This window comes from Delphinapterus leucas, unplaced genomic scaffold, assembly GCF_059928025.1.
Source record: "Delphinapterus leucas isolate spDelLeu-1000000601 "Yukka" unplaced genomic scaffold, BTC_Dleu_Yukka2 spDelLeu_asBTCV2_sq31, whole genome shotgun sequence".
Classification (NCBI taxonomy): Eukaryota; Metazoa; Chordata; class Mammalia; order Artiodactyla; family Monodontidae; genus Delphinapterus; species Delphinapterus leucas.
Window position 1 is genome coordinate 4374159 of NW_028322240.1, and position 72089 is coordinate 4446247.

The following is a 72089-nucleotide window of genomic DNA, read 5'->3' on the forward strand; positions in this document are numbered from 1 at the left end:
TGATTCTACGAGAAATAAGTCACACAGAAAAAGAAACATCATTAGATATCCCTAATAAACGGAATGTAAACTTGGCTACACATGAACTGAATTACAAAACAGAACAGGGTCTCAAATTGAGAAAACCATCTTATGCTTGCTTACGGGGAAAGGTGAGTTGGGGTGCTGCATAAAACCAGAGATTGAAATTAGCACAGATACCGTTCCATAAGCCAAATATATAATAGACAAGACCTACTCCTTGCTCAACGAAATGGACTCAACACCCCATATTCAACGCCTGGCAAGATACCTGACAAGTAAGAATCTTAAAACCCATGGATTTATATGTCTCCATAAGGAAATCAAGAGTGTGTACAGCGGCCTAAATGCAGCAGTGAAAATCCGATAAATCCCATTATCAAAATAAATTTCAAAAACAAAACACAATGACAGTGAAATAGAGAGCAATTCTTAAATAATTCATTCAGGGCTTGTGATGCAACCTGGATTTACCACATCTACACACAGAGCTGGGTGAGACATAAGGCTGGACACTTCGGGCTGATAGCATTGGTGAGGTTCGGTGAGCAAACGCAGACCCTTTGAAGTCATACTGCATGGTACCCGTTCCATGAGTCCCAACTCTCCAGGTTTAAGGGATTCTTCCTTCAGCTAAAACATGCATGGGAAACCCAGAGTATGGTCCACCGTGTGATTGGGAAACGTTTTCAAATGCATCTCAGTTTTCGCCCCTGGTATTCGGGTTCACCATTCCAGACGCTTTACTAACACTCTCCCCACTTGGAGAGTCAGTGCCTTTAACCTCCTGTTTGGCACAGTTTGCAATTTCTGCGCAAGATGAACAGGAATAGGGAGAACCAATGAGAGACTAGATGTAGGTGTCTGCACGGGCAAATGGAACGCTCATTTCCCACCAGTAAGAGGAATTAACCAAAGGCTCAACGTGCCCTGCCAGAAAGAGATTATGGCGTGAAGCAATCCTGTGGTTTTACGGCCAGCTCACAAGAAAGCGAGTTGAAGAAAGGAGCTCAGGGGCAGTGTAATTCAGAAACCTGCAGAGTTATGAATGACAGCTATCGTCCAAAAATGTATTGAAGTAAGTCTTCGAAGAGGACTTGAAAGCGGGGCAGAATTTCAGGAACACGATTTCAGGGGGTAGACTGGAATTGCACTTAAAGCATAGGAAAAGAAGCAGAATGTCGACAATGATGCACTTGGCCAAAAAGGGCGTATGCGTTTTTTCCTGAATATATTCAGGAAAAAACGCATACGCCCTTTTTGGCCAACCAAGCAAGCGTGTAAAGAAAATCTGCACTACAATGAAGTCTCACTGCCCCCCGGTCAAAAGGGCCATCTGAAAAAAGTGTAAAATCCAGAAAGGCAGGACAGGTCATGGATAACAGGGAGCCTTGTTATGCTGATGGGCAGGATGTAAATTGCCAACAACCACTCTGGAGAAGTGTATGGTGTTTCCAGAAACACGTAGGAAACAAAACAACACAGCCTATGGCACTTCCACTTATGGTCCTATAGCTTAGGGAAATTAAAATCAAAAAGACACAGTCACCCCAAAATTTGGGACGTCTCTCTTTACAAGAACGTCCTCTACGGTACAAGTTAAATATCCGAGAGAGCAAAAAATGGATAAAGAAGTTGTGGTACGCATGTACAGTGGAATATCACTCAGCAATGAAATCTACGTCATCAGGCCCGTAGCGGCATAATGAGTGGATTCAGGTACGATGATTCTACGAGAAATAAGTCACACAGAAAAAGAAACATCATAATATATCACTAATACACGGAATGTAAACTTGGCTACACATGAACTGAATTACAAAACAGAACAGGGTCTCAAATTGAGAAAACCAACTTATGCTTGCTTATGGGGAAAGGTGAGTTGGGGTGCTGCATAAAACCAGAGTTTGAAATTAGCACAGATACCGTTCCATAAACCAAATATATAATAGACAAGACCTACTCCTTGCTCAACGAAATGGACTCAACACCCCATATTCAACGCCTGGGAAGATACCTGACAAGTAAAATCTTAAAACCCATGGATTTATATGTCTCCATAAGGAAATCAAGAGTGTGTACAGTGGCCTAAATGCAGCAATGAAAATCCGATAAATACCATTATCAAAATAAATTTCAAAAACAAAACACAATAACAGTGAAATAGAGAACAATTCTTAAATAATTCACTCAGGGCTTGTGATGCAACCTGGATTTACCACATCTACACACAGAGCTGCGTGAGACATAAGGCCGGACACTTAGGGCTGATAGCATTGGTGAAGTTCGGTGAACAACGCAGACCCTTTGAAGTCATACTGCATGGTACCCATTCTATGGGTCCCAACTCTCCAGGTTTAAGGGATTCTTCCTTCAGCTAAAACATGCATGGGCAACCCAGAGTATGGACCACCGAGTGATTGGGAAACGTTTTCAAATGCATCTCAATTTTCGCCCCTGGTACTCGGGTTCACCATTCCAGATGCTTTACTAAAACTCTCCCCACTTGGAGAGTCAGTGCTTTTAACCTCCTGTTTGGCACAGTTTGCAATTTCTGCGCAAGATGAACAGGAATAGGGAGAACCAATGAGAGACTAGCTGTAGGCGTCTACACGGGCAAATGGAACGCTCATTTCCCACCAGGAAGAGGAATTAACCAAAGGCTCAGCGTGCCCTGCCAGAAAGAGATTATGGCGTGAAGCAATCATGCGGTTTTGCGGCCAGCTCACAAGAAAGCGAGTTGAAGAAAGGAGCTCAGGGGCAGTGTAATTCAGAAACCTGCACAGTTATGAATGACAGCTATCGTCCAAAAATGTATTGAAGTAAGTCTTCGAAGAGGACTTGAAAGCGGGGCAGAATTTCAGGAACACGATTTCAGGGGGTAGACTGGAATTGCACTTAAAGCATAGGAAAAGAGGCAGAATGTCGACAATGATGCACTTGGCCAAAAAGGGCGTATGCGTTTTTTCCTGAATATATTCAGGATAAAATGCATAAGCCCTTTTTGGCCAACAAAGCAAGCGTGTAAAGGAAATCTGCACTACAATGAAGTCTCACTGACCCCGGTCAAAAGGGCCATCTGAAAAAAGTGTAAAATCCAGAAAGGCAGGACAGGTCATGGAGAACAGGGAGCCTTGTTATGCTGATGGGTGGGATATAAATTGCCAACAGCCACTCTGGAGAAGTGTATGGTGTTTCCTGAAACACGTAGGAAACAAAGCAACACAGCCTATGGCACTTCCAAATATGGTCCTATAGCTTAGGGAAATTAAAATCAAAAACACACAGCCACCCCACAGTTTGGTACGGCTCTGTTTACAAGAACCTCGTCTACGGTACAATTTAAATATCTGAGAAAGCAAAAAATGGATAAAGATGTTGTGGTATGCACGTACAATGGAATATCACTCAGCAATGAAATCTACGTCATCAGGCCCGTAGCGGCATAATGAGTGGATTCAGGTACGATGATTCTACGAGAAATAAGTCACACAGAAAAAGAAACATCATAAGATATGACTAAAACACGGAATGTAATCATGGCTATACATGAACTGAATTACAAAACAGAAAATGGTCTCAAATTGAGAAAATCAACGTATGCTTGCTTATGCGGAAAGGTGAGTTGGGGTGCTGCATCAAACAGAGATTGAAATTAGCACAGATACCGTTCCATAAGCCAAATATATAATAGACAAGACCTACTCCTTGCTCAACGAAATGGACTCAACACCCCATATTCAACGCCTGGGAAGATACCTGACAAGTAAGAATCTTAAAACCCATGGATTTATATGTCTCCATAAGGAAATCAAGCGTGTGTACAGCGGCCTAAACGCAACAGTGAACATCCGATAAATCCACTTATCAAAATAAATTTCAAAAACAAAACACAATGACAGTGAAATAGAGAGCAATTCTTAAATAATTCATTCAGGGCTTGTGATGCAACCTGGATTTACCACATCTACACCCAGAGCTGGGTGAGACAAAGGCTGGACACTTAGCGCTGATAGCATTGGTGAGGTTCGGTGAGCAAATTCAGACCCTTTGAAGTCTTACTGCATGGTACCCATTCCATGGGTCCCAACTCTCCAGGTTTAAGGGATCCTTCCTTCCGTTAAAACATGCATGGGAAACCCAGAGTATGGTCCACCGTGTGATTGGGAAACGTTTTCAAATGCATCTCAGTTTTCGTCCCCTGGTACTCGGGTTCACCATTCCAGACGCTTTAGTAACACTCTCCCCACTTGGAGAGTCAGTGCCTTTAACCTCCTGTTTGGCAGAGTTTGCAATTTCTGCGCAAGATGAACAGGAATAGGGAGAACCAATGAGAGACTAGCTGTAGGTGTCTGCACGGGCAAATGGAACGCTCATTTCCCACCAGGAAGAGGAATTAACCAAAGGCTCAGTGTGCCCCGCCGGAAACATATTAGGGCCTGAAGCAATCCTGCGATTTTGCGGCCAGCTCACAAGAAAGACAGTTGAAGAAAGGAGCTCAGGGGCACTGTAATTCACAGACCTGCAGAGTTATGAATGACAGCTATCGTCCAAAAATGTACTGAAGTAAGTCTTCGAAGAGGACTTGAAAGCGGGGCAGAATTTCAGGAAAACAATTTCAGGGGGTAGACTGGAATTGCACTTAAAGCATAGGAAAAGAGGCAGAATGTCGACAATGATGCACTTGGCCAAAAAGGGCGTATGCGTTTTTTCCTGAATATATTCAGGAAAAAACGCATACGCACTTTTTGGCCTACCAAGCAAGCGTGTAAAGGAAATCTGCACTACAATGAAGTCTCACTGCCCCCCGGTCAAAAGGGCCATCTGAAAAAAGTGTAAAATCCAGAAAGGCAGGACAGGTCATGGAGAACACGGAGCATTGTTATGCTGATGGGCGGGATGTAAATTGCCAACAGCCACTCTCGAGAAGTGTACGGTGTTTCCTGAAACATGTAGGAAACAAAGCAACACAGCCTATGGCATTTCCACTTATGGTCCTATAGCTAAGGGAAATTAAAATCAAATACACACAGCCACCCCAAAGTTTGGGACGGCTCTGTTTACAAGAACCTCGTCTACGGTACAAGTTAAATATCCGAGAAAGCAAAAAATGGATAAAGAAGTTGTGGTACGCACGTACAATGGAATATCACTCAGCAATGAAATCTACATCATCAGGTCCCTATCGGCATAATGAGTGGATTCAGGTACGATGATTCTACGAGAAATAAGTCACACAGAAAAAGAAACATCATAAGATATCACTAATACACGGAATGTAAACTTGGCTACACATGAACTGAATTACAAAACAGAACAGGGTCTCAAATTGAGAAAACCAACTTATGCTTGCTTATGGGGAAAGGTGAGTTGGGGTGCTGCATAAAACCAGAGATTGAAATTAGCACAGATATCTTTCCATTAGCCAAATATATAATAGACAAGACCTACTCCTTGCTTAACGAAATGGATTCAACACCACATATTCAACGCCTGGGAAGATACCTGACAAGTAAGAATCTTAAAACCCATGGATTTATATGTCTCCATAAGGAAATCAAGCGTGTGTACAGCGGCCTAAACGCAGCAGTGAACATCCGATAAATCCCATTATCAAAATGAATTTCAAAAACAAAACACAATGACAGTGAAATAGAGAGCAATTCTTAAATAATTCATTCAGGGCTTGTGATGCAACCTGGAATTACCACATCTACACCCAGAGGTGGGTGAGACATAAGGCTGGACACTTCGGGCTGATAGCATTGGTGAGGTTCGGTGAGCAAACGCAGACCCTTTGAAGTCATCCTGCATGGTACCCATTCCATGGGTCCCAACTCTCCAGGTTTAAGGGATTCTTCCTTCAGCTAAAACATGCATGGGAAACCCACAGTACAGTGCACTGGGTGACCGGGAAACGTTTTCACATGCATCTCAGTTTTCGTCCCCTGGTACTCGGGTTCACCATTCCAGACGCTTTACTAACACTATCCCCACTTGGAGAGTCAGTGCCTTTAACCTCCTGTTTGGCACAGTTTGCAATTTCTGCGCAACATGTACAGGAATAGGGAGAACCAATGAGAGACTAGCTGTAGGTGCCTGCACGGGCAAATGGAACGCTCATTTACGAACAGGAAGAGGAATTAAACAAAGGCTCAGCGTTCCCCCCCGGAAAGAGATTATGGCCTGAAGCAATCCTGCGGTTTTGCGGCCAGCTCACAAGAAAGCGAGTTGAAGAAAGGAGCTCAGGGGCAGTGTAATTCAGAAACCTGCAGAGTTATGAATGACACCTATCGTCCAAAAATGTATTGAAGTAAGTCTTCGAAGAGGACTTGAAAGCGGGGCAGAATTTCAGGAACACGTTTTCACGGGGTAGACTGGAATTGCACTTAAAGCATAGGAAAAGAGGCAGAATGTCGACAATGATGCACTTGGCCAAAAAGGGCGTATGCGTTTTTTCCTGAATATATTCAGGAAAAAACGCATACGCCCTTTTTGGCCAACCAAGCAAGCGTGTAAAGAAAATCTGCACTACAATGAAGTCTCACTGCCCCCCGGTCAAAAGGGCCATCTGAAAAAAGTGTAAAATCCAGAAAGGCAGGACAGGTCATGGATAACAGGGAGCCTTGTTATGCTGATGGGCAGGATGTAAATTGCCAACAACCACTCTGGAGAAGTGTATGGTGTTTCCAGAAACACGTAGGAAACAAAACAACACAGCCTATGGCACTTCCACTTATGGTCCTATAGCTTAGGGAAATTAAAATCAAAAAGACACAGTCACCCCAAAATTTGGGACGTCTCTCTTTACAAGAACGTCCTCTACGGTACAAGTTAAATATCCGAGAGAGCAAAAAATGGATAAAGAAGTTGTGGTACGCATGTACAGTGGAATATCACTCAGCAATGAAATCTACGTCATCAGGCCCGTAGCGGCATAATGAGTGGATTCAGGTACGATGATTCTACGAGAAATAAGTCACACAGAAAAAGAAACATCATAATATATCACTAATACACGGAATGTAAACTTGGCTACACATGAACTGAATTACAAAACAGAACAGGGTCTCAAATTGAGAAAACCAACTTATGCTTGCTTATGGGGAAAGGTGAGTTGGGGTGCTGCATAAAACCAGAGTTTGAAATTAGCACAGATACCGTTCCATAAACCAAATATATAATAGACAAGACCTACTCCTTGCTCAACGAAATGGACTCAACACCCCATATTCAACGCCTGGGAAGATACCTGACAAGTAAAATCTTAAAACCCATGGATTTATATGTCTCCATAAGGAAATCAAGAGTGTGTACAGTGGCCTAAATGCAGCAATGAAAATCCGATAAATACCATTATCAAAATAAATTTCAAAAACAAAACACAATAACAGTGAAATAGAGAACAATTCTTAAATAATTCACTCAGGGCTTGTGATGCAACCTGGATTTACCACATCTACACACAGAGCTGCGTGAGACATAAGGCCGGACACTTAGGGCTGATAGCATTGGTGAAGTTCGGTGAACAACGCAGACCCTTTGAAGTCATACTGCATGGTACCCATTCTATGGGTCCCAACTCTCCAGGTTTAAGGGATTCTTCCTTCAGCTAAAACATGCATGGGCAACCCAGAGTATGGACCACCGAGTGATTGGGAAACGTTTTCAAATGCATCTCAATTTTCGCCCCTGGTACTCGGGTTCACCATTCCAGATGCTTTACTAAAACTCTCCCCACTTGGAGAGTCAGTGCTTTTAACCTCCTGTTTGGCACAGTTTGCAATTTCTGCGCAAGATGAACAGGAATAGGGAGAACCAATGAGAGACTAGCTGTAGGCGTCTACACGGGCAAATGGAACGCTCATTTCCCACCAGGAAGAGGAATTAACCAAAGGCTCAGCGTGCCCTGCCAGAAAGAGATTATGGCGTGAAGCAATCATGCGGTTTTGCGGCCAGCTCACAAGAAAGCGAGTTGAAGAAAGGAGCTCAGGGGCAGTGTAATTCAGAAACCTGCACAGTTATGAATGACAGCTATCGTCCAAAAATGTATTGAAGTAAGTCTTCGAAGAGGACTTGAAAGCGGGGCAGAATTTCAGGAACACGATTTCAGGGGGTAGACTGGAATTGCACTTAAAGCATAGGAAAAGAGGCAGAATGTCGACAATGATGCACTTGGCCAAAAAGGGCGTATGCGTTTTTTCCTGAATATATTCAGGATAAAATGCATAAGCCCTTTTTGGCCAACAAAGCAAGCGTGTAAAGGAAATCTGCACTACAATGAAGTCTCACTGACCCCGGTCAAAAGGGCCATCTGAAAAAAGTGTAAAATCCAGAAAGGCAGGACAGGTCATGGAGAACAGGGAGCCTTGTTATGCTGATGGGTGGGATATAAATTGCCAACAGCCACTCTGGAGAAGTGTATGGTGTTTCCTGAAACACGTAGGAAACAAAGCAACACAGCCTATGGCACTTCCAAATATGGTCCTATAGCTTAGGGAAATTAAAATCAAAAACACACAGCCACCCCACAGTTTGGTACGGCTCTGTTTACAAGAACCTCGTCTACGGTACAATTTAAATATCTGAGAAAGCAAAAAATGGATAAAGATGTTGTGGTATGCACGTACAATGGAATATCACTCAGCAATGAAATCTACGTCATCAGGCCCGTAGCGGCATAATGAGTGGATTCAGGTACGATGATTCTACGAGAAATAAGTCACACAGAAAAAGAAACATCATAAGATATGACTAAAACACGGAATGTAATCATGGCTATACATGAACTGAATTACAAAACAGAAAATGGTCTCAAATTGAGAAAATCAACGTATGCTTGCTTATGAGGAAAGGTGAGTTGGGGTGCTGCATCAAACAGAGATTGAAATTAGCACAGATACCGTTCCATAAGCCAAATATATAATAGACAAGACCTACTCCTTGCTCAACGAAATGGACTCAACACCCCATATTCAACGCCTGGGAAGATAACTGACAAGTAAGAATCTTAAAACCCATGGATTTATATGTCTCCATAAGGAAATCAAGCGTGTGTACAGCGGCCTAAACGCAACAGTGAACATCCGATAAATCCAATTATCAAAATAAATTTCAAAAACAAAACACAATGACAGTGAAATAGAGAGCAATTCTTAAATAATTCATTCAGGGCTTGTGATGCAACCTGGATTTACCACATCTACACCCAGAGCTGGGTGAGACAAAGGCTGGACACTTAGCGCTGATAGCATTGGTGAGGTTCGGTGAGCAAATTCAGACCCTTTGAAGTCTTACTGCATGGTACCCATTCCATGGGTCCCAACTCTCCAGGTTTAAGGGATCCTTCCTTCCGTTAAAACATGCATGGGAAACCCAGAGTATGGTCCACCGTGTGATTGGGAAACGTTTTCAAATGCATCTCAGTTTTCGTCCCCTGGTACTCGGGTTCACCATTCCAGACGCTTTAGTAACACTCTCCCCACTTGGAGAGTCAGTGCCTTTAACCTCCTGTTTGGCAGAGTTTGCAATTTCTGCGCAAGATGAACAGGAATAGGGAGAACCAATGAGAGACTAGCTGTAGGTGTCTGCACGGGCAAATGGAACGCTCATTTCCCACCAGGAAGAGGAATTAACCAAAGGCTCAGTGTGCCCCGCCGGAAACATATTAGGGCCTGAAGCAATCCTGCGATTTTGCGGCCAGCTCACAAGAAAGACAGTTGAAGAAAGGAGCTCAGGGGCACTGTAATTCACAGACCTGCAGAGTTATGAATGACAGCTATCGTCCAAAAATGTACTGAAGTAAGTCTTCGAAGAGGACTTGAAAGCGGGGCAGAATTTCAGGAAAACAATTTCAGGGGGTAGACTGGAATTGCACTTAAAGCATAGGAAAAGAGGCAGAATGTCGACAATGATGCACTTGGCCAAAAAGGGCGTATGCGTTTTTTCCTGAATATATTCAGGAAAAAACGCATACGCACTTTTTGGCCTACCAAGCAAGCGTGTAAAGGAAATCTGCACTACAATGAAGTCTCACTGCCCCCCGGTCAAAAGGGCCATCTGAAAAAAGTGTAAAATCCAGAAAGGCAGGACAGGTCATGGAGAACACGGAGCATTGTTATGCTGATGGGCGGGATGTAAATTGCCAACAGCCACTCTCGAGAAGTGTACGGTGTTTCCTGAAACATGTAGGAAACAAAGCAACACAGCCTATGGCATTTCCACTTATGGTCCTATAGCTAAGGGAAATTAAAATCAAATACACACAGCCACCCCAAAGTTTGGGACGGCTCTGTTTACAAGAACCTCGTCTACGGTACAAGTTAAATATCCGAGAAAGCAAAAAATGGATAAAGAAGTTGTGGTACGCACGTACAATGGAATATCACTCAGCAATGAAATCTACATCATCAGGTCCCTATCGGCATAATGAGTGGATTCAGGTACGATGATTCTACGAGAAATAAGTCACACAGAAAAAGAAACATCATAAGATATCACTAATACACGGAATGTAAACTTGGCTACACATGAACTGAATTACAAAACAGAACAGGGTCTCAAATTGAGAAAACCAACTTATGCTTGCTTATGGGGAAAGGTGAGTTGGGGTGCTGCATAAAACCAGAGATTGAAATTAGCACAGATATCTTTCCATTAGCCAAATATATAATAGACAAGACCTACTCCTTGCTTAACGAAATGGATTCAACACCACATATTCAACGCCTGGGAAGATACCTGACAAGTAAGAATCTTAAAACCCATGGATTTATATGTCTCCATAAGGAAATCAAGCGTGTGTACAGCGGCCTAAACGCAGCAGTGAACATCCGATAAATCCCATTATCAAAATGAATTTCAAAAACAAAACACAATGACAGTGAAATAGAGAGCAATTCTTAAATAATTCATTCAGGGCTTGTGATGCAACCTGGAATTACCACATCTACACCCAGAGGTGGGTGAGACATAAGGCTGGACACTTCGGGCTGATAGCATTGGTGAGGTTCGGTGAGCAAACGCAGACCCTTTGAAGTCATCCTGCATGGTACCCATTCCATGGGTCCCAACTCTCCAGGTTTAAGGGATTCTTCCTTCAGCTAAAACATGCATGGGAAACCCACAGTACAGTGCACTGGGTGACCGGGAAACGTTTTCACATGCATCTCAGTTTTCGTCCCCTGGTACTCGGGTTCACCATTCCAGACGCTTTACTAACACTATCCCCACTTGGAGAGTCAGTGCCTTTAACCTCCTGTTTGGCACAGTTTGCAATTTCTGCGCAACATGTACAGGAATAGGGAGAACCAATGAGAGACTAGCTGTAGGTGCCTGCACGGGCAAATGGAACGCTCATTTACGAACAGGAAGAGGAATTAAACAAAGGCTCAGCGTTCCCCCCCGGAAAGAGATTATGGCCTGAAGCAATCCTGCGGTTTTGCGGCCAGCTCACAAGAAAGCGAGTTGAAGAAAGGAGCTCAGGGGCAGTGTAATTCAGAAACCTGCAGAGTTATGAATGACACCTATCGTCCAAAAATGTATTGAAGTAAGTCTTCGAAGAGGACTTGAAAGCGGGGCAGAATTTCAGGAACACGTTTTCACGGGGTAGACTGGAATTGCACTTAAAGCATAGGAAAAGAGGCAGAATGTCGACAATGATGCACTTGGCCAAAAAGGGCGTATGCGTTTTTTCCTGAATATATTCAGGAAAAAACGCATACGCCCTTTTTGGCCAACCAAGCAAGCGTGTAAAGAAAATCTGCACTACAATGAAGTCTCACTGCCCCCCGGTCAAAAGGGCCATCTGAAAAAAGTGTAAAATCCAGAAAGGCAGGACAGGTCATGGATAACAGGGAGCCTTGTTATGCTGATGGGCAGGATGTAAATTGCCAACAACCACTCTGGAGAAGTGTATGGTGTTTCCAGAAACACGTAGGAAACAAAACAACACAGCCTATGGCACTTCCACTTATGGTCCTATAGCTTAGGGAAATTAAAATCAAAAAGACACAGTCACCCCAAAATTTGGGACGTCTCTCTTTACAAGAACGTCCTCTACGGTACAAGTTAAATATCCGAGAGAGCAAAAAATGGATAAAGAAGTTGTGGTACGCATGTACAGTGGAATATCACTCAGCAATGAAATCTACGTCATCAGGCCCGTAGCGGCATAATGAGTGGATTCAGGTACGATGATTCTACGAGAAATAAGTCACACAGAAAAAGAAACATCATAATATATCACTAATACACGGAATGTAAACTTGGCTACACATGAACTGAATTACAAAACAGAACAGGGTCTCAAATTGAGAAAACCAACTTATGCTTGCTTATGGGGAAAGGTGAGTTGGGGTGCTGCATAAAACCAGAGTTTGAAATTAGCACAGATACCGTTCCATAAACCAAATATATAATAGACAAGACCTACTCCTTGCTCAACGAAATGGACTCAACACCCCATATTCAACGCCTGGGAAGATACCTGACAAGTAAAATCTTAAAACCCATGGATTTATATGTCTCCATAAGGAAATCAAGAGTGTGTACAGTGGCCTAAATGCAGCAATGAAAATCCGATAAATACCATTATCAAAATAAATTTCAAAAACAAAACACAATAACAGTGAAATAGAGAACAATTCTTAAATAATTCACTCAGGGCTTGTGATGCAACCTGGATTTACCACATCTACACACAGAGCTGCGTGAGACATAAGGCCGGACACTTAGGGCTGATAGCATTGGTGAAGTTCGGTGAACAACGCAGACCCTTTGAAGTCATACTGCATGGTACCCATTCTATGGGTCCCAACTCTCCAGGTTTAAGGGATTCTTCCTTCAGCTAAAACATGCATGGGCAACCCAGAGTATGGACCACCGAGTGATTGGGAAACGTTTTCAAATGCATCTCAATTTTCGCCCCTGGTACTCGGGTTCACCATTCCAGATGCTTTACTAAAACTCTCCCCACTTGGAGAGTCAGTGCTTTTAACCTCCTGTTTGGCACAGTTTGCAATTTCTGCGCAAGATGAACAGGAATAGGGAGAACCAATGAGAGACTAGCTGTAGGCGTCTACACGGGCAAATGGAACGCTCATTTCCCACCAGGAAGAGGAATTAACCAAAGGCTCAGCATGCCCTGCCAGAAAGAGATTATGGCGTGAAGCAATCATGCGGTTTTGCGGCCAGCTCACAAGAAAGCGAGTTGAAGAAAGGAGCTCAGGGGCAGTGTAATTCAGAAACCTGCACAGTTATGAATGACAGCTATCGTCCAAAAATGTATTGAAGTAAGTCTTCGAAGAGGACTTGAAAGCGGGGCAGAATTTCAGGAACACGATTTCAGGGGGTAGACTGGAATTGCACTTAAAGCATAGGAAAAGAGGCAGAATGTCGACAATGATGCACTTGGCCAAAAAGGGCGTATGCGTTTTTTCCTGAATATATTCAGGATAAAATGCATAAGCCCTTTTTGGCCAACAAAGCAAGCGTGTAAAGGAAATCTGCACTACAATGAAGTCTCACTGACCCCGGTCAAAAGGGCCATCTGAAAAAAGTGTAAAATCCAGAAAGGCAGGACAGGTCATGGAGAACAGGGAGCCTTGTTATGCTGATGGGTGGGATATAAATTGCCAACAGCCACTCTGGAGAAGTGTATGGTGTTTCCTGAAACACGTAGGAAACAAAGCAACACAGCCTATGGCACTTCCAAATATGGTCCTATAGCTTAGGGAAATTAAAATCAAAAACACACAGCCACCCCACAGTTTGGTACGGCTCTGTTTACAAGAACCTCGTCTACGGTACAATTTAAATATCTGAGAAAGCAAAAAATGGATAAAGATGTTGTGGTATGCACGTACAATGGAATATCACTCAGCAATGAAATCTACGTCATCAGGCCCGTAGCGGCATAATGAGTGGATTCAGGTACGATGATTCTACGAGAAATAAGTCACACAGAAAAAGAAACATCATAAGATATGACTAAAACACGGAATGTAATCATGGCTATACATGAACTGAATTACAAAACAGAAAATGGTCTCAAATTGAGAAAATCAACGTATGCTTCCTTATGCGGAAAGGTGAGTTGGGGTGCTGCATCAAACAGAGATTGAAATTAGCACAGATACCGTTCCATAAGCCAAATATATAATAGACAAGACCTACTCCTTGCTCAACGAAATGGACTCAACACCCCATATTCAACGCCTGGGAAGATACCTGACAAGTAAGAATCTTAAAACCCATGGATTTATATGTCTCCATAAGGAAATCAAGCGTGTGTACAGCGGCCTAAACGCAACAGTGAACATCCGATAAATCCAATTATCAAAATAAATTTCAAAAACAAAACACAATGACAGTGAAATAGAGAGCAATTCTTAAATAATTCATTCAGGGCTTGTGATGCAACCTGGATTTACCACATCTACACCCAGAGCTGGGTGAGACAAAGGCTGGACACTTAGCGCTGATAGCATTGGTGAGGTTCGGTGAGCAAATTCAGACCCTTTGAAGTCTTACTGCATGGTACCCATTCCATGGGTCCCAACTCTCCAGGTTTAAGGGATCCTTCCTTCCGTTAAAACATGCATGGGAAACCCAGAGTATGGTCCACCGTGTGATTGGGAAACGTTTTCAAATGCATCTCAGTTTTCGTCCCCTGGTACTCGGGTTCACCATTCCAGACGCTTTAGTAACACTCTCCCCACTTGGAGAGTCAGTGCCTTTAACCTCCTGTTTGGCAGAGTTTGCAATTTCTGCGCAAGATGAACAGGAATAGGGAGAACCAATGAGAGACTAGCTGTAGGTGTCTGCACGGGCAAATGGAACGCTCATTTCCCACCAGGAAGAGGAATTAACCAAAGGCTCAGTGTGCCCCGCCGGAAACATATTAGGGCCTGAAGCAATCCTGCGATTTTGCGGCCAGCTCACAAGAAAGACAGTTGAAGAAAGGAGCTCAGGGGCACTGTAATTCACAGACCTGCAGAGTTATGAATGACAGCTATCGTCCAAAAATGTACTGAAGTAAGTCTTCGAAGAGGACTTGAAAGCGGGGCAGAATTTCAGGAAAACAATTTCAGGGGGTAGACTGGAATTGCACTTAAAGCATAGGAAAAGAGGCAGAATGTCGACAATGATGCACTTGGCCAAAAAGGGCGTATGCGTTTTTTCCTGAATATATTCAGGAAAAAACGCATACGCACTTTTTGGCCTACCAAGCAAGCGTGTAAAGGAAATCTGCACTACAATGAAGTCTCACTGCCCCCCGGTCAAAAGGGCCATCTGAAAAAAGTGTAAAATCCAGAAAGGCAGGACAGGTCATGGAGAACACGGAGCATTGTTATGCTGATGGGCGGGATGTAAATTGCCAACAGCCACTCTCGAGAAGTGTACGGTGTTTCCTGAAACATGTAGGAAACAAAGCAACACAGCCTATGGCATTTCCACTTATGGTCCTATAGCTAAGGGAAATTAAAATCAAATACACACAGCCACCCCAAAGTTTGGGACGGCTCTGTTTACAAGAACCTCGTCTACGGTACAAGTTAAATATCCGAGAAAGCAAAAAATGGATAAAGAAGTTGTGGTACGCACGTACAATGGAATATCACTCAGCAATGAAATCTACATCATCAGGTCCCTATCGGCATAATGAGTGGATTCAGGTACGATGATTCTACGAGAAATAAGTCACACAGAAAAAGAAACATCATAAGATATCACTAATACACGGAATGTAAACTTGGCTACACATGAACTGAATTACAAAACAGAACAGGGTCTCAAATTGAGAAAACCAACTTATGCTTGCTTATGGGGAAAGGTGAGTTGGGGTGCTGCATAAAACCAGAGATTGAAATTAGCACAGATATCTTTCCATTAGCCAAATATATAATAGACAAGACCTACTCCTTGCTTAACGAAATGGATTCAACACCACATATTCAACGCCTGGGAAGATACCTGACAAGTAAGAATCTTAAAACCCATGGATTTATATGTCTCCATAAGGAAATCAAGCGTGTGTACAGCGGCCTAAACGCAGCAGTGAACATCCGATAAATCCCATTATCAAAATGAATTTCAAAAACAAAACACAATGACAGTGAAATAGAGAGCAATTCTTAAATAATTCATTCAGGGCTTGTGATGCAACCTGGAATTACCACATCTACACCCAGAGGTGGGTGAGACATAAGGCTGGACACTTCGGGCTGATAGCATTGGTGAGGTTCGGTGAGCAAACGCAGACCCTTTGAAGTCATCCTGCATGGTACCCATTCCATGGGTCCCAACTCTCCAGGTTTAAGGGATTCTTCCTTCAGCTAAAACATGCATGGGAAACCCACAGTACAGTGCACTGGGTGACCGGGAAACGTTTTCACATGCATCTCAGTTTTCGTCCCCTGGTACTCGGGTTCACCATTCCAGACGCTTTACTAACACTATCCCCACTTGGAGAGTCAGTGCCTTTAACCTCCTGTTTGGCACAGTTTGCAATTTCTGCGCAACATGTACAGGAATAGGGAGAACCAATGAGAGACTAGCTGTAGGTGCCTGCACGGGCAAATGGAACGCTCATTTACGAACAGGAAGAGGAATTAAACAAAGGCTCAGCGTTCCCCCCCGGAAAGAGATTATGGCCTGAAGCAATCCTGCGGTTTTGCGGCCAGCTCACAAGAAAGCGAGTTGAAGAAAGGAGCTCAGGGGCAGTGTAATTCAGAAACCTGCAGAGTTATGAATGACACCTATCGTCCAAAAATGTATTGAAGTAAGTCTTCGAAGAGGACTTGAAAGCGGGGCAGAATTTCAGGAACACGTTTTCACGGGGTAGACTGGAATTGCACTTAAAGCATAGGAAAAGAGGCAGAATGTCGACAATGATGCACTTGGCCAAAAAGGGCGTATGCGTTTTTTCCTGAATATATTCAGGAAAAAACGCATACGCCCTTTTTGGCCAACCAAGCAAGCGTGTAAAGAAAATCTGCACTACAATGAAGTCTCACTGCCCCCCGGTCAAAAGGGCCATCTGAAAAAAGTGTAAAATCCAGAAAGGCAGGACAGGTCATGGATAACAGGGAGCCTTGTTATGCTGATGGGCAGGATGTAAATTGCCAACAACCACTCTGGAGAAGTGTATGGTGTTTCCAGAAACACGTAGGAAACAAAACAACACAGCCTATGGCACTTCCACTTATGGTCCTATAGCTTAGGGAAATTAAAATCAAAAAGACACAGTCACCCCAAAATTTGGGACGTCTCTCTTTACAAGAACGTCCTCTACGGTACAAGTTAAATATCCGAGAGAGCAAAAAATGGATAAAGAAGTTGTGGTACGCATGTACAGTGGAATATCACTCAGCAATGAAATCTACGTCATCAGGCCCGTAGCGGCATAATGAGTGGATTCAGGTACGATGATTCTACGAGAAATAAGTCACACAGAAAAAGAAACATCATAATATATCACTAATACACGGAATGTAAACTTGGCTACACATGAACTGAATTACAAAACAGAACAGGGTCTCAAATTGAGAAAACCAACTTATGCTTGCTTATGGGGAAAGGTGAGTTGGGGTGCTGCATAAAACCAGAGTTTGAAATTAGCACAGATACCGTTCCATAAACCAAATATATAATAGACAAGACCTACTCCTTGCTCAACGAAATGGACTCAACACCCCATATTCAACGCCTGGGAAGATACCTGACAAGTAAAATCTTAAAACCCATGGATTTATATGTCTCCATAAGGAAAGCAAGAGTGTGTACAGTGGCCTAAATGCAGCAATGAAAATCCGATAAATACCATTATCAAAATAAATTTCAAAAACAAAACACAATAACAGTGAAATAGAGAACAATTCTTAAATAATTCACTCAGGGCTTGTGATGCAACCTGGATTTACCACATCTACACACAGAGCTGCGTGAGACATAAGGCCGGACACTTAGGGCTGATAGCATTGGTGAAGTTCGGTGAACAACGCAGACCCTTTGAAGTCATACTGCATGGTACCCATTCTATGGGTCCCAACTCTCCAGGTTTAAGGGATTCTTCCTTCAGCTAAAACATGCATGGGCAACCCAGAGTATGGACCACCGAGTGATTGGGAAACGTTTTCAAATGCATCTCAATTTTCGCCCCTGGTACTCGGGTTCACCATTCCAGATGCTTTACTAAAACTCTCCCCACTTGGAGAGTCAGTGCTTTTAACCTCCTGTTTGGCACAGTTTGCAATTTCTGCGCAAGATGAACAGGAATAGGGAGAACCAATGAGAGACTAGCTGTAGGCGTCTACACGGGCAAATGGAACGCTCATTTCCCACCAGGAAGAGGAATTAACCAAAGGCTCAGCGTGCCCTGCCAGAAAGAGATTATGGCGTGAAGCAATCATGCGGTTTTGCGGCCAGCTCACAAGAAAGCGAGTTGAAGAAAGGAGCTCAGGGGCAGTGTAATTCAGAAACCTGCACAGTTATGAATGACAGCTATCGTCCAAAAATGTATTGAAGTAAGTCTTCGAAGAGGACTTGAAAGCGGGGCAGAATTTCAGGAACACGATTTCAGGGGGTAGACTGGAATTGCACTTAAAGCATAGGAAAAGAGGCAGAATGTCGACAATGATGCACTTGGCCAAAAAGGGCGTATGCGTTTTTTCCTGAATATATTCAGGATAAAATGCATAAGCCCTTTTTGGCCAACAAAGCAAGCGTGTAAAGGAAATCTGCACTACAATGAAGTCTCACTGACCCCGGTCAAAAGGGCCATCTGAAAAAAGTGTAAAATCCAGAAAGGCAGGACAGGTCATGGAGAACAGGGAGCCTTGTTATGCTGATGGGTGGGATATAAATTGCCAACAGCCACTCTGGAGAAGTGTATGGTGTTTCCTGAAACACGTAGGAAACAAAGCAACACAGCCTATGGCACTTCCAAATATGGTCCTATAGCTTAGGGAAATTAAAATCAAAAACACACAGCCACCCCACAGTTTGGTACGGCTCTGTTTACAAGAACCTCGTCTACGGTACAATTTAAATATCTGAGAAAGCAAAAAATGGATAAAGATGTTGTGGTATGCACGTACAATGGAATATCACTCAGCAATGAAATCTACGTCATCAGGCCCGTAGCGGCATAATGAGTGGATTCAGGTACGATGATTCTACGAGAAATAAGTCACACAGAAAAAGAAACATCATAAGATATGACTAAAACACGGAATGTAATCATGGCTATACATGAACTGAATTACAAAACAGAAAATGGTCTCAAATTGAGAAAATCAACGTATGCTTGCTTATGCGGAAAGGTGAGTTGGGGTGCTGCATCAAACAGAGATTGAAATTAGCACAGATACCGTTCCATAAGCCAAATATATAATAGACAAGACCTACTCCTTGCTCAACGAAATGGACTCAACACCCCATATTCAACGCCTGGGAAGATAACTGACAAGTAAGAATCTTAAAACCCATGGATTTATATGTCTCCATAAGGAAATCAAGCGTGTGTACAGCGGCCTAAACGCAACAGTGAACATCCGATAAATCCACTTATCAAAATAAATTTCAAAAACAAAACACAATGACAGTGAAATAGAGAGCAATTCTTAAATAATTCATTCAGGGCTTGTGATGCAACCTGGATTTACCACATCTACACCCAGAGCTGGGTGAGACAAAGGCTGGACACTTAGCGCTGATAGCATTGGTGAGGTTCGGTGAGCAAATTCAGACCCTTTGAAGTCTTACTGCATGGTACCCATTCCATGGGTCCCAACTCTCCAGGTTTAAGGGATCCTTCCTTCCGTTAAAACATGCATGGGAAACCCAGAGTATGGTCCACCGTGTGATTGGGAAACGTTTTCAAATGCATCTCAGTTTTCGTCCCCTGGTACTCGGGTTCACCATTCCAGACGCTTTAGTAACACTCTCCCCACTTGGAGAGTCAGTGCCTTTAACCTCCTGTTTGGCAGAGTTTGCAATTTCTGCGCAAGATGAACAGGAATAGGGAGAACCAATGAGAGACTAGCTGTAGGTGTCTGCACGGGCAAATGGAACGCTCATTTCCCACCAGGAAGAGGAATTAACCAAAGGCTCAGTGTGCCCCGCCGGAAACATATTAGGGCCTGAAGCAATCCTGCGATTTTGCGGCCAGCTCACAAGAAAGACAGTTGAAGAAAGGAGCTCAGGGGCACTGTAATTCACAGACCTGCAGAGTTATGAATGACAGCTATCGTCCAAAAATGTACTGAAGTAAGTCTTCGAAGAGGACTTGAAAGCGGGGCAGAATTTCAGGAAAACAATTTCAGGGGGTAGACTGGAATTGCACTTAAAGCATAGGAAAAGAGGCAGAATGTCGACAATGATGCACTTGGCCAAAAAGGGCGTATGCGTTTTTTCCTGAATATATTCAGGAAAAAACGCATACGCACTTTTTGGCCTACCAAGCAAGCGTGTAAAGGAAATCTGCACTACAATGAAGTCTCACTGCCCCCCGGTCAAAAGGGCCATCTGAAAAAAGTGTAAAATCCAGAAAGGCAGGACAGGTCATGGAGAACACGGAGCATTGTTATGCTGATGGGCGGGATGTAAATTGCCAACAGCCACTCTCGAGAAGTGTACGGTGTTTCCTGAAACATGTAGGAAACAAAGCAACACAGCCTATGGCATTTCCACTTATGGTCCTATAGCTAAGGGAAATTAAAATCAAATACACACAGCCACCCCAAAGTTTGGGACGGCTCTGTTTACAAGAACCTCGTCTACGGTACAAGTTAAATATCCGAGAAAGCAAAAAATGGATAAAGAAGTTGTGGTACGCACGTACAATGGAATATCACTCAGCAATGAAATCTACATCATCAGGTCCCTATCGGCATAATGAGTGGATTCAGGTACGATGATTCTACGAGAAATAAGTCACACAGAAAAAGAAACATCATAAGATATCACTAATACACGGAATGTAAACTTGGCTACACATGAACTGAATTACAAAACAGAACAGGGTCTCAAATTGAGAAAACCAACTTATGCTTGCTTATGGGGAAAGGTGAGTTGGGGTGCTGCATAAAACCAGAGATTGAAATTAGCACAGATATCTTTCCATTAGCCAAATATATAATAGACAAGACCTACTCCTTGCTTAACGAAATGGATTCAACACCACATATTCAACGCCTGGGAAGATACCTGACAAGTAAGAATCTTAAAACCCATGGATTTATATGTCTCCATAAGGAAATCAAGCGTGTGTACAGCGGCCTAAACGCAGCAGTGAACATCCGATAAATCCCATTATCAAAATGAATTTCAAAAACAAAACACAATGACAGTGAAATAGAGAGCAATTCTTAAATAATTCATTCAGGGCTTGTGATGCAACCTGGAATTACCACATCTACACCCAGAGGTGGGTGAGACATAAGGCTGGACACTTCGGGCTGATAGCATTGGTGAGGTTCGGTGAGCAAACGCAGACCCTTTGAAGTCATCCTGCATGGTACCCATTCCATGGGTCCCAACTCTCCAGGTTTAAGGGATTCTTCCTTCAGCTAAAACATGCATGGGAAACCCACAGTACAGTGCACTGGGTGACCGGGAAACGTTTTCACATGCATCTCAGTTTTCGTCCCCTGGTACTCGGGTTCACCATTCCAGACGCTTTACTAACACTATCCCCACTTGGAGAGTCAGTGCCTTTAACCTCCTGTTTGGCACAGTTTGCAATTTCTGCGCAACATGTACAGGAATAGGGAGAACCAATGAGAGACTAGCTGTAGGTGCCTGCACGGGCAAATGGAACGCTCATTTACGAACAGGAAGAGGAATTAAACAAAGGCTCAGCGTTCCCCCCCGGAAAGAGATTATGGCCTGAAGCAATCCTGCGGTTTTGCGGCCAGCTCACAAGAAAGCGAGTTGAAGAAAGGAGCTCAGGGGCAGTGTAATTCAGAAACCTGCAGAGTTATGAATGACACCTATCGTCCAAAAATGTATTGAAGTAAGTCTTCGAAGAGGACTTGAAAGCGGGGCAGAATTTCAGGAACACGTTTTCACGGGGTAGACTGGAATTGCACTTAAAGCATAGGAAAAGAGGCAGAATGTCGACAATGATGCACTTGGCCAAAAAGGGCGTATGCGTTTTTTCCTGAATATATTCAGGAAAAAACGCATACGCCCTTTTTGGCCAACCAAGCAAGCGTGTAAAGGAAATCTGCACTACAATGAAGTCTCACTGCCCCCCGGTCAAAAGGGCCATCTGAAAAAAGTGTAAAATCCAGAAAGGCAGGACAGGTCATGGAGAACAGGGAGCCTTGTTATGCTGATGGGCGGGATATAAATTGCCAACAACCACTCTGGAGAAGTGTATGGTGTTTCCAGAAACACGTAGGAAACAAAGCAACACAGCCTATGGCACTTCCACATATGGTCCTATAGCTTAGGGAAATTAAAATCAAAATCACACAGCCACCCCAAAATTTGGGATGGCTCTGTTTTCAGGAACCTCGTCTATGGTACAAGTTAAATATCCGAGAAAGCAAAAAATGAATAAAGAAGTTGTGGTACGCACATACAATGGAATATCACTCAGCAATGAAATCTACATCATCAGGTCCCTATCGGCATAATGAGTGGATTCAGGTACGATAATTCTACGAGAAATAAGTCACACAGAAAAAGAAACATCATAAGATATCACTAATACACGGAATGTAACCTTGGTTACACATGAAATGAATTACAAAACAAAACAGGGTCTCAAATTTAGAAAACCAACTTATGCTTGCTTATGGGGAAAGTTGAGTTGGGGTGCTGCATAAAACCAAAGATTGAAATTAGCACACATACCGTTCCATAAGCCAAATATATAATAGACAAGACCTACACCTTACTCAACGAAATGGACTCAACACCCCATATTCAACGCCTGGCAAGATACCTGACAAGTAAGAATCTTAAAACCCATGGATTTATATGTCTCCATAAGGAAATCAAGCGTGTGTACAGCGGCCTAAACGCAGCAGTGAAAATCCGATGAATCCCATTATCAAAATAAATATCAAAAACAAAAAACAATGACAGTGAAATAGAGAGCAATTCTTAAATAATTCATTCAGGGCTTGTGATGCAACTTGGATTTCCCACATCTACACCCAGAGCTGGGTGAGACATAAGGCTGGACACTTCAGGCTGATAGCATTGGTGAGGTTCGGTGAGCAAACGCAGACCCTTTGAAGTCATACTGCATGGTACCCATTCCATGGGTTCCAAATTTCCAGGTTTAAGGGATACTTCCTTCAGCTAAAACATGCATGGGAAACCCATAGTATGGTCCACCGTGTGATTGGGAAACGTTTTCAAATGCATCTCAGTTTTCGTCCCCTGGTACTCGGGTTCACCATTCCAGACGCTTTACTAACACTCTCCCCACTTGGAGAGTCAGTGCATTTAACCTCCTGTTTGGCACACTTTGTAATTTCTGCGCAAGATGAACAGGAATAGAGAGAAGCAATGAGAGACTAGCTGTAGGTGTCTGCACGGGCAAATGGAACGCTCATTTCCCACCAGGAAGAGGAATTAACCAAAGGCTCAGCCTGCCCTGCCGGAAAGAGATTAGGGCCTGAAGCAATCCTGCGGTTTTGCGGCCAGCTCACAAGAAAGCGAGTTGAAGAAAGGAGCTCAGGTGCACTGTAATTCACAAACCTGCAGAGTTATGAATGACAGCTATCGTCCAAAAATGTATAGAAGTAAGTCTTCGAAGAGGACTTGAAAGCGGGGCAGAATTTCAGGAAAACGATTTCAGGGGGTAGACTGGAATTGCACTTAAAGCATAGGAAAAGAGGCAGAATTTTGACAATGATGCACTTGGCCAAAAAGGGCGTATGCGTTTTTTCCTGAATATATTCAGGAAAAAACGCATACGCCCTTTTTGGCCAACCAAGCAAGCGTGTAAAGGAAATCTGCACTACAATGAAGTCTCACTGCCCTCCGGTCAAAAGGGCCACCTGAAAAAAGTGTAAAATCCAGAAAGGCAGGACAGGTCATGGAGAACAGGGAGCCTTGTTATGCTGATGGGCGGATTTAAATTGCCAACAGCCACTCTGGAAAAGTGTATGGTGTTTCCTGAAACACGTAGGAAACAAAGCAACACAGTCTATGGCACTTCCACTTATGGTCCTATAGCTTAGGGAAATTAAAATCAAAAACACACAGCCACCCCAAAGTTTGCGATGGCTCTGTTTACAAGAACCTCATCTACAGTAGAAGTTAAATATCCGAGAAAGCATAAAATGGATAAAGAAGTTGTGGTACGCACGTACAATGGAATATCTCTCAGCAATGAAATCTACGTCATCAGGACCGTAGCGGCATAATGAGTGGATTCAGGTACGATGATTCTACGAGAAATAAGTCACACAGAAAAAGAAACATCATAATATATCAGTAATACACGGAATGTAAACTTGGCTACACATAAACTGAATTACAAAACAGAACAGGGTCTCAAATTTAGAAAACCAACTTATGCTTGCTTATGGGGAAAGGTGAGTTGGGGTGCTGCATAAAACCAGAGATTGAAATTAGCACAGATACCGTTCCATAAGCCAAATATATAATAGACAAGCCCTACTCCTTGCTCAACGAAATGGACTCAACACCCCATATTCAACGCCTGGCAAGATACCTGACAAGTAAGAATCTTAAAACCCATGGATTTATATGTCTCCATAAGGAAATCAAGCGTGTGTACAGCGGCCTAAACGCAGCAGTGAAAATCCGATAAATCCCATTATCAAAATAAATTTCAAAAACAAAACACAATGACAGTGAAATAGAGAGCAATTCTTAAATCATTCATTCAGGGCTTGTGATGCAACCTGGATTTACCACATCTACACCCAGAGCTGGGTGAGACATAAGGCTGGGCACTTCGGGCTGATAACATTGGTGAGGTTCGGTGAGCAAACGCAGACCCTTTGAAGTCATACTGCATGGTACCCATTCCATGGGTCCCAACTCTCCAGGTTTAAGGGATTCTTCCTTCAGCTAAAACATGCATGGGAAACCCAGACGATCGTCCGCCGTGTGATTGGGAAACGTTTTCAAATGCATCTCAGTTTTCGTCCCCTGGTACTCGGGTTCACCATTCCAGACGCTTTACTAACACTCTCCCCACTTGGAGAGTCATTGCCTTTAACCTCCTGTTTGGCACAGTTTGCAATTTCTGCGCAAGATGAACAGGCATAGGGAGAACCAATGAGAGGCTAGCTGTTGGTGTCTGCACGGGCAAATGGAACGATCATTTCCCACCAGGAAGAGGAATTAACCAAAGGCTCAGCGTGCCCGGCCGGAAACAGATTAGGGCCTGAAGCAATCCTGCGGTTTTGCGGCCAGCTCACAAGAAAAGGAGTTGAAGACAGGAGCTCAGGGGCACTGTAATTCACAAACCTGCAGAGTTATGAATGACAGCTATCGTCCAAAAATGTACTGAAGTAAGTCTTCAAAGAGGACTTGAAAGCGGGGCAGAATTTCAGGAAAACGATTTCAGGGGGTAGACTGGAATTGCACTTAAAGCATAGGAAAAGAGGCAGAATGTCAACAATGATGCACTTGGCCAAAAAGGGCGTATGCGTTTTTTCCTGAATATATTCAGCAAAAAACGCATACGCCCTTTTTGGCCAACCAAGCAAGTGTGTAAAGGAAATCTGCACTACAATGAAGTCTCACTGCCCCCCGGTCAAAAGGGCCATCTGAAAAAAGTGTAAAATCCAGAAAGGCAGGACAGGTCTTGGAGAACAGGGAGCCTTGTTATGCTGATGGGCGGGATGTAAATTGCCAACAGCCACTCTGGAGAAATGTATGGTGTATCCTGAAACACGTAGGAAACAAAGCAACACAGCCTATGTCACTTCCACTTATGGTCCTATAGCTTAGGGAAATTAAAATCACAAACACACAGCCACCCCAAAGTTTGGGATGGCTCTGTTTACAAGAACCTTGTCTACGGTACAAGTTAAATATCCGAGAAAGGAAAAAATGGATAAAGAAGTTCTGGTACGCACGTACAATGGAATATCACTCAGCAATGAAATCTACGTCTTCAGGCCCGTAGCGGCATAATGAGTGGATTCAGGTACGATGATTCTACGAGAAATAAGTCACACAGAAAAAGAAACATCATAATATATCAGTAATACACGGAATGTAAACTTGGCTACACATAAACTGAATTACAAAACAGAACAGGGTCTCAAATTTAGAAAACCAACTTATGCTTGCTTATGGGGAAAGGTGAGTTGGGGTGCTGCATAAAACCAGAGATTGAAATTAGCACAGATACCGTTCCATAAGCCAAATATATAATAGACAAGACCTACTCCTTGCTCAACGAAATGGACTCAACACCCCATATTCAACGCCTGGCAAGATACCTGACAAGTAAGAATCTTAAAACCCATGGATTTATATGTCTCCATAAGGAAATCAAGCGTGTGTACAGCGGCCTAAACGCAGCAGTGAAAATCCGATAAATCCCATTATCAAAATAAATTTCAAAAACAAAACACAATGACAGTGAAATAGAGAGCAATTCTTAAATCATTCATTCAGGGCTTGTGATGCAACCTGGATTTACCACATCTACACCCAGAGCTGGGTGAGACATAAGGCTGGGCACTTCGGGCTGATAACATTGGTGAGGTTCGGTGAGCAAACGCAGACCCTTTGAAGTCATACTGCATGGTACCCATTCCATGGGTCCCAACTCTCCAGGTTTAAGGGATTCTTCCTTCAGCTAAAACATGCATGGGAAACCCAGACTATCGTCCGCCGTGTGATTGGGAAACGTTTTCAAATGCATCTCAGTTTTCGTCCCCTGGTACTCGGGTTCACCATTCCAGATGCTTTACTAACACTCTCCCCACTTGGAGAGTCAGTGCCTTTAACCTCCTGTTTGGCACAGTTTGCAATTTCTGCGCAAGATGAACAGGCATAGGGAGAACCAATGAGAGGCTAGCTGTTGGTGTCTGCACGGGCAAATGGAACGATCATTTCCCACCAGGAAGAGGAATTAACCAAAGGCTCAGCGTGCCCGGCCGGAAACATATTAGGGCCTGAAGCAATCCTGCGGTTTTGCGGCCAGCTCACAAGAAAAGGAGTTGAAGACAGGAGCTCAGGGGCACTGTAATTCACAAACCTGCAGAGTTATGAATGACAGCTATCGTCCAAAAATGTACTGAAGTAAGTCTTCAAAGAGGACTTGAAAGCGGGGCAGAATTTCAGGAAAACGATTTCAGGGGGTAGACTGGAATTGCACTTAAAGCATAGGAAAAGAGGCAGAATGTCGACAATGATGCACTTGGCCAAAAAGGGCGTATGCGTTTTTTCCTGAATATATTCAGGAAAAAACGCATACGCCCTTTTTGGCCAACCAAGCAAGCGTGTAAAGGAAATCTGCACTACAATGAAGTCTCACTGCCCCCCGGTCAAAAGGGCCATCTGAAAAAAGTGTAAAATCCAGAAAGGCAGGACAGGTCTTGGAGAACAGGGAGCCTTGTTATGCTGATGGGCGGGATGTAAATTGCCAACAGCCACTCTGGAGAAATGTATGGTGTATCCTGAAACACGTAGGAAACAAAGCAACACAGCCTATGTCACTTCCACTTATGGTCCTATAGCTTAGGGAAATTAAAATCACAAACACACAGCCACCCCAAAGTTTGGGATGGCTCTGTTTACAAGAACCTTGTCTACGGTACAAGTTAAATATCCGAGAAAGGAAAAAATGGATAAAGAAGTTCTGGTACGCACGTACAATGGAATATCACTCAGCAATGAAATCTACGTCTTCAGGCCCGTAGCGGCATAATGAGTGGATTCAGGTACGATGATTCTACGAGAAATAAGTCACACAGAAAAAGAAACATCATAATATATCAGTAATACACGGAATGTAAACTTGGCTACACATAAACTGAATTACAAAACAGAACAGGGTCTCAAATTTAGAAAACCAACTTATGCTTGCTTATGGGGAAAGGTGAGTTGGGGTGCTGCATAAAACCAGAGATTGAAATTAGCACAGATACCGTTCCATAAGCCAAATATATAATAGACAAGCTCTACTCCTTGCTCAACGAAATGGACTCAACACCCCATATTCAACGCCTGGCAAGATACCTGAGAAGTAAGAATCTTAAAACCCATGGATTTATATGTCTCCATAAGGAAATCAAGCGTGTGTACAGCGGCCTAAACGCAGCAGTGAAAATCCGATAAATCCCATTATCAAAATAAATTTCAAAAACAAAACACAATGACAGTGAAATAGAGAGCAATTCTTAAATCATTCATTCAGGGCTTGTGATGCAACCTGGATTTACCACATCTACACCCAGAGCTGGGTGAGACATAAGGCTGGGCACTTCGGGCTGATAACATTGGTGAGGTTCGGTGAGCAAACGCAGACCCTTTGAAGTCATACTGCATGGTACCCATTCCATGGGTCCCAACTCTCCAGGTTTAAGGGATTCTTCCTTCAGCTAAAACATGCATGGGAAACCCAGACTATCGTCCGCCGTGTGATTGGGAAACGTTTTCAAATGCATCTCAGTTTTCGTCCCCTGGTACTCGGGTTCACCATTCCAGACGCTTTACTAACACTCTCCCCACTTGGAGAGTCAGTGCCTTTAACCTCCTGTTTGGCACAGTTTGCAATTTCTGCGCAAGATGAACAGGCATAGGGAGAACCAATGAGAGGCTAGCTGTTGGTGTCTGCACGGGCAAATGGAACGATCATTTCCCACCAGGAAGAGGAATTAACCAAAGGCTCAGCGTGCCCGGCCGGAAACATATTAGGGCCTGAAGCAATCCTGCGGTTTTGCGGACAGCTCACAAGAAAAGGAGTTGAAGACAGGAGCTCAGGGGCACTGTAATTCACAAACCTGCAGAGTTATGAATGACAGCTATCGTCCAAAAATGTACTGAAGTAAGTCTTCAAAGAGGACTTGAAAGCGGGGCAGAATTTCAGGAAAACGATTTCAGGGGGTAGACTGGAATTGCACTTAAAGCATAGGAAAAGAGGCAGAATGTCGACAATGATGCACTTGGCCAAAAAGGGCGTATGCGTTTTTTCCTGAATATATTCAGGAAAAAACGCATACGCCCTTTTTGGCCAACCAAGCAAGCGTGTAAAGGAAATCTGCACTACAATGAAGTCTCACTGCCCCCCGGTCAAAAGGGCCATCTGAAAAAAGTGTAAAATCCAGAAAGGCAGGACAGGTCTTGGAGAACAGGGAGCCTTGTTATGCTGATGGGCGGGATGTAAATTGCCAACAGCCACTCTGGAGAAATGTATGGTGTATCCTGAAACACGTAGGAAACAAAGCAACACAGCCTATGTCACTTCCACTTATGGTCCTATAGCTTAGGGAAATTAAAATCACAAACACACAGCCACCCCAAAGTTTGGGATGGCTCTGTTTACAAGAACCTTGTCTACGGTACAAGTTAAATATCCGAGAAAGGAAAAAATGGATAAAGAAGTTCTGGTACGCACGTACAATGGAATATCACTCAGCAATGAAATCTACGTCTTCAGGCCCGTAGCGGCATAATGAGTGGATTCAGGTACGCTGATTCTACGAGAAATAAGTCACACAGAAAAAGAAACATCATAATATATCAGTAATACACGGAATGTAAACTTGGCTACACATAAACTGAATTACAAAACAGAACAGGGTCTCAAATTTAGAAAACCAACTTATGCTTGCTTATGGGGAAAGGTGAGTTGGGGTGCTGCATAAAACCAGAGATTGAAATTAGCACAGATACCGTTCCATAAGCCAAATATATAATAGACAAGCCCTACTCGTTGCTCAACGAAATGGACTCAACACCCCATATTCAACGCCTGGCAAGATACCTGACAAGTAAGAATCTTAAAACCCATGGATTTATATGTCTCCATAAGCAAATCAAGCGTGTGTACAGCGGCCTAAACGCAGCAGTGAAAATCCGATAAATCCCATTATCAAAATAAATTTCAAAAACAAAACACAATGACAGTGAAATAGAGAGCAATTCTTAAATCATTCATTCAGGGCTTGTGATGCAACCTGGATTTACCACATCTACACCCAGAGCTGGGTGAGACATAAGGCTGGGCACTTCGGGCTGATAACATTGATGAGGTTCGGTGAGCAAACGCAGACCCTTTGAAGTCATACTGCATGGTACCCATTCCATGGGTCCCAACTCTCCAGGTTGAAGGGATTCTTCCTTCAGCTAAAACATGCATGGGAAACCCAGACTATCGTCCGCCGTGTGATTGGGAAACGTTTTCAAATGCATATCAGTTTTCGTCCCCTTTTACTCGGGTTCACCATTCCAGACCCTTTACTAACACTCTCCCCACTTGGAGACTCAGTGCCTTTAACCTCCTGTTTGGCACAGTTTGCAATATCTGCGCAAGATGAACAGGAATAGGGGGAATCAATGAGACACTAGCTGGAGGTGTCTGCACAGGCAAATTTAACGCTCATTTCCCACCAGGAAGAGGAATTCACCAAAGGCTCAGCATGCCGTGCCGGAACCAGATTAGGGCCTGAAGCAATCATGTGTGTTTGCGGCCAGCTCACAAGAAAGCGAGTTGAAGAAAGGAGCTCAGGGGCACTGTAATTCACAAACCTGCAGAGTTATAAATGACAGCTATCGTCCAAAAATATATTGAAGGAAGGCTGCGAAGAGGACTTGTAAGTGGGCAGAATTGCAAGAAAACGATTTCAGGGGGTAGACTGGAATTGCATTTAAAGCATAGGAAAAGAGGCAGAACGTCGACAATGATGCACTTGGCCAAAAAGGGCGTATGCGTTTTTTCCTGAATATATTCAGGAAAAAACGCATACGCCCTTTTTGGCCAACCATGCAAGCATGTTAAAGAATTATGCACTACAATGAAGTCTCACAGCCCCCCGGTCAAAAGGGCCATCTAAAAAAAGTGTAAAATCCAGAAAGACAGCACAGGCCATGGAGAACAGGGAGCCTTGTTATGCTGATGGGCGGGATGTAAATTGCCAACAGCCACCCCGGAGAAGTGTATGGTGTTTCCTGAAACACCTAAAAAACAAAGCAACGGAGCCTACGGCACTTCCAGTTATGGTCCTATAGTTTATGGAAATTAAAATCAAAAACACACAGCCACCCCAAATTTTCGGACGGCTCTGTTTACAAGAACCTCATCTACGGTACAAGTTAAATATCCCAGAATGTGAAAAATGGATAAAGAAGTTGTGGTTCGTACGTACAATGGAATATCACTCAGCAATGAAATCTATGTCATCAGGCCCATCACGGCATAATGAGTGGATTCAGCTACAGTGATTCTAAGTGAAATAAGTCACACAGAAAATGAAACATCATAAGATATCACTAATACACGGAATGTAAACTTGGCTACACATGAACTGAATTACAAAACAGAACAGGGACTCAAATTTAGAAAACCAACTTATGCTTGCTTAAGGGCAAAGGTGAGTTGGGGTGCTGCATAAAACCAGAGATTGAAAATAGCACAGATACCGTTCCATAAGCCAAATATGTAATAGTCAAGACCTACTCCTTGTTCAACGACATGGACTCAACACCACATATTCAACGCCTAGGAATATACCTGACTAGTAAGAATCTTAAAACCCGTGGATTTATATTTCTCTGTAGGAGAATCAAGCGTTTGTACAGCGGCATGAACGCAGCAGTGAAAATCCGATAAATCCCATTATCAAACTAAATTACAAAAACAAAACACAATGACAGTGAAAGAGACAGCAATTCTTAAATAATTGATTCAGGGCTTGTGATGAAACCTGGATTTACCACATCTACACCCAGAGCTGGGTGAGGCATAAGGCTGGACACTTCGAACTGATAGCATTGGTGAGGTTCGGTGAGCAAATTCAGACCCTTTTTAGTCATACTGCATGGTACCCATTCCATGGGTCAATAATCTCCAGGTTTAAGGAATTCTTCCTTCAGCTAAAACATGCATGGGAAACCCAGAGTATTGTCCACTGTGAGACTGGGAAACCATTTTAAATGGCTCTCAGGTTTCGTTCCCTGGTACTCGGGTTCACCATTCCAGATGCTTTACTAACCCTCTACCCACTTGGAGAGTCAGTGCCTTTAACCTCCTGTTTGGCACAGTTTGCAATTTCTGCACAAGATGAACAGGAATAGGGAGAACCAATGAGAGACTAGCTGTAGGTGTCTCCACGGGCAAATTGAATGCTCATTTCTCACCAGAAAGAGGAATTTACCAAAGGCTCAGCGTGCCGTGCCGAAACCAGATTACGGCCTGAAGCAATCCTGCGGTTTTGCGGCCAGCTCACAAGAAAGCGTGTTGAAGAAAGGAGCTCAGGGACACTGTATTTAACAAACCTGCAGAGTTATTAATGACAGGTATCATACAAAAATATATTGAAGTAAGGCTGCGAGGAGGACTTGAAAGCGGGGCAGTATTCCTGGAATATGATTTCAGGACGTAGACGGGAAGTGCTCTGAAAGCATAGGAGAAGAGGCAGATCCTGGACAATGATGCACTTGGTCAAAATGTGCATCTGCGTTTTTTCCAGGGCCCTCATTAAAGAGGGTAGGAGGCTCCCAGAATGCTTTAGTGGCCAACAGAGGGCCCACATCATCAAGGCGACGTGAGCCAGCCAGGCAGGAGTGACCTCACATCAGAGGGCCCACCTCACAGAAGGGTAAGGAACCCAGCCAGGATCAGACTCTCACCAGAGTGCCCACATCAGCAAGGGGCTGTGAACCAGGCAGGAGTGTCATCACACCCGTGGGGCCATATCATCAAAAGTTGAGGTAACAAGAAAATGTGGCCTCAAACCAGAGGACCCACATCACCATGGGTCTTGGAGCGAGGCAGGCAGGATTAACCTCACAACACATGGCCCATTGTATAAAAAAGGTGAGGAATCCAGCAGTTGGAACATCCCAGCAGGCGGCCCAGAGCACCGAGGCTATGGGATCCAGGCAGTGATGAACTCACAACAGAGGGCCCTCATCATGAAACTGTGAGCAAACCAGCCGTTGTGACCTCAGAGCACAAGGCCCACATCCCCATGGGGAAGGGAACCAAGTAGGAGTGTCATCGCACCAGTGGGCACACATCAGAAAATGTGGGGAGCCCAGCAGTTAGGGCCTGACACCAGAGGGCTCTCATCACCGAGGAGAGGAGGCTCCCAGCAGGCTCCAACTGCTACCAGTGGGCCGCCGTCGCCAATGCGGGGTGTGCCAGCCAGGCAAGAGTGACCTCAGAGCAGAGGGCCCACCTCACAAAAGTGTGAGGAACCCAAGGAGGATCAGACTCTCACCAGAGGGCCCACATCACCAAGAGAATGGGAACCAGGCTGGAGTGTCCTCACACCAGTGGGACCTCATCAACGAAATGTGAGTGACCCAGCACACGTGGCCTCAAACCAGAGGACACACATCACCAAGGGGCTGGGAGTGAGGCAGGCAGGAGGAGTCTCAAAACAGAGGGCCCATAGAAGAAAAAAGGTGAGGAATCCCGCAGTTGGAACCTCCCAGCAGGCGGCCAGGAGCAGCGAGGCTATGGGATCCAGACCTGACTGAACTCAAAACAGAGGGCCCTCATCATGAAACTGTGAGCAACCCAGGCTTTGGGACCTCAGAGCAGAAGGCCCACATTCCTATGTGGTTGGGAACATGGCATAAGTGTACTCGCACCTCAGGGCACACATCAGAGAATTGTGGGAGCCCAGAAGTTAGGGTCTGACGCCAGAGGGCCCTCATTACCAAGGGGAGGAGACTCCAAGCAGGCACCAACTCCCAACTGAGGGCCCATGTCGACAAGGTGACGTGTGACAGCCAGGCAGGAGTGACCTCACAGCAGAGGGCCTACCTCACAGAAGGGTGAGGAACCCAGCCAGGATAAGACTCTCACCAGAGGGCCCACATCACCAAGGGGATCAGAACCAGGCAGGACTGTCTTCACACCAGGGTGACCACATCATAGAAAGGTGAGGAAACCAGCACATGAGGCCTAAACCAGAGGACCCACATCTCCGAGGGGCTCGGATTGAGGCAGGCATGAGTAGCCTCACAACACAGGGCCAATAGAATAAAAAAGGTGAGGAATCCTGCAGTGGGAACCTCCCAGCAGGCGGCCCAGAGCACCGAGTCTATGTGATCCAGGCTGCAGTGAACTCACAGCAGAGGGCCCACATCATGAAACTGTGAGCAACCCAGCCATTGGGACCTCAGAGCAGAAGGCCCACATCCCCATGGGGATGGGAACCTCGCAGGAGTGTCCTCGCACCACTTAGCACGTATCAGAAAATGTGGGTACCCAGCAGTTAGGGCCTGACGCCAGAGGGCCCTCATCACCGAGGGGAGGAGGCTCCCAGCATGCTCCAACTGCCACAAGAGGGCCAATGTTGCCCAGGCGGGCTGTGCCAGCCAGGCAGGAGTGACCTCACAGCAGAGGGCCCACCTCACAGAAGGGTGAGGAACCCAGCCAGGATCAGACTCTCACCAGAGAGCCCACATCACCAAGGGGATAGGAACCAGGCAAGAGTGTCCTCACACCAGTGGGGCCACATCATCGAAAGGTGAGGGACCCAGCACACGTGGCCTCAAACCAGAGGACACACATCACCAAGGGGCTGGGAGTGAGGCAGGCAGGAGGAGTCTCAAAACAGAGGGCCCATAGAAGAAAAAAGGTGAGGAATCCCGCAGTTGTAACCTCCCCGCAGGTGGCCAGGAGCAGCGAGGCTATGGGATCCAGGCCGGAGTGAACTCACACCAGAGGGCCCTCATCATGAAACTGAGCAACCCACCGTTGGGACCTCAGAGCAGAAGGCCCACATTCCCATGGTGTTGGGAACCTGGCAGGAGTGTACTCGCACCACAGGGCGCACATCAGAAAATTTTGGGAGGCCAGGAGTTAGGGCCTGACGCCAGAGGGCCCTCATTACCAAGGGGAGGAGACTCGCAGCAGGCACCAACTCCCACGAGAGAGCCGACGTCGTCAAGGCGGGGTGGGCCAGCCAGGCAGGAGTGACCTCAGAGAAGAGGGCCCACCTCTCAGAAGTGTGAGGAACCCAGCCAGGATCAGACTCTCACCGGAGGGTCCACATCACCAAGGGGATGGGAACCAGGCAGGAGTGTCCTCACACCAGTGGGGCCACATCAGCCAAAGGTGAGGAACCCAGCACATGTGGCCTCAAACTACAGGACACACATAACCAAGGGGCTGGGAGTGAGGCAGGTGTCCGGAGGGGCACATTTAACTCTAATTTCCCACCAGGAAGAGGAATTAACCAAAGGCTCAGAGTGCCGTGTCGGACCCTGATTATGGCCTAAAGCAAACCTGCGGTTCTGTGGCCAGCTTTCAAGGAAACGAGTTAAGAAAGGAAATCACAGGCACTGTAATTCACAAACCTGCAGAGATATAAATGACACCTATTGGCAAAAATATATTGAAGTAAGTCTGCAAAGAGGACTTGAAAACGAGGCAGAATTGCAGGAATCATATTTCAGGAGGTAGATTGGAATTGCATTTAAAGCATGTGAAAAGCGGCAGATCTTTGACACTGATGCACTTGGACAAAAGTGCGTAAACATTTTTTCCTGAATATATTCAGGAAAAAACGCATATGCCCTTTTTGGCCAACCAAGCACTCCAGCAATGGAAATCCGCACTACAATGAAGTCTCATTTCCCATTCGTCAAAAGGGCCATCTGAAAAAAGTGTAAAAACCAGAAACACAGGGCAGGCCATGGAGAACAGGGAGCCTTGTTATGCTGATGGGCGGGATGTAAATTGCCAACAGACACTCTGGAGATGTTTATGGTGTATCCTGAAACATCTGAAAAACAAAGCTACAGAGCCTAGGGTACTTCCACTTTTAGCCCTATAGCTTAGGAAAATTAAAATCAACAAGACACAGCCAGCACAAAATTTAGGGCTGCTGTGTTTACAAGAAACTCGAGTCCAGTACAAATTAAATATCCCAGAAAGAAAAAAATGGATAAAGGAGTTGTGCTACTTACGTACAACGGAATATCACTCAGCAATGAAATCAATGTCATCAGGCCTGTAGCAGCAAATTGAGTGGATTTAAATATGATGATTCTAAGAGAAATACGTCACACAGAGAAAGATAAGTATCATAAGATATCACTAATAGAGGGAGTGTAAACTTGGCTACACATAAACTGAAATACAAAACCGAACAGAGTCTCACATTTAGATAAACACTTATGCTTGCTTAAGGGGAATGTTGAGTTGGGGTGCTGTATAAAACCAGAGATTGAAATTAGCACACATACCGTTCCATAAGCCAAATATGTACTAGACAAGACCTACTCTTTGCTCAACGAAATAGACTCATCCATGGTGTATCACCTCACACATGTTAGAATGGGCATCATCAGAAAATCTACAAACAACAAATGCTGGAAAGGGTGTGGAGATAAGGAACCCTCTTGCACTATTGTTGGGAATGTAAATTGATACAGTCACTGTGGAGAACATTATGGAGTTTCTTATAAAACTAAGAATAGAATTACCATATGATACAGCAATCCCACTACTGGGCATATACCCAGACAAAACCATAAATCAAAAAGAGACATTCACCGCAATGTTCATTGCATCACTATTTACAATATCCAGGTAATGGAAGCAACCTAAATGCCCACAGACAGACGAATGCATAAAGAAGTGGTACATATATAAAATGGAATATTACTAAGCCATAAAAAGGAATGAAATTGGGTCATTTGTAGAGACGTTGATGGATCTAGAGACTGTCATACAGAGTGAAGTAAGTCAGAAATAGAAAAACAAATCTTGTCTATTAATGCCTATATGTGGAACCTAGACAAATTTTACAGATGAACCGTTTTGCAAGGCAGAAATAGAGCAACAGATGTAGACAACAAACGTATGGACACCAAGGGGGGAAAGCTGTTGGGGGGTGGTGGTGGGAGGAGTTGAGAGATTGGGATTGGCATATATACATTTATATGTATAAAAGAGATAACCAAAAAGAACCTGCTGTATAAAAAAATAAAATAAAATTCAAATTACAAAAAGTAAAACAGAGAAAATATTCTTCCCTTCACATACATGTATTTATATGAATAAATTATTTCCATGCTTATATCTGTAAATACAAAAAAGAGGAATAAAATCTACCTTGAACCAAAAACGAAAAAAAGAAAAAAAACAGAACCCACCAGTTACACAGAGGAAAACCGTATCAGGGCACTTGCTCCAGTTGTAAGCAATTCTGAAGTTGGTCAGTGGTGGGGAATCATCTCCCATTCAGCCAGCAGGCCCCACGCAACAAGCGTCCTCATTGCAAAGCTGGGGGACCGTGCCGAGGCATCTGTGAGTAAACGTGGGCTGAGCCCCAGGCCAGCTGCTGCTGAAATGTTCCCACCCTTCCCAGGTAAAACACCTGAATATGTACAAGGACTTGAAAGCCTAGAGGAAGGGCCATGGAGCCACATGAGCGACAGCATGCCAGCCGACTTGGTGCCTGCAGGCCAGCCAGGGTGGTCCTGGCCCTGGGTGCTCTCCTGGAAGCTTTCCATTTCCCTGCCTGAGATACCCCTGCTGTCCCGGCCCCCACTGCTTTCTTCCTCACTCACCTCTGCCCAGGGAGAAATTCCAGCGGCAGGTATGGGTGACACATCCTCTTCTTTAGCAGGTGGCATCTTGGCAACTGCTGCAGAAAGTCCAGCAGAGCCCCACTCACACTGGGCCACCCACAAAGCCGTGGCCTCTCACTCCCTCCCACCAGTCCAGCCCCAAGACTGCTGACAGGGCAGAGAAAATGGCGTCAGGCACAGCTGCAGGGGCTCTTGCTGCCTGGAGCGGTGTTTATATTGATCTGAACCCAGGCACACCTGGGGAGGGCTGGCCGGCACGGTCAGGCTTCCCAGGCCAGCCAATAATCACCCCTCAGGGGCTCACAGTTGCAGAAACTGGAACTTGCTGAATCGGCCAGGTCCAAGGAACAGGTGTGGGCTCCTGAGAGTCAGGATAGACAAGGGGCTGCAGCTCTGGCTTGTTTTCTAATTATATTATCTGGCCCATGAGTGGGAGACAACTTCAAGAAAACCCTCTCCTAATGAGAGGAACCCAGGAGTCAGGGAGAGGAGGGGTGTGTGGTGGGTGGAGACAGAGGCCTGGTGCCCCGGGTGCAGTGGAAGTCTCTGGAAGACCAGGTGGAGGGAGGCCACACAGAGTGATGCCCAGGGTCACAGACCTGTCGGAGCTGCTGTTTGTTAGTTCAAGTCCTGCTCTGAGGTGCTCTGTGTCAGATCTGAGTGACAGGTGAGCTGGGAGTGCTCTGCAATGAGGGCGATATGCACGGTTCCTGTGTTCCCAGCCCTGCCATGGTACCTGCAAGGGTAGCTCTGTATCCTGGGAGGGGCCTGACCACGAGAGCCCCATGGGCTGCAGGGGGACCTGCCCAGGGAACACCATATCCTGGGAGGGTCCTGAACATGAGAGCCCCGTGGGCTGGGTTGGGGTACCTGCCCAGGTGAGCTCCATATCCTGGGATTGGCCTGACCTCGAGAGCCCCATGGGCTGCTGGAGTCCTGGTAAAGGATGTCAGGACAGTCAGTTAAGCCACTGAGGATATACCTCCAGTAGTTCCTAAACCCTACACCCTGCTGCTCATTCTACCAACCACCAGGACATGGTATTCTGTATTAGTCTTCAATGATGCCTTCTTTTGTATTCTATTAGTCCCAGAGTCACAAGAAATTTTGGCTTGTGAGTGGCAGGACTCAACATACAACTAAAACAATACTTCCGGGCCGTGTTGTCCCAAGGGTTCAAAAATTCCCACACCATCTTTGGGGAAAGCTCAGCTAAAGACCTAAAAGTTCTACCTCTGGAAAAGGAAACACTCCTTCAATATGCAGACGACATTCTGATCGCCAGCCCTACTAAGGAGACCTCTGAACTACGAAGCCAATAAAGGATACAAGTTGTCCAAGAAAAAGCTCAAATATCACAGACTACGGTGACCTGCCTGGGCTTCATTCTCACAGAAGGTCGGAGAAGCCCATCCCAGGAAAGGGAAGAAACAATTTACAGCCTTACCCATTTCTAAAACTAGAAGACAGCTTAGGGGTTCCTGGGGAGGCCAGGGTTTGCTGCTTCTGGATCCCTAACTACAGTCTACTAGCTCGGCCTCTATATGAAACACTGAAAGGAAAAGGTGATGATCCTTTTGAATAGAATGCAGAAGTGGCCTTTCAAGAATGGAAAGAGCAGTCAATTCAGACCCTTGCCCTGGAACTCCCTAATTTAGCTAAACCCTTTGACCTTACATTCCTGGTGAACGGTGAATCGCCATTGGAGTATTAGTGCAAAACCTGGGACCACTTGAAATGGAACAATGCAAGAATGCGATCCAGGTAGGATAAACTACGGTCACCAAGGGGATTGGCCCACCGCCACATCTGGCCAAGATACTGGCAGTATCCGAAAACCTGGAAATCAGCAGCCCAAAAGGCCACCTCCCTCCTAAGGTAAAAGGACCCCACGTGGTGATCCTAACCACCAAACATGCCCTGAAGTTGCAGGGTTGGCTCCGTGGGCACACTGACCTTGAGTGAGGAGGCCCTCCAACTCCAACCTCCATAGAGATAACCGGGGCAAAGGGGCACCATGACGACTCATGTGAAGGTGTCTGCACGGGCAAATTTAACGCTCATTTCCCAACAGGAAGAGGAATTAACCAAAGGCTCAGCATGCCGTGCCGGAACCAGATTAGGGCCTGAAGCATTCCTGCGGGTTTGCGGCCAGCTCACAAGAAAGCGAGTTGAAGAAAGGAGCTCAGGGGCACTGTAATTCACAAACCTGCAGAGTTATAAATGACAGCTATGGTCTAAAAATATATTGAAGGAAGGCTGCGAAGAGGACTTGAAAGTGGGGCAGAATTTCAGGAAAACGATTTCAGGGGGTAGACTGGAATTGCATTTAAAGCATAGGAAAAGAGGCAGAACGACGACAATGATGCACTTGGCCAAAAAGGGCGTATGCGTTTTTTCCTGAATATATTCAGGAAAAAACGCATACGCCCTTTTTGGCCAACCAAGCAAGCGTGTAAAGAAATCTGCACTACAATGAAGTCTCACTGCCCCCCGGTCAAAAGGGCCATCTGAAAAAAGAGAAAAATCCAGAAAATCAGGACAGGCCTTGGAGAACAGGGAGCCTTATTATGTTGATTGTCGGGATGTAAATTGCCAACAGCCACTCTGGAAAAGTGTACGGTGTACCCTGAAACACCTAAAAAACAAAGCAACGGAGCCTATGGCACTTCCACTTATGGTCCTATAGCTTAGGGAAAATAAAATCAAAAAGACACAGCCACCCCAAAGTTTTGGACATCTATTTTTACAAGAACCTTGTCTACGGTACAAGTTAAATATCCCAGAACGTGAAAAATGTATGAAGAAAATGTGGTACGCATGTACAATGGAATATCACTCAGCAATGAAATCTATGTCATCAGGCCCGTCACGGCATAATGAGTGGATTCAGGTACGATAATTCTAAGTGAAATAAGTCACACAGAAAATGAAACATCATAAGATATCACTAATACACGGAATGTAAATTTTGCTACACATGAACTGAACTACAAAACAGAACAGGGTCTCAAATTTAGAAAACCAACTTATGCTTTCTTAAGGGGAAAGTTAAGTTGGTGTGCTGCATATACCAGAGATAGAAATTAGCACAGATACATTTCCATAAGCCAAATATGTAATAGTCAAGACCTACTACTTGCTCAACGAAATCGACTAAACACCCCATATTCAACGCCTAGGAATACACCTGACTAGTAAGAATCTACAAACCCATGGATTTATATGTCTCCATAAGAGAATCAAGCGTGTGTACAGCTGCAAGAATGCAGCAGAGAAAATCCGATAAATCCCATTATCAAAATGAATTACAGAAACAAAACACAATGACAGTGAAATAGAGAGCAATTTTTATATAATTCATTCAGGGCTTGTGATGCAACCTGGATTTACCACATCTACACCCAGAGCTGAGTGAGACATAAGGTTGGACACTTCGGGCTGATAGCATTGGTGAGGTTCGATGAGCAAGTGCAGACCCTTTGAAGTCATACTGCATGGTACCCATTCCATGGGTCCCAACTCTCCAGGATTGAGGGATTCTTCCTTCAGCTAAAACATGCATGGAAAACCCAAGTATGGTGCACCATGTGACCGGGAAACGTTTTCAAATGCATCTCAGTTTTCTTCCCCTTTTACTCGGGTTCACCATTCCAGACCCTTTACTAACACTCTCCCCACTTGGAGACTCAGTGCCTTTAACCTCCTGTTTGGCACAGTTTGCAATATCTGCGCAAGATGAACAGGAATAGGGGGAATCAATGAGACACTAGCTGGAGGTGTCTGCACAGGCAAATTTAACGCTCATTTCCCACCAGGAAGAGGAATTCACCAAAGGCTCAGCATGCCGTGCCGGAACCAGATTAGGGCCTGAAGCAATCATGTGTGTTTGCGGCCAGCTCACAAGAAAGCGAGTTGAAGAAAGGAGCTCAGGGGCACTGTAATTCACAAACCTGCAGAGTTATAAATGACAGCTATCGTCCAAAAATATATTGAAGGAAGGCTGCGAAGAGGACTTGTAAGTGGGCAGAATTGCAAGAAAACGATTTCAGGGGGTAGACTGGAATTGCATTTAAAGCATAGGAAAAGAGGCAGAACGTCGACAATGATGCACTTGGCCAAAAAGGGCGTATGCGTTTTTTCCTGAATATATTCAGGAAAAAACGCATACGCCCTTTTTGGCCAACCATGCAAGCATGTTAAAGAATTATGCACTACAATGAAGTCTCACAGCCCCCCGGTCAAAAGGGCCATCTAAAAAAAGTGTAAAATCCAGAAAGACAGCACAGGCCATGGAGAACAGGGAGCCTTGTTATGCTGATGGGCGGGATGTAAATTGCCAACAGCCACCCCGGAGAAGTGTATGGTGTTTCCTGAAACACCTAAAAAACAAAGCAACGGAGCCTACGGCACTTCCAGTTATGGTCCTATAGTTTATGGAAATTAAAATCAAAAACACACAGCCACCCCAAATTTTCGGACGGCTCTGTTTACAAGAACCTCATCTACGGTACAAGTTAAATATCCCAGAATGTGAAAAATGGATAAAGAAGTTGTGGTTCGTACGTACAATGGAATATCACTCAGCAATGAAATCTATGTCATCAGGCCCATCACGGCATAATGAGTGGATTCAGCTACAGTGATTCTAAGTGAAATAAGTCACACAGAAAATGAAACATCATAAGATATCACTAATACACGGAATGTAAACTTGGCTACACATGAACTGAATTACAAAACAGAACAGGGACTCAAATTTAGAAAACCAACTTATGCTTGCTTAAGGGCAAAGGTGAGTTGGGGTGCTGCATAAAACCAGAGATTGAAAATAGCACAGATACCGTTCCATAAGCCAAATATGTAATAGTCAAGACCTACTCCTTGTTCAACGACATGGACTCAACACCACATATTCAACGCCTAGGAATATACCTGACTAGTAAGAATCTTAAAACCCGTGGATTTATATTTCTCTGTAGGAGAATCAAGCGTTTGTACAGCGGCATGAACGCAGCAGTGAAAATCCGATAAATCCCATTATCAAACTAAATTACAAAAACAAAACACAATGACAGTGAAAGAGACAGCAATTCTTAAATAATTGATTCAGGGCTTGTGATGAAACCTGGATTTACCACATCTACACCCAGAGCTGGGTGAGGCATAAGGCTGGACACTTCGAACTGATAGCATTGGTGAGGTTCGGTGAGCAAATTCAGACCCTTTTTAGTCATACTGCATGGTACCCATTCCATGGGTCAATAATCTCCAGGTTTAAGGAATTCTTCCTTCAGCTAAAACATGCATGGGAAACCCAGAGTATTGTCCACTGTGAGACTGGGAAACCATTTTAAATGGCTCTCAGGTTTCGTTCCCTGGTACTCGGGTTCACCATTCCAGATGCTTTACTAACCCTCTACCCACTTGGAGAGTCAGTGCCTTTAACCTCCTGTTTGGCACAGTTTGCAATTTCTGCACAAGATGAACAGGAATAGGGAGAACCAATGAGAGACTAGCTGTAGGTGTCTCCACGGGCAAATTGAATGCTCATTTCTCACCAGAAAGAGGAATTTACCAAAGGCTCAGCGTGCCGTGCCGAAACCAGATTACGGCCTGAAGCAATCCTGCGGTTTTGCGGCCAGCTCACAAGAAAGCGTGTTGAAGAAAGGAGCTCAGGGACACTGTATTTAACAAACCTGCAGAGTTATTAATGACAGGTATCATACAAAAATATATTGAAGTAAGGCTGCGAGGAGGACTTGAAAGCGGGGCAGTATTCCTGGAATATGATTTCAGGACGTAGACGGGAAGTGCTCTGAAAGCATAGGAGAAGAGGCAGATCCTGGACAATGATGCACTTGGTCAAAATGTGCATCTGCGTTTTTTCCAGGGCCCTCATTAAAGAGGGTAGGAGGCTCCCAGAATGCTTTAGTGGCCAACAGAGGGCCCACATCATCAAGGCGACGTGAGCCAGCCAGGCAGGAGTGACCTCACATCAGAGGGCCCACCTCACAGAAGGGTAAGGAACCCAGCCAGGATCAGACTCTCACCAGAGTGCCCACATCAGCAAGGGGCTGTGAACCAGGCAGGAGTGTCATCACACCCGTGGGGCCATATCATCAAAAGTTGAGGTAACAAGAAAATGTGGCCTCAAACCAGAGGACCCACATCACCATGGGTCTTGGAGCGAGGCAGGCAGGATTAACCTCACAACACATGGCCCATTGTATAAAAAAGGTGAGGAATCCAGCAGTTGGAACATCCCAGCAGGCGGCCCAGAGCACCGAGGCTATGGGATCCAGGCAGTGATGAACTCACAACAGAGGGCCCTCATCATGAAACTGTGAGCAAACCAGCCGTTGTGACCTCAGAGCACAAGGCCCACATCCCCATGGGGAAGGGAACCAAGTAGGAGTGTCATCGCACCAGTGGGCACACATCAGAAAATGTGGGGAGCCCAGCAGTTAGGGCCTGACACCAGAGGGCTCTCATCACCGAGGAGAGGAGGCTCCCAGCAGGCTCCAACTGCTACCAGTGGGCCGCCGTCGCCAATGCGGGGTGTGCCAGCCAGGCAAGAGTGACCTCAGAGCAGAGGGCCCACCTCACAAAAGTGTGAGGAACCCAAGGAGGATCAGACTCTCACCAGAGGGCCCACATCACCAAGAGAATGGGAACCAGGCTGGAGTGTCCTCACACCAGTGGGACCTCATCAACGAAATGTGAGTGACCCAGCACACGTGGCCTCAAACCAGAGGACACACATCACCAAGGGGCTGGGAGTGAGGCAGGCAGGAGGAGTCTCAAAACAGAGGGCCCATAGAAGAAAAAAGGTGAGGAATCCCGCAGTTGGAACCTCCCAGCAGGCGGCCAGGAGCAGCGAGGCTATGGGATCCAGACCTGACTGAACTCAAAACAGAGGGCCCTCATCATGAAACTGTGAGCAACCCAGGCTTTGGGACCTCAGAGCAGAAGGCCCACATTCCTATGTGGTTGGGAACATGGCATAAGTGTACTCGCACCTCAGGGCACACATCAGAGAATTGTGGGAGCCCAGAAGTTAGGGTCTGACGCCAGAGGGCCCTCATTACCAAGGGGAGGAGACTCCAAGCAGGCACCAACTCCCAACTGAGGGCCCATGTCGACAAGGTGACGTGTGACAGCCAGGCAGGAGTGACCTCACAGCAGAGGGCCTACCTCACAGAAGGGTGAGGAACCCAGCCAGGATAAGACTCTCACCAGAGGGCCCACATCACCAAGGGGATCAGAACCAGGCAGGACTGTCTTCACACCAGGGTGACCACATCATAGAAAGGTGAGGAAACCAGCACATGAGGCCTAAACCAGAGGACCCACATCTCCGAGGGGCTCGGATTGAGGCAGGCATGAGTAGCCTCACAACACAGGGCCAATAGAATAAAAAAGGTGAGGAATCCTGCAGTGGGAACCTCCCAGCAGGCGGCCCAGAGCACCGAGTCTATGTGATCCAGGCTGCAGTGAACTCACAGCAGAGGGCCCACATCATGAAACTGTGAGCAACCCAGCCATTGGGACCTCAGAGCAGAAGGCCCACATCCCCATGGGGATGGGAACCTCGCAGGAGTGTCCTCGCACCACTTAGCACGTATCAGAAAATGTGGGTACCCAGCAGTTAGGGCCTGACGCCAGAGGGCCCTCATCACCGAGGGGAGGAGGCTCCCAGCATGCTCCAACTGCCACAAGAGGGCCAATGTTGCCCAGGCGGGCTGTGCCAGCCAGGCAGGAGTGACCTCACAGCAGAGGGCCCACCTCACAGAAGGGTGAGGAACCCAGCCAGGATCAGACTCTCACCAGAGAGCCCACATCACCAAGGGGATAGGAACCAGGCAAGAGTGTCCTCACACCAGTGGGGCCACATCATCGAAAGGTGAGGGACCCAGCACACGTGGCCTCAAACCAGAGGACACACATCACCAAGGGGCTGGGAGTGAGGCAGGCAGGAGGAGTCTCAAAACAGAGGGCCCATAGAAGAAAAAAGGTGAGGAATCCCGCAGTTGTAACCTCCCCGCAGGTGGCCAGGAGCAGCGAGGCTATGGGATCCAGGCCGGAGTGAACTCACACCAGAGGGCCCTCATCATGAAACTGAGCAACCCACCGTTGGGACCTCAGAGCAGAAGGCCCACATTCCCATGGTGTTGGGAACCTGGCAGGAGTGTACTCGCACCACAGGGCGCACATCAGAAAATTTTGGGAGGCCAGGAGTTAGGGCCTGACGCCAGAGGGCCCTCATTACCAAGGGGAGGAGACTCGCAGCAGGCACCAACTCCCACGAGAGAGCCGACGTCGTCAAGGCGGGGTGGGCCAGCCAGGCAGGAGTGACCTCAGAGAAGAGGGCCCACCTCTCAGAAGTGTGAGGAACCCAGCCAGGATCAGACTCTCACCGGAGGGTCCACATCACCAAGGGGATGGGAACCAGGCAGGAGTGTCCTCACACCAGTGGGGCCACATCAGCCAAAGGTGAGGAACCCAGCACATGTGGCCTCAAACTACAGGACACACATAACCAAGGGGCTGGGAGTGAGGCAGGTGTCCGGAGGGGCACATTTAACTCTAATTTCCCACCAGGAAGAGGAATTAACCAAAGGCTCAGAGTGCCGTGTCGGACCCTGATTATGGCCTAAAGCAAACCTGCGGTTCTGTGGCCAGCTTTCAAGGAAACGAGTTAAGAAAGGAAATCACAGGCACTGTAATTCACAAACCTGCAGAGATATAAATGACACCTATTGGCAAAAATATATTGAAGTAAGTCTGCAAAGAGGACTTGAAAACGAGGCAGAATTGCAGGAATCATATTTCAGGAGGTAGATTGGAATTGCATTTAAAGCATGTGAAAAGCGGCAGATCTTTGACACTGATGCACTTGGACAAAAGTGCGTAAACATTTTTTCCTGAATATATTCAGGAAAAAACGCATATGCCCTTTTTGGCCAACCAAGCACTCCAGCAATGGAAATCCGCACTACAATGAAGTCTCATTTCCCATTCGTCAAAAGGGCCATCTGAAAAAAGTGTAAAAACCAGAAACACAGGGCAGGCCATGGAGAACAGGGAGCCTTGTTATGCTGATGGGCGGGATGTAAATTGCCAACAGACACTCTGGAGATGTTTATGGTGTATCCTGAAACATCTGAAAAACAAAGCTACAGAGCCTAGGGTACTTCCACTTTTAGCCCTATAGCTTAGGAAAATTAAAATCAACAAGACACAGCCAGCACAAAATTTAGGGCTGCTGTGTTTACAAGAAACTCGAGTCCAGTACAAATTAAATATCCCAGAAAGAAAAAAATGGATAAAGGAGTTGTGCTACTTACGTACAACGGAATATCACTCAGCAATGAAATCAATGTCATCAGGCCTGTAGCAGCAAATTGAGTGGATTTAAATATGATGATTCTAAGAGAAATACGTCACACAGAGAAAGATAAGTATCATAAGATATCACTAATAGAGGGAGTGTAAACTTGGCTACACATAAACTGAAATACAAAACCGAACAGAGTCTCACATTTAGATAAACACTTATGCTTGCTTAAGGGGAATGTTGAGTTGGGGTGCTGTATAAAACCAGAGATTGAAATTAGCACACATACCGTTCCATAAGCCAAATATGTACTAGACAAGACCTACTCTTTGCTCAACGAAATAGACTCATCCATGGTGTATCACCTCACACATGTTAGAATGGGCATCATCAGAAAATCTACAAACAACAAATGCTGGAAAGGGTGTGGAGATAAGGAACCCTCTTGCACTATTGTTGGGAATGTAAATTGATACAGTCACTGTGGAGAACATTATGGAGTTTCTTATAAAACTAAGAATAGAATTACCATATGATACAGCAATCCCACTACTGGGCATATACCCAGACAAAACCATAAATCAAAAAGAGACATTCACCGCAATGTTCATTGCATCACTATTTACAATATCCAGGTAATGGAAGCAACCTAAATGCCCACAGACAGACGAATGCATAAAGAAGTGGTACATATATAAAATGGAATATTACTAAGCCATAAAAAGGAATGAAATTGGGTCATTTGTAGAGACGTTGATGGATCTAGAGACTGTCATACAGAGTGAAGTAAGTCAGAAATAGAAAAACAAATCTTGTCTATTAATGCCTATATGTGGAACCTAGACAAATTTTACAGATGAACCGTTTTGCAAGGCAGAAATAGAGCAACAGATGTAGACAACAAACGTATGGACACCAAGGGGGGAAAGCTGTTGGGGGGTGGTGGTGGGAGGAGTTGAGAGATTGGGATTGGCATATATACATTTATATGTATAAAAGAGATAACCAAAAAGAACCTGCTGTATAAAAAAATAAAATAAAATTCAAATTACAAAAAGTAAAACAGAGAAAATATTCTTCCCTTCACATACATGTATTTATATGAATAAATTATTTCCATGCTTATATCTGTAAATACAAAAAAGAGGAATAAAATCTACCTTGAACCAAAAACGAAAAAAAGAAAAAAAACAGAACCCACCAGTTACACAGAGGAAAACCGTATCAGGGCACTTGCTCCAGTTGTAAGCAATTCTGAAGTTGGTCAGTGGTGGGGAATCATCTCCCATTCAGCCAGCAGGCCCCACGCAACAAGCGTCCTCATTGCAAAGCTGGGGGACCGTGCCGAGGCATCTGTGAGTAAACGTGGGCTGAGCCCCAGGCCAGCTGCTGCTGAAATGTTCCCACCCTTCCCAGGTAAAACACCTGAATATGTACAAGGACTTGAAAGCCTAGAGGAAGGGCCATGGAGCCACATGAGCGACAGCATGCCAGCCGACTTGGTGCCTGCAGGCCAGCCAGGGTGGTCCTGGCCCTGGGTGCTCTCCTGGAAGCTTTCCATTTCCCTGCCTGAGATACCCCTGCTGTCCCGGCCCCCACTGCTTTCTTCCTCACTCACCTCTGCCCAGGGAGAAATTCCAGCGGCAGGTATGGGTGACACATCCTCTTCTTTAGCAGGTGGCATCTTGGCAACTGCTGCAGAAAGTCCAGCAGAGCCCCACTCACACTGGGCCACCCACAAAGCCGTGGCCTCTCACTCCCTCCCACCAGTCCAGCCCCAAGACTGCTGACAGGGCAGAGAAAATGGCGTCAGGCACAGCTGCAGGGGCTCTTGCTGCCTGGAGCGGTGTTTATATTGATCTGAACCCAGGCACACCTGGGGAGGGCTGGCCGGCACGGTCAGGCTTCCCAGGCCAGCCAATAATCACCCCTCAGGGGCTCACAGTTGCAGAAACTGGAACTTGCTGAATCGGCCAGGTCCAAGGAACAGGTGTGGGCTCCTGAGAGTCAGGATAGACAAGGGGCTGCAGCTCTGGCTTGTTTTCTAATTATATTATCTGGCCCATGAGTGGGAGACAACTTCAAGAAAACCCTCTCCTAATGAGAGGAACCCAGGAGTCAGGGAGAGGAGGGGTGTGTGGTGGGTGGAGACAGAGGCCTGGTGCCCCGGGTGCAGTGGAAGTCTCTGGAAGACCAGGTGGAGGGAGGCCACACAGAGTGATGCCCAGGGTCACAGACCTGTCGGAGCTGCTGTTTGTTAGTTCAAGTCCTGCTCTGAGGTGCTCTGTGTCAGATCTGAGTGACAGGTGAGCTGGGAGTGCTCTGCAATGAGGGCGATATGCACGGTTCCTGTGTTCCCAGCCCTGCCATGGTACCTGCAAGGGTAGCTCTGTATCCTGGGAGGGGCCTGACCACGAGAGCCCCATGGGCTGCAGGGGGACCTGCCCAGGGAACACCATATCCTGGGAGGGTCCTGAACATGAGAGCCCCGTGGGCTGGGTTGGGGTACCTGCCCAGGTGAGCTCCATATCCTGGGATTGGCCTGACCTCGAGAGCCCCATGGGCTGCTGGAGTCCTGGTAAAGGATGTCAGGACAGTCAGTTAAGCCACTGAGGATATACCTCCAGTAGTTCCTAAACCCTACACCCTGCTGCTCATTCTACCAACCACCAGGACATGGTATTCTGTATTAGTCTTCAATGATGCCTTCTTTTGTATTCTATTAGTCCCAGAGTCACAAGAAATTTTGGCTTGTGAGTGGCAGGACTCAACATACAACTAAAACAATACTTCCGGGCCGTGTTGTCCCAAGGGTTCAAAAATTCCCACACCATCTTTGGGGAAAGCTCAGCTAAAGACCTAAAAGTTCTACCTCTGGAAAAGGAAACACTCCTTCAATATGCAGACGACATTCTGATCGCCAGCCCTACTAAGGAGACCTCTGAACTACGAAGCCAATAAAGGATACAAGTTGTCCAAGAAAAAGCTCAAATATCACAGACTACGGTGACCTGCCTGGGCTTCATTCTCACAGAAGGTCGGAGAAGCCCATCCCAGGAAAGGGAAGAAACAATTTACAGCCTTACCCATTTCTAAAACTAGAAGACAGCTTAGGGGTTCCTGGGGAGGCCAGGGTTTGCTGCTTCTGGATCCCTAACTACAGTCTACTAGCTCGGCCTCTATATGAAACACTGAAAGGAAAAGGTGATGATCCTTTTGAATAGAATGCAGAAGTGGCCTTTCAAGAATGGAAAGAGCAGTCAATTCAGACCCTTGCCCTGGAACTCCCTAATTTAGCTAAACCCTTTGACCTTACATTCCTGGTGAACGGTGAATCGCCATTGGAGTATTAGTGCAAAACCTGGGACCACTTGAAATGGAACAATGCAAGAATGCGATCCAGGTAGGATAAACTACGGTCACCAAGGGGATTGGCCCACCGCCACATCTGGCCAAGATACTGGCAGTATCCGAAAACCTGGAAATCAGCAGCCCAAAAGGCCACCTCCCTCCTAAGGTAAAAGGACCCCACGTGGTGATCCTAACCACCAAACATGCCCTGAAGTTGCAGGGTTGGCTCCGTGGGCACACTGACCTTGAGTGAGGAGGCCCTCCAACTCCAACCTCCATAGAGATAACCGGGGCAAAGGGGCACCATGACGACTCATGTGAAGGTGTCTGCACGGGCAAATTTAACGCTCATTTCCCAACAGGAAGAGGAATTAACCAAAGGCTCAGCATGCCGTGCCGGAACCAGATTAGGGCCTGAAGCATTCCTGCGGGTTTGCGGCCAGCTCACAAGAAAGCGAGTTGAAGAAAGGAGCTCAGGGGCACTGTAATTCACAAACCTGCAGAGTTATAAATGACAGCTATGGTCTAAAAATATATTGAAGGAAGGCTGCGAAGAGGACTTGAAAGTGGGGCAGAATTTCAGGAAAACGATTTCAGGGGGTAGACTGGAATTGCATTTAAAGCATAGGAAAAGAGGCAGAACGACGACAATGATGCACTTGGCCAAAAAGGGCGTATGCGTTTTTTCCTGAATATATTCAGGAAAAAACGCATACGCCCTTTTTGGCCAACCAAGCAAGCGTGTAAAGAAATCTGCACTACAATGAAGTCTCACTGCCCCCCGGTCAAAAGGGCCATCTGAAAAAAGAGAAAAATCCAGAAAATCAGGACAGGCCTTGGAGAACAGGGAGCCTTATTATGTTGATTGTCGGGATGTAAATTGCCAACAGCCACTCTGGAAAAGTGTACGGTGTACCCTGAAACACCTAAAAAACAAAGCAACGGAGCCTATGGCACTTCCACTTATGGCCCTATAGCTTAGGGAAAATAAAATCAAAAAGACACAGCCACCCCAAAGTTTTGGACATCTATTTTTACAAGAACCTTGTCTACGGTACAAGTTAAATATCCCAGAACGTGAAAAATGTATGAAGAAAATGTGGTACGCATGTACAATGGAATATCACTCAGCAATGAAATCTATGTCATCAGGCCCGTCACGGCATAATGAGTGGATTCAGGTACGATAATTCTAAGTGAAATAAGTCACACAGAAAATGAAACATCATAAGATATCACTAATACACGGAATGTAAATTTTGCTACACATGAACTGAACTACAAAACAGAACAGGGTCTCAAATTTAGAAAACCAACTTATGCTTTCTTAAGGGGAAAGTTAAGTTGGTGTGCTGCATATACCAGAGATAGAAATTAGCACAGATACATTTCCATAAGCCAAATATGTAATAGTCAAGACCTACTACTTGCTCAACGAAATCGACTAAACACCCCATATTCAACGCCTAGGAATACACCTGACTAGTAAGAATCTACAAACCCATGGATTTATATGTCTCCATAAGAGAATCAAGCGTGTGTACAGCTGCAAGAATGCAGCAGAGAAAATCCGATAAATCCCATTATCAAAATGAATTACAGAAACAAAACACAATGACAGTGAAATAGAGAGCAATTTTTATATAATTCATTCAGGGCTTGTGATGCAACCTGGATTTACCACATCTACACCCAGAGCTGAGTGAGACATAAGGTTGGACACTTCGGGCTGATAGCATTGGTGAGGTTCGATGAGCAAGTGCAGACCCTTTGAAGTCATACTGCATGGTACCCATTCCATGGGTCCCAACTCTCCAGGATTGAGGGATTCTTCCTTCAGCTAAAACATGCATGGAAAACCCAAGTATGGTGCACCATGTGACCGGGAAACGTTTTCAAATGCATCTCAGTTTTCTTCCCCTTTTACTCGGGTTCACCATTCCAGACCCTTTACTAACACTCTCCCCACTTGGAGAGTCAGTGCCTTTAACCTCCTGTTTGGCACAGTTTGCAATATCTGCGCAAGATGAACAGGAATAGGGGGAATCAATGAGACACTAGCTGGAGGTGTCTGCACAGGCAAATTTAACGCTCATTTCCCACCAGGAAGAGGAATTCACCAAAGGCTCAGCATGCCGTGCCGGAACCAGATTAGGGCCTGAAGCAATCATGTGTGTTTGCGGCCAGCTCACAAGAAAGCGAGTTGAAGAAAGGAGCTCAGGGGCACTGTAATTCACAAACCTGCAGAGTTATAAATGACAGCTATCGTCCAAAAATATATTGAAGGAAGGCTGCGAAGAGGACTTGTAAGTGGGCAGAATTGCAAGAAAACGATTTCAGGGGGTAGACTGGAATTGCATTTAAAGCATAGGAAAAGAGGCAGAACGTCGACAATGATGCACTTGGCCAAAAAGGGCGTATGCGTTTTTTCCTGAATATATTCAGGAAAAAACGCATACGCCCTTTTTGGCCAACCATGCAAGCATGTTAAAGAATTATGCACTACAATGAAGTCTCACAGCCCCCCGGTCAAAAGGGCCATCTAAAAAAAGTGTAAAATCCAGAAAGACAGCACAGGCCATGGAGAACAGGGAGCCTTGTTATGCTGATGGGCGGGATGTAAATTGCCAACAGCCACCCCGGAGAAGTGTATGGTGTTTCCTGAAACACCTAAAAAACAAAGCAACGGAGCCTACGGCACTTCCAGTTATGGTCCTATAGTTTATGGAAATTAAAATCAAAAACACACAGCCACCCCAAATTTTCGGACGGCTCTGTTTACAAGAACCTCATCTACGGTACAAGTTAAATATCCCAGAATGTGAAAAATGGATAAAGAAGTTGTGGTTCGTACGTACAATGGAATATCACTCAGCAATGAAATCTATGTCATCAGGCCCATCACGGCATAATGAGTGGATTCAGCTACAGTGATTCTAAGTGAAATAAGTCACACAGAAAATGAAACATCATAAGATATCACTAATACACGGAATGTAAACTTGGCTACACATGAACTGAATTACAAAACAGAACAGGGACTCAAATTTAGAAAACCAACTTATGCTTGCTTAAGGGCAAAGGTGAGTTGGGGTGCTGCATAAAACCAGAGATTGAAAATAGCACAGATACCGTTCCATAAGCCAAATATGTAATAGTCAAGACCTACTCCTTGTTCAACGACATGGACTCAACACCACATATTCAACGCCTAGGAATATACCTGACTAGTAAGAATCTTAAAACCCGTGGATTTATATTTCTCTGTAGGAGAATCAAGCGTTTGTACAGCGGCATGAACGCAGCAGTGAAAATCCGATAAATCCCATTATCAAACTAAATTACAAAAACAAAACACAATGACAGTGAAAGAGACAGCAATTCTTAAATAATTGATTCAGGGCTTGTGATGAAACCTGGATTTACCACATCTACACCCAGAGCTGGGTGAGGCATAAGGCTGGACACTTCGAACTGATAGCATTGGTGAGGTTCGGTGAGCAAATTCAGACCCTTTTTAGTCATACTGCATGGTACCCATTCCATGGGTCAATAATCTCCAGGTTTAAGGAATTCTTCCTTCAGCTAAAACATGCATGGGAAACCCAGAGTATTGTCCACTGTGAGACTGGGAAACCATTTTAAATGGCTCTCAGGTTTCGTTCCCTGGTACTCGGGTTCACCATTCCAGATGCTTTACTAACCCTCTACCCACTTGGAGAGTCAGTGCCTTTAACCTCCTGTTTGGCACAGTTTGCAATTTCTGCACAAGATGAACAGGAATAGGGAGAACCAATGAGAGACTAGCTGTAGGTGTCTCCACGGGCAAATTGAATGCTCATTTCTCACCAGAAAGAGGAATTTACCAAAGGCTCAGCGTGCCGTGCCGAAACCAGATTACGGCCTGAAGCAATCCTGCGGTTTTGCGGCCAGCTCACAAGAAAGCGTGTTGAAGAAAGGAGCTCAGGGACACTGTATTTAACAAACCTGCAGAGTTATTAATGACAGGTATCATACAAAAATATATTGAAGTAAGGCTGCGAGGAGGACTTGAAAGCGGGGCAGTATTCCTGGAATATGATTTCAGGACGTAGACGGGAAGTGCTCTGAAAGCATAGGAGAAGAGGCAGATCCTGGACAATGATGCACTTGGTCAAAATGTGCATCTGCGTTTTTTCCAGGGCCCTCATTAAAGAGGGTAGGAGGCTCCCAGAATGCTTTAGTGGCCAACAGAGGGCCCACATCATCAAGGCGATGTGAGCCAGCCAGGCAGGAGTGACCTCACATCAGAGGGCCCACCTCACAGAAGGGTAAGGAACCCAGCCAGGATCAGACTCTCACCAGAGTGCCCACATCAGCAAGGGGCTGTGAACCAGGCAGGAGTGTCATCACACCCGTGGGGCCATATCATCAAAAGTTGAGGTAACAAGAAAATGTGGCCTCAAACCAGAGGACCCACATCACCATGGGTCTTGGAGCGAGGCAGGCAGGATTAACCTCACAACACATGGCCCATTGTATAAAAAAGGTGAGGAATCCAGCAGTTGGAACATCCCAGCAGGCGGCCCAGAGCACTGAGGCTATGGGATCCAGGCAGTGATGAACTCACAACAGAGGGCCCTCATCATGAAACTGTGAGCAAACCAGCCGTTGTGACCTCAGAGCACAAGGCCCACATCCCCATGGGGAAGGGAACCAAGTAGGAGTGTCATCGCACCAGTGGGCACACATCAGAAAATGTGGGGAGCCCAGCAGTTAGGGCCTGACACCAGAGGGCTCTCATCACCGAGGAGAGGAGGCTCCCAGCAGGCTCCAACTGCTACCAGTGGGCCGCCGTCGCCAATGCGGGGTGTGCCAGCCAGGCAAGAGTGACCTCAGAGCAGAGGGCCCACCTCACAAAAGTGTGAGGAACCCAAGGAGGATCAGACTCTCACCAGAGGGCCCACATCACCAAGAGAATGGGAACCAGGCTGGAGTGTCCTCACACCAGTGGGACCTCATCAACGAAATGTGAGTGACCCAGCACACGTGGCCTCAAACCAGAGGACACACATCACCAAGGGGCTGGGAGTGAGGCAGGCAGGAGGAGTCTCAAAACAGAGGGCCCATAGAAGAAAAAAGGTGAGGAATCCCGCAGTTGGAACCTCCCAGCAGGCGGCCAGGAGCAGCGAGGCTATGGGATCCAGACCTGACTGAACTCAAAACAGAGGGCCCTCATCATGAAACTGTGAGCAACCCAGGCTTTGGGACCTCAGAGCAGAAGGCCCACATTCCTATGTGGTTGGGAACATGGCATAAGTGTACTCGCACCTCAGGGCACACATCAGAGAATTGTGGGAGCCCAGAAGTTAGGGTCTGACGCCAGAGGGCCCTCATTACCAAGGGGAGGAGACTCCAAGCAGGCACCAACTCCCAACTGAGGGCCCATGTCGACAAGGTGACGTGTGACAGCCAGGCAGGAGTGACCTCACAGCAGAGGGCCTACCTCACAGAAGGGTGAGGAACCCAGCCAGGATAAGACTCTCACCAGAGGGCCCACATCACCAAGGGGATCAGAACCAGGCAGGACTGTCTTCACACCAGGGTGACCACATCATAGAAAGGTGAGGAAACCAGCACATGAGGCCTAAACCAGAGGACCCACATCTCCGAGGGGCTCGGATTGAGGCAGGCATGAGTAGCCTCACAACACAGGGCCAATAGAATAAAAAAGGTGAGGAATCCTGCAGTGGGAACCTCCCAGCAGGCGGCCCAGAGCACCGAGTCTATGTGATCCAGGCTGCAGTGAACTCACAGCAGAGGGCCCACATCATGAAACTGTGAGCAACCCAGCCATTGGGACCTCAGAGCAGAAGGCCCACATCCCCATGGGGATGGGAACCTCGCAGGAGTGTCCTCGCACCACTTAGCACGTATCAGAAAATGTGGGTACCCAGCAGTTAGGGCCTGACGCCAGAGGGCCCTCATCACCGAGGGGAGGAGGCTCCCAGCATGCTCCAACTGCCACAAGAGGGCCGATGTTGCCCAGGCGGGCTGTGCCAGCCAGGCAGGAGTGACCTCACAGCAGAGGGCCCACCTCACAGAAGGGTGAGGAACCCAGCCAGGATCAGACTCTCACCAGAGAGCCCACATCTTCAAGGGGATAGGAACCAGGCAAGAGTGTCCTCACACCAGTGGGGCCACATCATCGAAAGGTGAGGGACCCAGCACACGTGGCCTCAAACCAGAGGACACACATCACCAAGGGGCTGGGAGTGAGGCAGGCAGGAGGAGTCTCAAAACAGAGGGCCCATAGAAGAAAAAAGGTGAGGAATCCCGCAGTTGTAACCTCCCCGCAGGTGGCCAGGAGCAGCGAGGCTATGGGATCCAGGCCGGAGTGAACTCACACCAGAGGGCCCTCATCATGAAACTGAGCAACCCACCGTTGGGACCTCAGAGCAGAAGGCCCACATTCCCATGGTGTTGGGAACCTGGCAGGAGTGTACTCGCACCACAGGGCGCACATCAGAAAATTTTGGGAGGCCAGGAGTTAGGGCCTGACGCCAGAGGGCCCTCATTACCAAGGGGAGGAGACTCGCAGCAGGCACCAACTCCCACGAGAGAGCCGACGTCGTCAAGGCGGGGTGGGCCAGCCAGGCAGGAGTGACCTCAGAGAAGAGGGCCCACCTCTCAGAAGTGTGAGGAACCCAGCCAGGATCAGACTCTCACCGGAGGGTCCACATCACCAAGGGGATGGGAACCAGGCAGGAGTGTCCTCACACCAGTGGGGCCACATCAGCCAAAGGTGAGGAACCCAGCACATGTGGCCTCAAACTACAGGACACACATAACCAAGGGGCTGGGAGTGAGGCAGGTGTCCGGAGGGGCACATTTAACTCTAATTTCCCACCAGGAAGAGGAATTAACCAAAGGCTCAGAGTGCCGTGTCGGACCCTGATTATGGCCTAAAGCAAACCTGCGGTTCTGTGGCCAGCTTTCAAGGAAACGAGTTAAGAAAGGAAATCACAGGCACTGTAATTCACAAACCTGCAGAGATATAAATGACACCTATTGGCAAAAATATATTGAAGTAAGTCTGCAAAGAGGACTTGAAAACGAGGCAGAATTGCAGGAATCATATTTCAGGAGGTAGATTGGAATTGCATTTAAAGCATGTGAAAAGCGGCAGATCTTTGACACTGATGCACTTGGACAAAAGTGCGTAAACATTTTTTCCTGAATATATTCAGGAAAAAACGCATATGCCCTTTTTGGCCAACCAAGCACTCCAGCAATGGAAATCCGCACTACAATGAAGTCTCATTTCCCATTCGTCAAAAGGGCCATCTGAAAAAAGTGTAAAAACCAGAAACACAGGACAGGCCATGGAGAACAGGGAGCCTTGTTATGCTGATGGGCGGGATGTAAATTGCCAACAGACACTCTGGAGATGTTTATGGTGTAACCTGAAACATCTGAAAAACAAAGCTACAGAGCCTAGGGTACTTCCACTTTTAGCCCTATAGCTTAGGAAAATTAAAATCAACAAGACACAGCCAGCACAAAATTTAGGGCTGCTGTGTTTACAAGAAACTCGAGTCCAGTACAAATTAAATATCCCAGAAAGAAAAAAATGGATAAAGGAGTTGTGCTACTTACGTACAACGGAATATCACTCAGCAATGAAATCAATGTCATCAGGCCTGTAGCAGCAAATTGAGTGGATTTAAATATGATGATTCTAAGAGAAATACGTCACACAGAGAAAGATAAGTATCATAAGATATCACTAATAGAGGGAGTGTAAACTTGGCTACACATAAACTGAAATACAAAACCGAACAGAGTCTCACATTTAGATAAACACTTATGCTTGCTTAAGGGGAATGTTGAGTTGGGGTGCTGTATAAAACCAGAGATTGAAATTAGCACACATACCGTTCCATAAGCCAAATATGTACTAGACAAGACCTACTCTTTGCTCAACGAAATAGACTCATCCATGGTGTATCACCTCACACATGTTAGAATGGGCATCATCAGAAAATCTACAAACAACAAATGCTGGAAAGGGTGTGGAGATAAGGAACCCTCTTGCACTATTGTTGGGAATGTAAATTGATACAGTCACTGTGGAGAACATTATGGAGTTTCTTATAAAACTAAGAATAGAATTACCATATGATACAGCAATCCCACTACTGGGCATATACCCAGACAAAACCATAAATCAAAAAGAGACATTCACCGCAATGTTCATTGCATCACTATTTACAATATCCAGGTAATGGAAGCAACCTAAATGCCCACAGACAGACGAATGCATAAAGAAGTGGTACATATATAAAATGGAATATTACTAAGCCATAAAAAGGAATGAAATTGGGTCATTTGTAGAGACGTTGATGGATCTAGAGACTGTCATACAGAGTGAAGTAAGTCAGAAATAGAAAAACAAATCTTGTCTATTAATGCCTATATGTGGAACCTAGACAAATTTTACAGATGAACCGTTTTGCAAGGCAGAAATAGAGCAACAGATGTAGACAACAAACGTATGGACACCAAGGGGGGAAAGCTGTTGGGGGGTGGTGGTGGGAGGAGTTGAGAGATTGGGATTGGCATATATACATTTATATGTATAAAAGAGATAACCAAAAAGAACCTGCTGTATAAAAAAATAAAATAAAATTCAAATTACAAAAAGTAAAACAGAGAAAATATTCTTCCCTTCACATACATGTATTTATATGAATAAATTATTTCCATGCTTATATCTGTAAATACAAAAAAGAGGAATAAAATCTACCTTGAACCAAAAACGAAAAAAAGAAAAAAAACAGAACCCACCAGTTACACAGAGGAAAACCGTATCAGGGCACTTGCTCCAGTTGTAAGCAATTCTGAAGTTGGTCAGTGGTGGGGAATCATCTCCCATTCAGCCAGCAGGCCCCACGCAACAAGCGTCCTCATTGCAAAGCTGGGGGACCGTGCCGAGGCATCTGTGAGTAAACGTGGGCTGAGCCCCAGGCCAGCTGCTGCTGAAATGTTCCCACCCTTCCCAGGTAAAACACCTGAATATGTACAAGGACTTGAAAGCCTAGAGGAAGGGCCATGGAGCCACATGAGCGACAGCATGCCAGCCGACTTGGTGCCTGCAGGCCAGCCAGGGTGGTCCTGGCCCTGGGTGCTCTCCTGGAAGCTTTCCATTTCCCTGCCTGAGATACCCCTGCTGTCCCGGCCCCCACTGCTTTCTTCCTCACTCACCTCTGCCCAGGGAGAAATTCCAGCGGCAGGTATGGGTGACACATCCTCTTCTTTAGCAGGTGGCATCTTGGCAACTGCTGCAGAAAGTCCAGCAGAGCCCCACTCACACTGGGCCACCCACAAAGCCGTGGCCTCTCACTCCCTCCCACCAGTCCAGCCCCAAGACTGCTGACAGGGCAGAGAAAATGGCGTCAGGCACAGCTGCAGGGGCTCTTGCTGCCTGGAGCGGTGTTTATATTGATCTGAACCCAGGCACACCTGGGGAGGGCTGGCCGGCACGGTCAGGCTTCCCAGGCCAGCCAATAATCACCCCTCAGGGGCTCACAGTTGCAGAAACTGGAACTTGCTGAATCGGCCAGGTCCAAGGAACAGGTGTGGGCTCCTGAGAGTCAGGATAGACAAGGGGCTGCAGCTCTGGCTTGTTTTCTAATTATATTATCTGGCCCATGAGTGGGAGACAACTTCAAGAAAACCCTCTCCTAATGAGAGGAACCCAGGAGTCAGGGAGAGGAGGGGTGTGTGGTGGGTGGAGACAGAGGCCTGGTGCCCCGGGTGCAGTGGAAGTCTCTGGAAGACCAGGTGGAGGGAGGCCACACAGAGTGATGCCCAGGGTCACAGACCTGTCGGAGCTGCTGTTTGTTAGTTCAAGTCCTGCTCTGAGGTGCTCTGTGTCAGATCTGAGTGACAGGTGAGCTGGGAGTGCTCTGCAATGAGGGCGATATGCACGGTTCCTGTGTTCCCAGCCCTGCCATGGTACCTGCAAGGGTAGCTCTGTATCCTGGGAGGGGCCTGACCACGAGAGCCCCATGGGCTGCAGGGGGACCTGCCCAGGGAACACCATATCCTGGGAGGGTCCTGAACATGAGAGCCCCGTGGGCTGGGTTGGGGTACCTGCCCAGGTGAGCTCCATATCCTGGGATTGGCCTGACCTCGAGAGCCCCATGGGCTGCTGGAGTCCTGGTAAAGGATGTCAGGACAGTCAGTTAAGCCACTGAGGATATACCTCCAGTAGTTCCTAAACCCTACACCCTGCTGCTCATTCTACCAACCACCAGGACATGGTATTCTGTATTAGTCTTCAATGATGCCTTCTTTTGTATTCTATTAGTCCCAGAGTCACAAGAAATTTTGGCTTGTGAGTGGCAGGACTCAACATACAACTAAAACAATACTTCCGGGCCGTGTTGTCCCAAGGGTTCAAAAATTCCCACACCATCTTTGGGGAAAGCTCAGCTAAAGACCTAAAAGTTCTACCTCTGGAAAAGGAAACACTCCTTCAATATGCAGACGACATTCTGATCGCCAGCCCTACTAAGGAGACCTCTGAACTACGAAGCCAATAAAGGATACAAGTTGTCCAAGAAAAAGCTCAAATATCACAGACTACGGTGACCTGCCTGGGCTTCATTCTCACAGAAGGTCGGAGAAGCCCATCCCAGGAAAGGGAAGAAACAATTTACAGCCTTACCCATTTCTAAAACTAGAAGACAGCTTAGGGGTTCCTGGGGAGGCCAGGGTTTGCTGCTTCTGGATCCCTAACTACAGTCTACTAGCTCGGCCTCTATATGAAACACTGAAAGGAAAAGGTGATGATCCTTTTGAATAGAATGCAGAAGTGGCCTTTCAAGAATGGAAAGAGCAGTCAATTCAGACCCTTGCCCTGGAACTCCCTAATTTAGCTAAACCCTTTGACCTTACATTCCTGGTGAACGGTGAATCGCCATTGGAGTATTAGTGCAAAACCTGGGACCACTTGAAATGGAACAATGCAAGAATGCGATCCAGGTAGGATAAACTACGGTCACCAAGGGGATTGGCCCACCGCCACATCTGGCCAAGATACTGGCAGTATCCGAAAACCTGGAAATCAGCAGCCCAAAAGGCCACCTCCCTCCTAAGGTAAAAGGACCCCACGTGGTGATCCTAACCACCAAACATGCCCTGAAGTTGCAGGGTTGGCTCCGTGGGCACACTGACCTTGAGTGAGGAGGCCCTCCAACTCCAACCTCCATAGAGATAACCGGGGCAAAGGGGCACCATGACGACTCATGTGAAGGTGTCTGCACGGGCAAATTTAACGCTCATTTCCCAACAGGAAGAGGAATTAACCAAAGGCTCAGCATGCCGTGCCGGAACCAGATTAGGGCCTGAAGCATTCCTGCGGGTTTGCGGCCAGCTCACAAGAAAGCGAGTTGAAGAAAGGAGCTCAGGGGCACTGTAATTCACAAACCTGCAGAGTTATAAATGACAGCTATGGTCTAAAAATATATTGAAGGAAGGCTGCGAAGAGGACTTGAAAGTGGGGCAGAATTTCAGGAAAACGATTTCAGGGGGTAGACTGGAATTGCATTTAAAGCATAGGAAAAGAGGCAGAACGACGACAATGATGCACTTGGCCAAAAAGGGCGTATGCGTTTTTTCCTGAATATATTCAGGAAAAAACGCATACGCCCTTTTTGGCCAACCAAGCAAGCGTGTAAAGAAATCTGCACTACAATGAAGTCTCACTGCCCCCCGGTCAAAAGGGCCATCTGAAAAAAGAGAAAAATCCAGAAAATCAGGACAGGCCTTGGAGAACAGGGAGCCTTATTATGTTGATTGTCGGGATGTAAATTGCCAACAGCCACTCTGGAAAAGTGTACGGTGTACCCTGAAACACCTAAAAAACAAAGCAACGGAGCCTATGGCACTTCCACTTATGGTCCTATAGCTTAGGGAAAATAAAATCAAAAAGACACAGCCACCCCAAAGTTTTGGACATCTATTTTTACAAGAACCTTGTCTACGGTACAAGTTAAATATCCCAGAACGTGAAAAATGTATGAAGAAAATGTGGTACGCATGTACAATGGAATATCACTCAGCAATGAAATCTATGTCATCAGGCCCGTCACGGCATAATGAGTGGATTCAGGTACGATAATTCTAAGTGAAATAAGTCACACAGAAAATGAAACATCATAAGATATCACTAATACACGGAATGTAAATTTTGCTACACATGAACTGAACTACAAAACAGAACAGGGTCTCAAATTTAGAAAACCAACTTATGCTTTCTTAAGGGGAAAGTTAAGTTGGTGTGCTGCATATACCAGAGATAGAAATTAGCACAGATACATTTCCATAAGCCAAATATGTAATAGTCAAGACCTACTACTTGCTCAACGAAATCGACTAAACACCCCATATTCAACGCCTAGGAATACACCTGACTAGTAAGAATCTACAAACCCATGGATTTATATGTCTCCATAAGAGAATCAAGCGTGTGTACAGCTGCAAGAATGCAGCAGAGAAAATCCGATAAATCCCATTATCAAAATGAATTACAGAAACAAAACACAATGACAGTGAAATAGAGAGCAATTTTTAAATAATTCATTCAGGGCTTGTGATGCAACCTGGATTTACCACATCTACACCCAGAGCTGAGTGAGACATAAGGTTGGACACTTCGGGCTGATAGCATTGGTGAGGTTCGATGAGCAAGTGCAGACCCTTTGAAGTCATACTGCATGGTACCCATTCCATGGGTCCCAACTCTCCAGGATTGAGGGATTCTTCCTTCAGCTAAAACATGCATGGAAAACCCAAGTATGGTGCACCATGTGACCGGGAAACGTTTTCAAATGCATCTCAGTTTTCTTCCCCTTTTACTCGGGTTCACCATTCCAGACCCTTTACTAACACTCTCCCCACTTGGAGACTCAGTGCCTTTAACCTCCTGTTTGGCACAGTTTGCAATATCTGCGCAAGATGAACAGGAATAGGGGGAATCAATGAGACACTAGCTGGAGGTGTCTGCACAGGCAAATTTAACGCTCATTTCCCACCAGGAAGAGGAATTCACCAAAGGCTCAGCATGCCGTGCCGGAACCAGATTAGGGCCTGAAGCAATCATGTGTGTTTGCGGCCAGCTCACAAGAAAGCGAGTTGAAGAAAGGAGCTCAGGGGCACTGTAATTCACAAACCTGCAGAGTTATAAATGACAGCTATCGTCCAAAAATATATTGAAGGAAGGCTGCGAAGAGGACTTGTAAGTGGGCAGAATTGCAAGAAAACGATTTCAGGGGGTAGACTGGAATTGCATTTAAAGCATAGGAAAAGAGGCAGAACGTCGACAATGATGCACTTGGCCAAAAAGGGCGTATGCGTTTTTTCCTGAATATATTCAGGAAAAAACGCATACGCCCTTTTTGGCCAACCATGCAAGCATGTTAAAGAATTATGCACTACAATGAAGTCTCACAGCCCCCCGGTCAAAAGGGCCATCTAAAAAAAGTGTAAAATCCAGAAAGACAGCACAGGCCATGGAGAACAGGGAGCCTTGTTATGCTGATGGGCGGGATGTAAATTGCCAACAGCCACCCCGGAGAAGTGTATGGTGTTTCCTGAAACACCTAAAAAACAAAGCAACGGAGCCTACGGCACTTCCAGTTATGGTCCTATAGCTTATGGAAATTAAAATCAAAAACACACAGCCACCCCAAATTTTCGGACGGCTCTGTTTACAAGAACCTCATCTACGGTACAAGTTAAATATCCCAGAATGTGAAAAATGGATAAAGAAGTTGTGGTTCGTACGTACAATGGAATATCACTCAGCAATGAAATCTATGTCATCAGGCCCATCACGGCATAATGAGTGGATTCAGCTACAGTGATTCTAAGTGAAATAAGTCACACAGAAAATGAAACATCATAAGATATCACTAATACACGGAATGTAAACTTGGCTACACATGAACTGAATTACAAAACAGAACAGGGACTCAAATTTAGAAAACCAACTTATGCTTGCTTAAGGGCAAAGGTGAGTTGGGGTGCTGCATAAAACCAGAGATTGAAAATAGCACAGATACCGTTCCATAAGCCAAATATGTAATAGTCAAGACCTACTCCTTGTTCAACGACATGGACTCAACACCACATATTCAACGCCTAGGAATATACCTGACTAGTAAGAATCTTAAAACCCGTGGATTTATATTTCTCTGTAGGAGAATCAAGCGTTTGTACAGCGGCATGAACGCAGCAGTGAAAATCCGATAAATCCCATTATCAAACTAAATTACAAAAACAAAACACAATGACAGTGAAAGAGACAGCAATTCTTAAATAATTGATTCAGGGCTTGTGATGAAACCTGGATTTACCACATCTACACCCAGAGCTGGGTGAGGCATAAGGCTGGACACTTCGAACTGATAGCATTGGTGAGGTTCGGTGAGCAAATTCAGACCCTTTTTAGTCATACTGCATGGTACCCATTCCATGGGTCAATAATCTCCAGGTTTAAGGAATTCTTCCTTCAGCTAAAACATGCATGGGAAACCCAGAGTATTGTCCACTGTGAGACTGGGAAACCATTTTAAATGGCTCTCAGGTTTCGTTCCCTGGTACTCGGGTTCACCATTCCAGATGCTTTACTAACCCTCTACCCACTTGGAGAGTCAGTGCCTTTAACCTCCTGTTTGGCACAGTTTGCAATTTCTGCACAAGATGAACAGGAATAGGGAGAACCAATGAGAGACTAGCTGTAGGTGTCTCCACGGGCAAATTGAATGCTCATTTCTCACCAGAAAGAGGAATTTACCAAAGGCTCAGCGTGCCGTGCCGAAACCAGATTACGGCCTGAAGCAATCCTGCGGTTTTGCGGCCAGCTCACAAGAAAGCGTGTTGAAGAAAGGAGCTCAGGGACACTGTATTTAACAAACCTGCAGAGTTATTAATGACAGGTATCATACAAAAATATATTGAAGTAAGGCTGCGAGGAGGACTTGAAAGCGGGGCAGTATTCCTGGAATATGATTTCAGGACGTAGACGGGAAGTGCTCTGAAAGCATAGGAGAAGAGGCAGATCCTGGACAATGATGCACTTGGTCAAAATGTGCATCTGCGTTTTTTCCAGGGCCCTCATTAAAGAGGGTAGGAGGCTCCCAGAATGCTTTAGTGGCCAACAGAGGGCCCACATCATCAAGGCGACGTGAGCCAGCCAGGCAGGAGTGACCTCACATCAGAGGGCCCACCTCACAGAAGGGTAAGGAACCCAGCCAGGATCAGACTCTCACCAGAGTGCCCACATCAGCAAGGGGCTGTGAACCAGGCAGGAGTGTCATCACACCCGTGGGGCCATATCATCAAAAGTTGAGGTAACAAGAAAATGTGGCCTCAAACCAGAGGACCCACATCACCATGGGTCTTGGAGCGAGGCAGGCAGGATTAACCTCACAACACATGGCCCATTGTATAAAAAAGGTGAGGAATCCAGCAGTTGGAACATCCCAGCAGGCGGCCCAGAGCACCGAGGCTATGGGATCCAGGCAGTGATGAACTCACAACAGAGGGCCCTCATCATGAAACTGTGAGCAAACCAGCCGTTGTGACCTCAGAGCACAAGGCCCACATCCCCATGGGGAAGGGAACCAAGTAGGAGTGTCATCGCACCAGTGGGCACACATCAGAAAATGTGGGGAGCCCAGCAGTTAGGGCCTGACACCAGAGGGCTCTCATCACCGAGGAGAGGAGGCTCCCAGCAGGCTCCAACTGCTACCAGTGGGCCGCCGTCGCCAATGCGGGGTGTGCCAGCCAGGCAAGAGTGACCTCAGAGCAGAGGGCCCACCTCACAAAAGTGTGAGGAACCCAAGGAGGATCAGACTCTCACCAGAGGGCCCACATCACCAAGAGAATGGGAACCAGGCTGGAGTGTCCTCACACCAGTGGGACCTCATCAACGAAATGTGAGTGACCCAGCACACGTGGCCTCAAACCAGAGGACACACATCACCAAGGGGCTGGGAGTGAGGCAGGCAGGAGGAGTCTCAAAACAGAGGGCCCATAGAAGAAAAAAGGTGAGGAATCCCGCAGTTGGAACCTCCCAGCAGGCGGCCAGGAGCAGCGAGGCTATGGGATCCAGACCTGACTGAACTCAAAACAGAGGGCCCTCATCATGAAACTGTGAGCAACCCAGGCTTTGGGACCTCAGAGCAGAAGGCCCACATTCCTATGTGGTTGGGAACATGGCATAAGTGTACTCGCACCTCAGGGCACACATCAGAGAATTGTGGGAGCCCAGAAGTTAGGGTCTGACGCCAGAGGGCCCTCATTACCAAGGGGAGGAGACTCCAAGCAGGCACCAACTCCCAACTGAGGGCCCATGTCGACAAGGTGACGTGTGACAGCCAGGCAGGAGTGACCTCACAGCAGAGGGCCTACCTCACAGAAGGGTGAGGAACCCAGCCAGGATAAGACTCTCACCAGAGGGCCCACATCACCAAGGGGATCAGAACCAGGCAGGACTGTCTTCACACCAGGGTGACCACATCATAGAAAGGTGAGGAAACCAGCACATGAGGCCTAAACCAGAGGACCCACATCTCCGAGGGGCTCGGATTGAGGCAGGCATGAGTAGCCTCACAACACAGGGCCAATAGAATAAAAAAGGTGAGGAATCCTGCAGTGGGAACCTCCCAGCAGGCGGCCCAGAGCACCGAGTCTATGTGATCCAGGCTGCAGTGAACTCACAGCAGAGGGCCCACATCATGAAACTGTGAGCAACCCAGCCATTGGGACCTCAGAGCAGAAGGCCCACATCCCCATGGGGATGGGAACCTCGCAGGAGTGTCCTCGCACCACTTAGCACGTATCAGAAAATGTGGGTACCCAGCAGTTAGGGCCTGACGCCAGAGGGCCCTCATCACCGAGGGGAGGAGGCTCCCAGCATGCTCCAACTGCCACAAGAGGGCCAATGTTGCCCAGGCGGGCTGTGCCAGCCAGGCAGGAGTGACCTCACAGCAGAGGGCCCACCTCACAGAAGGGTGAGGAACCCAGCCAGGATCAGACTCTCACCAGAGAGCCCACATCACCAAGGGGATAGGAACCAGGCAAGAGTGTCCTCACACCAGTGGGGCCACATCATCGAAAGGTGAGGGACCCAGCACACGTGGCCTCAAACCAGAGGACACACATCACCAAGGGGCTGGGAGTGAGGCAGGCAGGAGGAGTCTCAAAACAGAGGGCCCATAGAAGAAAAAAGGTGAGGAATCCCGCAGTTGTAACCTCCCCGCAGGTGGCCAGGAGCAGCGAGGCTATGGGATCCAGGCCGGAGTGAACTCACACCAGAGGGCCCTCATCATGAAACTGAGCAACCCACCGTTGGGACCTCAGAGCAGAAGGCCCACATTCCCATGGTGTTGGGAACCTGGCAGGAGTGTACTCGCACCACAGGGCGCACATCAGAAAATTTTGGGAGGCCAGGAGTTAGGGCCTGACGCCAGAGGGCCCTCATTACCAAGGGGAGGAGACTCGCAGCAGGCACCAACTCCCACGAGAGAGCCGACGTCGTCAAGGCGGGGTGGGCCAGCCAGGCAGGAGTGACCTCAGAGAAGAGGGCCCACCTCTCAGAAGTGTGAGGAACCCAGCCAGGATCAGACTCTCACCGGAGGGTCCACATCACCAAGGGGATGGGAACCAGGCAGGAGTGTCCTCACACCAGTGGGGCCACATCAGCCAAAGGTGAGGAACCCAGCACATGTGGCCTCAAACTACAGGACACACATAACCAAGGGGCTGGGAGTGAGGCAGGTGTCCGGAGGGGCACATTTAACTCTAATTTCCCACCAGGAAGAGGAATTAACCAAAGGCTCAGAGTGCCGTGTCGGACCCTGATTATGGCCTAAAGCAAACCTGCGGTTCTGTGGCCAGCTTTCAAGGAAACGAGTTAAGAAAGGAAATCACAGGCACTGTAATTCACAAACCTGCAGAGATATAAATGACAGCTATTGGCAAAAATATATTGAAGTAAGTCTGCAAAGAGGACTTGAAAACGAGGCAGAATTGCAGGAATCATATTTCAGGAGGTAGATTGGAATTGCATTTAAAGCATGTGAAGAGCGGCAGATCTTTGACACTGATGCACTTGGACAAAAGTGCGTAAACATTTTTTCCTGAATATATTCAGGAAAAAACGCATATGCCCTTTTTGGCCAACCAAGCACTCCAGCAATGGAAATCCGCACTACAATGAAGTCTCATTTCCCATTCGTCAAAAGGGCCATCTGAAAAAAGTGTAAAAACCAGAAACACAGGACAGGCCATGGAGAACAGGGAGCCTTGTTATGCTGATGGGCGGGATGTAAATTGCCAACAGACACTCTGGAGATGTTTATGGTGTAACCTGAAACATCTGAAAAACAAAGCTACAGAGCCTAGGGTACTTCCACTTTTAGCCCTATAGCTTAGGAAAATTAAAATCAACAAGACACAGCCAGCACAAAATTTAGGGCTGCTGTGTTTACAAGAAACTCGAGTCCAGTACAAATTAAATATCCCAGAAAGAAAAAAATGGATAAAGGAGTTGTGCTACTTACGTACAACGGAATATCACTCAGCAATGAAATCAATGTCATCAGGCCTGTAGCAGCAAATTGAGTGGATTTAAATATGATGATTCTAAGAGAAATACGTCACACAGAGAAAGATAAGTATCATAAGATATCACTAATAGAGGGAGTGTAAACTTGGCTACACATAAACTGAAATACAAAACCGAACAGAGTCTCACATTTAGATAAACACTTATGCTTGCTTAAGGGGAATGTTGAGTTGGGGTGCTGTATAAAACCAGAGATTGAAATTAGCACACATACCGTTCCATAAGCCAAATATGTACTAGACAAGACCTACTCTTTGCTCAACGAAATAGACTCATCCATGGTGTATCACCTCACACATGTTAGAATGGGCATCATCAGAAAATCTACAAACAACAAATGCTGGAAAGGGTGTGGAGATAAGGAACCCTCTTGCACTATTGTTGGGAATGTAAATTGATACAGTCACTGTGGAGAACATTATGGAGTTTCTTATAAAACTAAGAATAGAATTACCATATGATACAGCAATCCCACTACTGGGCATATACCCAGACAAAACCATAAATCAAAAAGAGACATTCACCGCAATGTTCATTGCATCACTATTTACAATATCCAGGTAATGGAAGCAACCTAAATGCCCACAGACAGACGAATGCATAAAGAAGTGGTACATATATAAAATGGAATATTACTAAGCCATAAAAAGGAATGAAATTGGGTCATTTGTAGAGACGTTGATGGATCTAGAGACTGTCATACAGAGTGAAGTAAGTCAGAAATAGAAAAACAAATCTTGTCTATTAATGCCTATATGTGGAACCTAGACAAATTTTACAGATGAACCGTTTTGCAAGGCAGAAATAGAGCAACAGATGTAGACAACAAACGTATGGACACCAAGGGGGGAAAGCTGTTGGGGGGTGGTGGTGGGAGGAGTTGAGAGATTGGGATTGGCATATATACATTTATATGTATAAAAGAGATAACCAAAAAGAACCTGCTGTATAAAAAAATAAAATAAAATTCAAATTACAAAAAGTAAAACAGAAAATATTCTTCCCTTCACATACATGTATTTATATGAATAAATTATTTCCATGCTTATATCTGTAAATACAAAAAAGAGGAATAAAATCTACCTTGAACCAAAAACGAAAAAAAGAAAAAAAAACAGAACCCACCAGTTACACAGAGGAAAACCGTATCAGGGCACTTGCTCCAGTTGTAAGCAATTCTGAAGTTGGTCAGTGGTGGGGAATCATCTCCCATTCAGCCAGCAGGCCCCACGCAACAAGCGTCCTCATTGCAAAGCTGGGGGACCGTGCCGAGGCATCTGTGAGTAAACGTGGGCTGAGCCCCAGGCCAGCTGCTGCTGAAATGTTCCCACCCTTCCCAGGTAAAACACCTGAATATGTACAAGGACTTGAAAGCCTAGAGGAAGGGCCATGGAGCCACATGAGCGACAGCATGCCAGCCGACTTGGTGCCTGCAGGCCAGCCAGGGTGGTCCTGGCCCTGGGTGCTCTTCTGGAAGCTTTCCATTTCCCTGCCTGAGATACCCCTGCTGTCCCGGCCCCCACTGCTTTCTTCCTCACTCACCTCTGCCCAGGGAGAAATTCCAGCGGCAGGTATGGGTGACACATCCTCTTCTTTAGCAGGTGGCATCTTGGCAACTGCTGCAGAAAGTCCAGCAGAGCCCCACTCACACTGGGCCACCCACAAAGCCGTGGCCTCTCACTCCCTCCCACCAGTCCAGCCCCAAGACTGCTGACAGGGCAGAGAAAATGGCGTCAGGCACAGCTGCAGGGGCTCTTGCTGCCTGGAGCGGTGTTTATATTGATCTGAACCCAGGCACACCTGGGGAGGGCTGGCCGGCACGGTCAGGCTTCCCAGGCCAGCCAATAATCACCCCTCAGGGGCTCACAGTTGCAGAAACTGGAACTTGCTGAATCGGCCAGGTCCAAGGAACAGGTGTGGGCTCCTGAGAGTCAGGATAGACAAGGGGCTGCAGCTCTGGCTTGTTTTCTAATTATATTATCTGGCCCATGAGTGGGAGACAACTTCAAGAAAACCCTCTCCTAATGAGAGGAACCCAGGAGTCAGGGAGAGGAGGGGTGGGTGGTGGGTGGAGACAAAGGCCTGGTGCCCCGGGTGCAGTGGAAGTCTCTGGAAGACCAGGTGGAGGGAGGCCACACAGAGTGATGCCCAGGGTCACAGACCTGTCGGAGCTGCTGTTTGTTAGTTCAAGTCCTGCTCTGAGGTGCTCTGTGTCAGATCTGAGTGACAGGTGAGCTGGGAGTGCTCTGCAATGAGGGCGATATGCACGGTTCCTGTGTTCCCAGCCCTGCCATGGTACCTGCAAGGGTAGCTCTGTATCCTGGGAGGGGCCTGACCACGAGAGCCCCATGGGCTGCAGGGGGACCTGCCCAGGGAACACCATATCCTGGGAGGGTCCTGAACATGAGAGCCCCGTGGGCTGGGTTGGGGTACCTGCCCAGGTGAGCTCCATATCCTGGGATTGGCCTGACCTCGAGAGCCCCATGGGCTGCTGGAGTCCTGGTAAAGGATGTCAGGACAGTCAGTTAAGCCACTGAGGATATACCTCCAGTAGTTCCTAAACCCTACACCCTGCTGCTCATTCTACCAACCACCAGGACATGGTATTCTGTATTAGTCTTCAATGATGCCTTCTTTTGTATTCTATTAGTCCCAGAGTCACAAGAAATTTTGGCTTGTGAGTGGCAGGACTCAACATACAACTAAAACAATACTTCCGGGCCGTGTTGTCCCAAGGGTTCAAAAATTCCCACACCATCTTTGGGGAAAGCTCAGCTAAAGACCTAAAAGTTCTACCTCTGGAAAAGGAAACACTCCTTCAATATGCAGACGACATTCTGATCGCCAGCCCTACTAAGGAGACCTCTGAACTACGAAGCCAATAAAGGATACAAGTTGTCCAAGAAAAAGCTCAAATATCACAGACTACGGTGACCTGCCTGGGCTTCATTCTCACAGAAG